This window comes from Rhinatrema bivittatum, unplaced genomic scaffold, assembly GCF_901001135.1.
Source record: "Rhinatrema bivittatum unplaced genomic scaffold, aRhiBiv1.1, whole genome shotgun sequence".
NCBI lineage: Eukaryota > Metazoa > Chordata > Amphibia > Gymnophiona > Rhinatrematidae > Rhinatrema > Rhinatrema bivittatum.
In genome coordinates this window covers 148596-215128 of record NW_021820754.1, presented here as the reverse complement: position 1 = coordinate 215128, position 66533 = coordinate 148596, and the positions used below count along the sequence as shown (strand labels likewise).

General features: G+C 46.5%; 1 protein-coding gene across 1 annotated transcript; it reads left to right on the top strand.

Annotated features, from left to right (window-relative positions):
• The first annotated feature begins 6349 nt into the window (after window positions 1–6349).
• On the top strand, window positions 6350–66253 carry LOC115082083 (ATP-dependent DNA helicase DDX11-like). Its single transcript, XM_029586349.1, has 6 exons — window positions 6350–6427; window positions 29947–30047; window positions 31324–31408; window positions 37759–37834; window positions 38043–38197; window positions 65973–66253. Exons 2-6 carry the CDS (start codon window positions 30010–30012, stop codon window positions 66015–66017), a joined length of 399 nt encoding a protein of 132 aa, XP_029442209.1. The 5' UTR covers window positions 6350–6427; window positions 29947–30009; the 3' UTR covers window positions 66018–66253.
• Window positions 66254–66533: the final 280 nt, after the last annotated feature.

Below are 66533 nucleotides of genomic sequence, written 5' to 3'. Positions count from 1 at the left end.
ATGAACAATTGTTAGACTTGTTTGAAGAAAAAATTTGCCATCTGTGAACCTACTAGTTACGGACCTATAATCCTACACTAAAGTAAGGTTCTGGAGAGTGCCTGCTGATGCAACTAAATGACTTCATGATGGACAATGTGTTGGATGAACAGCAATAAGATTTTAGGGCTTACCATAACTCTGAAACATTACTCATTTTTATAGCGAATTCACTTGTAATTCAGTTAGACAAGCAGAAAACCACATTGGTGGTGGTGCTGGATGCTTCTAGCTCTTTGAGACGTTGTGCTGTCAGATGCTTTTAAGAAGGATCTCTGCTTCAGGAATAGGGAGAACTGTTTTGACCTGGTTCCTTTTCATTTATCTAATAGATCTTTTCAAGTACAGCTATACAAATCAATATCAGCTGTTAAGTCTAGCTAGTACAGATTATACAGGGCTCAACTTTTATTGGCCACTCTGTTAATATATATCATGTACCTTTAGAAAGACTGGTAACTGAGCATAATTTAAGATATACATTATTATGACATTCAATTTATTTACAAATAGATTCACCATTAGATTCTATAACAGACTTATTGGCTTCCTGTATAAAAATAGTAGGCATGGATGCTCACAAATAAGTTCATGTTGAATCTAGCCAAGACTGAAATATTATGGGTAGTCCGCAAAGCAAAACCTGCGGACTAGCATACTTTAGAAATTAATGGGAAACCTATGTCCTCTTTTAACTGAGATTTGCAATCTAGGACTATTCTGTGGGTTTGGCTTATCAAATAAAGTCTGTTATATAGTGAGTCTTCTATAGGTTAGAACAGCGGTTCTCAACCGGTGCGTCGCGACACACGTGTGTCGCCAAGCACCGGCAGGTGTGTCGCGTGGCTCCCGGTCCCTCCCGCTGCTCGTTCTTCCCTGCTGCCGTTGCCGCCGGGCTATCAGCACGTTCAAGCCCAGCGGGAACGGCAGCGGTGAAAAAAAAAAAAAGCTGTGGCATCCGCGGCTGGCCTTTTCTTCTTCCCGCGCCTGCATTCCCCCCCCCCCCGGACCCGGAACAGGAAGTGGTGCGCGGGAAGAAGAAAGGCCGTGCCGCAAGAGAACCCACGCCTCGCGCGCCATCACGGCACACATGGGGAAGCGCTGCTGCGGCCGTATGGCCAACCGGTCTTCCTGTTCGGGGGGGGGGAGCGGAAGCGCCGCGTGCAGCTTCCGCTTCCTCCCCCCAATGCAGGAAGATCAGCTGCCTCTCCTGCTGCCACCCGTTCTCCTGCTATCTTCGGGCGTCGGGCCGTATGGTCCGTCGATCTTCCTGCTTGGGGTGGGGGAGCGGAAGCGTCGCGCACAGCTTCCGCTTTCTCCCCCAAAGCAGGAAGATCAGCTGCCTCTCCTGCTGCCACCGGCCTCCTGCTATCTTCGGGCGTCGGGCCGTATGGTCCGCCGATCTTCCTGCTTGGGGGGGGGGGAGGGAGGAAGCGGACGTTGTGCGCTGCGCTTCCGCTACCCCCCCCCCCGACAGGAAGTTCGGACGCCCGAAGATAGCAGGAGTCCGGTGGCAGCAGGAGAGGCAGCTGATCTTCCTGCTCTGGGGGAGAAAGCGGAAGGGAAAGGAGAGAGCAGCATGAGCCTCCCGCGATCGATGGAATTCTTCCTTCTTGGCCTGCGGGGGCTGGAGGAGCAGCTACCGTTTGTGCTGGGGGGGGGGGGAGAGGAAGTGAGTGACAGAAAGAGAGAGAAGCAGCCAGCCAGCCTGTGTGTAAGTGAGAGAATGTGTGTGATTGAGAGCCGGTGTGTAAGTGAGAGAATGTATTTGATCGAGAGTAGGTGTGTGATTGAGAGAAACTGGTCAGAGAGCTGATGTATGTGTATATGTGAGAGACAATGAAAGTGACTGCTCAAGGAGATGACTGATGTGTATGTGAGAGTGTGAGACAGTCAGGGATGTGTGTGTGTGAGAGAGAGAGAGAAAAAGCATGGAAGTGAGAAATCTGGGTATGTGAGAAAGCATGGGAGTAAGAAGCCTGGTGTTGTGGGGGTGTATGTGAAAGAAAGCATGGGAGTGAGAAGCCTGATTATGTGAGAGAGAGCATGGGAGTGGGAAGCCTGTGTGTGTGCATGTATATGAGAGAGACTGGTTGGTAAGGTGACGGTGTGACTGGTGTGTATGTGAATGTGAGAGAGAGAATGTGATTCAGGGAATGAGAAGCCTGTGCACGTGGAGAGCGAGCATGGAAATGAGAGAGAGACTGGGTGTGTGTGTGTGTAACAGAGAAAGTGATTATGGGAATGAGAAGCCTGTGCATGTGAAGAGAGTGAGCATGGGAGTGAGAACCGGGTGTGTGTGAGACACAGCATGGGAGGGAGAAGCCTGTGTATGTAAGACAGAACATGGAAGTGGGAAGCCTGTGTGTGTGTGTATGCATGAGAGATCAGGTGACGGGTGTGTGTGAGAAGAGAGAGAGAAAGTGATTATGGGAATGAGAAGCCTGTGCAGGTGAAGAGTGGGCATGGGAGTGAGAAACCTGTGTGTGTGTGAGACACAGCATGGGAGTGAGAAGCCTGTATATCTGAAAGAGAACATGAGAGTGGGAAGCCTATGTGTGTGTGTATATGCATGAGAGAGATCAGGTGACTGGTGTGTGTTGCGTGTATGTGAGAGAGAGAAAGAAAAGTGATTATGGGAATAAGAAGCCTGTACATGTGAAGAGTGAGCATGGGAGTGAGAAAGCTGGAGTGTGTGAGATACAGCATGGGAGTGAGAAGCCTGTATATCTGAAAGAGAACATGGGAGTGGGAAGCCTGTGTGTGTATGCATGAGAGAGATCAGGTGACTGGTGTATGTGGGAGAGAAAGAAAGTGATTATGGGAATGAGAAGCCTGTGCATGTGGAGAGAACAAGCATGGGAGTGAGAGACTGGTGAGTGTATGTGAGAAAGAGAAAGTGATTATGAGAGTGAGAAGCCCATATATGTAAGTGGAACACGGGAGTGGGAAGCCTGTGTGTGTGTGTGTATGGCATGAGAGAAACTGTTCAGGAAGGTGACTGGTGTGTTTGTCAAAGACTGGGAGATGATTGGTGTGTGAGAGACAGAAACTGGTCATGGGGGCATGACTGGTATGGTGTGTGTGTGTGTGAGAGACATGGGCCCTAAGGAAGAGGACCATGAGTATAGAGCTTAGCCACTACTGCTGCTTCTGGTGTGTGCTGCAGCCTGCATGGAAGAGGAGTAGGAAAGCTGCTGGAGGGGGGTAAGTAAAGGTGGCTTTTTAAGTTTATTTTTCTTGATTGACTGCTATTTTAATTATTTAATATTATGTGATGTGTCTGCTTTTTTTGAAATATTTTATTGGTGTTTGGAGAATTTTTAATAGTTTTTATGAGTTTTTTTGTTGGATGTTATTCTGTTCATAGTTGTTGTGAAAATTTATTCTGCTTATTAGTATAGTTTTATAATTATTTCTGTGTGGGGATCTATAGCTGCTTGCTAGTTCTGTTTTCTTAATAAGAGGTGTATTGGTTTTTAGGGCCTGATTTAATATTTGTAGTGTTGCCTTTTCATAGATAGGGTTGCTCCTGTTTGAGTGTATTCCATAATACAGGTGTAACTGTGTGTGGATTAGTTTATGTGCATTACTACAGATCCTGGGAGTATGTTAGGTCGGTTCTGTGTCTGTTACAGAGATATTTTACTAGCATGTAAGTGTTTTATCAGTCTTATTTGTTGCGTTTTCTCAAGAGGACATGCATTGGTGGAAAACTGCTGTCTTTTCATAAGTAGGGCTATTGAGCCTGAAAGTAGAAGGAGTTTGAGTTGCTGTTACTGAGATGACACCAGAACCAGAATATCTTTTTTGTAGAGTGAGTTGAACGGGGAATGTCATAATTCTGCTTTACATCCATTATTGTGGATCAGGGGGGTTCCCGTGGATGCAAACTGTACATTTACATCTAGCCCTGTGACGATCATGGGTCAGTGTGTCACGCATGTGAGAACCATCTGTCAGGTGTGTCCCGACAGAAAAAAGGTTGAGAACCACTGGGTTAGAAGACTCACTATATCTAGTGAGTCTTCTAGTCATCTAGTTAGATTGAGATTGTATTTATTAGGATTTTCAAATGATGGGGCAGGTGCTTGTCTATATTAGACTATTATAATTTGATGTATTATAAATTATCTAAGAAATATATAAAATCTATATAAGCAATACAAAAATGTGACCATCCGACTTGTTATTGTACTAAAATGAACTATGACTATAGACAAAAACTTTCCAAAAACAAAGTACAATAACATCTATGTGGCTATCATAATAGGCACTTCTGGTACAATATACCTTCTTTTGCCTTATATATAATCATCAGCCAGAGATAATTTTAAATGTTTTAACTTCTTTTTAATTTATGCAAATAAAACTTAACTTAGTCCAAGCCGCAATACAAACTCCCCGACACGGATCCGTGTTCGTATAGTACTGCATCCTTATATCGTGGAGTCTGATAATCCATAAATCTCAGCGGATTCCAATATAACACACACAGGCAAAACTACCAATACAATCTGTACAAATGAATCTGAACAAATACATTAAAAAATACATTTAAAAATGTCTTAATCAAAGAATATTACAAAGAATTGAGGTTCTTACTGAATTACACTTTGAACTGCTAACTAACCACCTAACTGATGGAATACTAATGAAACATATGAGTTTTTAATAGCTTCCTGAAACGAAGCAAATTCTTTTCAGCCCTTATCACGTCAGATAGCTTATTCCATAAGAGAGGTGCCTACTGCACTGAATATTCTCTTCCAGTTTGAGCAAGTTGTAAAAACTTAGGGGGTAACTGAGGCAATTTTCCTGAGGAAGAGTATAAAGAGCGTTTGGTTGTTATGATAGAAGAGGAAGAAACACACGGTGGGGCAAAATCGTACAAACGTTTGAACACTAAGCAAAAGGCCTTGAATTATATATGCCAAGTCATTGGAAGCCAATGCAGTTTTACAAGTGAGGGGGATGGGGTATTGTGATCCCGTGAAGAAACACCAACTACTAAGTGAGCAACGGAGTTTTAATGAAAATTAAGTTTGTTTGCAATGATAGTCTTTAGATCCCAACAAAAGAAAGGCCCCGTATTTTTTTTAAAAGTCCATGAAAAAGTATGCTCCCATTTGAGTGCTATGATCTTCTAAGGGACATCAGCTATTGACCATCTCCGCAAAATAATTAAACTTGCAGGCAATATGTGCAGCGGCATTTTTGGGCAGTGGGTCCCTCATTATGGAATAGCCTACTTATATTGCTGTGTCACATCTCAGATACAATATGTTAACTTTTAGAAAGTACTTAAAAGCTTTGCTGTTTACTGAAGTGTATCCATTGTTAAGTACTAACAGATGATCTTAGGTAGATTGTTATTGTATTAGACTGATATTTCATAGACATGATGAATTAATGTGTTTTATGTCATATATGTTTGTATTGTGTTGTTTTATTAGTAGGATTTTCAAATGATAAGGACAGGCACTTGTCTATATTAGACTATTGTAATTTGAATCTACCTTGGACATCTTATTTGTGAAAGGTAGAATAGAAATTTATTTAATTAAATAAATAATATGACTTGCCTAAATTCACAGGGAATGGGAGAAGTGAGATTTAAATCTTGGTGCTCAGCCCACTGTTGTAACCATTAGGCCATTCTTCCTCCTGATAATTAGGAGAGTGCTCATTAGCTTAGATAACTGGGATCTTGAGGTTCTATTTCAGTTTTCTGACATCAATAGGTTTTGACACACATACATATAATTTCTCCTACTGACAGTTATGATACTAATTCTACATTTAAGCTATTGGCCCTCATATCTGGCTGGGATCTGTTTAACTGAGGACTCACTGCTCCTCCATGGCAGCTGAACCAGTTCTCTGTTGAGTATTGGGTTCATGCCTGTTTGCAATGTCATCCTAACTCTTTAGGGGCTTTCAATGCTGTTGCTTGACAATAATGGATAGGCAGCACAGTAATAGAAACTCTTTCTGTTTTAGAGTCGCGCAAGTACATCTGACATTCTGGTATTTACATGGCTCTGCTGTCAGAGATGTATGTGCATAGGCTCATGTCTCTCTTTGGAGTCAGTCTTAAGCAAAACCACAATCCTTGAAATATTATTTATAGTTCAATCAACTGTAAAAATAGATATTGAGTTCTTGGGTTTTTTTTTTTAAATGTTAGAAAACATGGATGCCTGTTTGGGCTGTTAGTTGAGGATTATGTATTGTTTCTCTAATCAACTTGGCTTTCATTTTTGTAAAGAAAATCTAAGTGCACACTGCTGTAGCTAATGCATTTTGTTTCCAATAGATATTCCAAGAACCCAAGAGAGCAAACCAAGTAGAGCAGGTATTAACAGAGTACTCCAAATGTATTAAGGTAAGAGATCCATGAAGAATATGGTAGAAATAGGCTTGCACAGCTGGAAGACAACTTTTAATAAAAAGTAAAGCCTAGTATTGTAAATAGATGTGCCACAGAGGCATTCACGGAGCGGGATGCCAGTGGCCAGTAGTTAGTGTTCCACCTTCATGGAGTGGAAGGATGGAGGGCTGCTATCTCCAAAAAAAATAAAAACAAACAAAAAAAATAAAAACAGGGGTGGGTAAGAGTATGGGGCAAGGGTGTGGCCTGCTTGTTACAGCAGTTGCTACCCCTAATTGAACTGGATGTCACTTGGATGCAGATACGGCGCTGCTCTCTAAATTGGTGGTGGGGTGGAGGGGAATTAGGGCTGGAGGGTACCGGAAGCCAATAGTAACAGGTGGGACAGAGAAAAAGGGAAAAAAATGGATAAAGTGCGTAGCTTGCTGGGCAGACTAGATGGGCCATTTGGTCTTCTTCTGCTGTCATTTCTATGTTTCATATAGTATAATATGGTTATGTACAGATTGACATTTGCAGCATTAGGATTGACAGGATTCTTACGGATGAGCTTTTTGGTATCCTGATTGAGTGAGAGAATGGATTCAGCTGCTTTTATCTTGTAGGATTTTGACATTTCACAGTTATGGCCTGAGCTAGCAGCAGTTAGTTGGATAAAAAGCAGGAGGTGCAATCAGCACTGTTGCCCATTCACCCCCACTACCTTCATGGTACACCTCTCCCTCTTCCATTGCCTTTCTCACCATTATTCTTCTTTGTTACCTGTTTGTCTCTGTGGTCTCATACTTTTCCCATTGATAGCATGGCTGAATCAGCCAAATCTGTCTTGGGCTGTCTGTCAGGCCCGGGAAGGTGGAGCTTTCCAAAGCTGTTACACAGAGTTCAACTCTTGCGGCTGCACGTGAGTTCCCTCGCAGGAAAAACAGATCTCCTCAGTCTGTTATTTCCGTGCAGGGAGTGCACGCGGAGCTCTCATCGCCTCAGACAAGAAGATTTTTCTACGATGGAAACAAAAAAACAGAGTGGATTCTCAAGACAGAAAGGAAGGTAGAATGCCCCAGGCCATCGGGGTTCAAACCCTGTGCCTGTGGAAAAATGTCGTTGACGGATGGCCACTCTGCCTGTTACATGTGTCTGGGCCCAGACCACGATCAGGCTCTCTGCAAACACTAAGATGTCACCCAGGGCGAGACGCCAACAGGCAGAAAAGATTGAAAATCTGAAACGGGGTAAAAGTTTGAAAGCACCCCCCCCCCCCCCCCCCCCCCCCCCCCCCCAGAATCCCCACTCTTCTCCGAGACCAGAGAAACAAGTGAGGCCGATTCAGAAAAGGGCAGCTTCTTTAGGCCCTTCCTCCTCAGGCTCGGGAGTCAAAGGGCGAGAAAAGATACACACAGGCCTTTGGGCACATGGGGTATCCAATCCGCGTTCGACACAACCCCCGCGAGCGTCGAGAGCGTTGTACGATTCATCATCCAGTGCCTCGGAGCGCCCACATAAATCGAAGCGGGCACGTTCTTTACGTTGACGCACCTTCCTGCGCTGACGTACCTTCCAGCGCTGATGCAATTTTCGGCACCAGGAAGCTTGTCGACACCGACGCATTTACCAGCGCCGACACTAAAACAGACACACCCATTAGAAAGGGTGAAAACATTGCTGCATCTACACAAGAAAGCCCATAAACGACAGTCATAGCACTGCAGATTTCCCTGGAACTACCAAGAACGATGGGACGAAGGTCACTCACTAACAACTGGACTACTTGAACACAGACCAGCAAAAACATACTAGTAAGAGGAAACATACAGAGCACCCCACACACTTTGGGTACATCTACACCTGTGCATCACTTGTCACAACAACGAGTGGAAGAGCTGGAATCTCTATCGCATAGCTCAACAATCTCCCTCTGCTGCCACACAGCTTCAGAAGAAGAATGGTTACAGGTCTCCTCTCACTTCATCTCCATCCTCGGCATCCTCTTTGCAGATTTTCTCAGAGGCCTCATCAGGGTCACACACCCGACAAGACGATTGTAAGGTTACAGGAAACCATACATAAAAGGAGAGGCGCAAGGGAAGAGTTCCCACCACAACCGATAACACCAGTTCAGGAGATCCAAAAAACTTACTTCTAACCCACCACGATTAGAGCCACCATTGGCCTAGTACCTCCTCAAATGCCAGAACTAGCACAACAGGCTCTGACTCAGATTCCACTGCTCCGTTTGGGCTTTTTGCTTCACTACAATCAGCATATCAACTTCCACTGCCTCACCCATTGGATCGTCGCAATCTCCTTCTCGTTCAAGCGAACAATCTCCACCTAAAAGTATTTCTCCAGGATCCCCAGTTACTAACCTCCCAACACCTGTCCTGCCGGAGCAACAACATCCACCTTTACAACCGCAACAACCAATTTCTATCCAGTCTTCTTCTATATACCAGGCTAATAACTGCCTAGGATAAACCTATGTTTGTATCTTACAGTTTTTGTTGATTTATATATTTATCTCTCTCTAATTGTTTCTTAGTTTAAACTCTGTACTGTCTTCCATTGCCCAGGTTTTATGCTCCCTGTTTAATGTAACTTTACTTTCTACCTTGATGTTAATTGGTTTCCCCCTCAGTTACATTGTAAACCGGTACGATAAGACCTAGTCTTGAGCATCGGTATAGGAAAAGAAATTAAATAAATAAATAAATAAATAAATTTCCTCAACGGGATACCCATCCGATCCTCCTGAAAAACCACAGGAACTTTACCCACCCCTGGAAGACCTTACTTACCCAAAGTTTATACATAAGGTGGGTTCAGCTCTCAATTTGGAAGTACAAAAGGTACCTGACCCTCGTTCAGAAACCCTGGGTCTACTGAAGATCTTTGACCTTCCCACTGAGCCGACTAGTTTACCATCTCACAGTGTACTAGATTCAGTGCTCAAGAAATTTTGGGAAACCCCTTTCAATATCAGTTCTGTGTCTAGAAAGATAGACCTCAAGTACAAGATGAAACATTCACCATTCTACTCAACCCCACAATTGCCACATCAATCCATAGTCATTGAGTCAGCTATGCAACGTGCTAAGAAGACTTGAACACACTCTAATAATCTGCCGGGTCGAGATCATAAATACTTGGATGATTTTGCCAAGAAATCCTTCCAATCATCAAAGTTAACCGCACGTATTGGACACCACCAATTTTACATTGTCCAATACCTGTATGACTGCTTACAACAGGTAAAAACTCTTCTACCACCTTCAGATTCGTCTTCCGGTTTCCAACCAATCCAAGACATGGAGGAAGGGCTATGCCACCTTTTACGAGCCATTTATGAATCATTTGAAACATCTTCACGTAATTCTGTGTCAGCGATAGCGGCGCATAGAATTGCATGGCTAAGATCAAGTGCAATACATGAAGATGTCCACGACAAGCTGGCAAACCTTCCATGTCGGGGAGACAATCTCGTTGGAAACAGATTGCAAGAAACAGTCTCCCAATTAAAGGAGCAGTCAGTGGTGGTACAATCACTGGTTAACCCCACATCATATCCCACATTTCCCAAGTGTTTTTATCCACCATTTAGGAGACAACCATATCAAAGGAGACAATACAGGCCGTATCCACCATACCGCCTACCTTCCTATCAGCAGCCTCAATGTTCTCAGCTTCCTCAACAGCAAAGCAGACGTGGAAGGCCTAGAGCCCAACGTATGCAGGCTCAGGCATCAACTTCTACAGCTAAGACTCCATCCTCTTTTTAAAGGTAGAGGGCCATCACCGCAAACTATCATAGCGGGCAGAATTACATCTTTTTTCCATGCTTGGAAGAAAATCACTATAGACCGCTGGGTATTAGACATAGTGCAACAGGGCTATCGCCTTCATTTCACATCCCAACCACCCCTTCCCTCTTTAACTTATACCAGGCAGAACAAGAAGAACCAATCACACCTAGCACAGGAAATCATTAAACTACTCAGACAGCATGCAATACAACCCCTCCCCCATGCATCATGGGACAGAGGTTTCTAGTCCCCATATTTCCTAATTCCCAAGAAAACGGGGGATTTACGTCCTATCTTGGATTTGTGTGAATTGAACAAGTACCTGGTGAAGGAAAAATTAAAGATGGTTTCTTTAAAGTCCATCCTGCCTCTTCTGCAACCCAATGATTGGATGTGTTCACTAGATCTGAAGGATGCCTATACACACATCCCAATGCATCCGACATCATGGCGTTACTTCTGATTCCAGTTCAATGGCAAGCATTACCAATAGAAGGTACTACAGTTCGGTCTAGCGGCTGCACCCAGAGTGTTCACGAAATGCATGGTAGTGGTGGTGGCTCACCTCAGAAAACTAGGAATTCAAATATTTCCATACCTAGACGACTGGCTTTTAGTAGCTTCGAACCCAAGGATTCTACAATCGCATGTCACGCAAACGATACACTGTCTACAAACATTGGGACTAGTAGTCATTTTCCAAAAATCCAGTCTCAATCCATCACAAACTTCAGTTTATTGGAGCTCAGCTAGTAACACATCAAAGCAGAGCTTTCCTTCCACAAGACAGGAAAACCAAGCTCAGAAAACTACTAAAGACCTTAAAGAGGACACCGCGACCCACAGCGTGTCAAATCCTTACAATTCTTGGGCATATGGCAGCAGCCATATATACAGTCCAAAATACTCGTCTTCACATACGAAGGCTTCAATGGGGATTAAAAAGACAGTGGTCACAACACAGTCAACCACTATCACAAGTCATTTTGCTAACACACGAGATGCAAGTGGACATAGATTGGGTGATTAAAAAGACGAACACTCAAAAAGGGAGCCCTGTTCAGGGTGCTACCTCACAATGTGGTTCTCACAACGGATGCTTCGCACAAAGGTTGGGGAGCCCATCTCGATCACCTCGAAACACAAGGTCAATGGTCCCTGCGAGACACCAAATACCAGATAAACCTTCTGGAACTCAGAGCTATCGGAAACGCACTCAAGGCATTCTTTCCACAATTACAGGGCTGACGAGTAATGATCTACACAGACAATCAAGTAGCCATGTTCTACATAAACAAACAAGGAGGGGTCAGGTTCATGGATCCTGTGCAAAGAAGCGATCCTCATACTAGAGCGGGCGGCTCTTCATTCAATTCATCTTCAAGCGACTTACCTAACGGGAATTGTCAACACACGGGCGGACAGGTTAAGTCGTATCTTTCACCCATACGAATGGTCTCTGCACCAACAAGCGGCAGACAATATTTTCAGTCGCTGGGCTGTGCCACTCATAGACCTCTTCGCCACGGACCAGAACAAGAAAGTACGCAAGTTTTGTTCACTCAGACACAGCTTTCACAGAATTTTCTCATTCCCTGGAAAGGAGGACTAATGTACGCCTTTCCGCCGATTCCTCTACTCACTCGCACTCTCCAGAAGTGCATACAGGACAGGGCAGAGCTCATTGTGATAGCACCAGCATGGCCCAGACAACCTTGGTACGCCTACCTACTCAACTTGTCCACAGACGACCCAATTCAACTCGAGGATCGCAGTGACCTACTATCACAGGATCAGGGCTCTTTCTTACACCCCAAGCACAAGTCGTTGCACCTGACTGATTGGAGATTGAGCAGTCATTACTAGCAGACATGGGAGTATCCCACGCTGTACAGGACATAATACTTTCAGCTAGGAGGCCGTCCACACGACGTAACTACCAGTTCAAATGGAGATATACTGCGTGGTGTACACAGAACCACTTTGACCCGAGACGCTGCCCACCTGAATTACTGTTAGAATATCTACATACATTATATACAGCAGGGCTTGCTACAGCATCAGTAAGAGTTCATTTGAGTGCTATCGCGGCATTGCATGTCCTCCATAATGGCCAGTCGATTTCCATGCACCCGATAGTTTCCCGATTCATGACGGGCTTAGCTCATCTTTGACCCCCAGTGACAAAACCAGCAATTCCATGGGATTTAAACATTGTACTTGAACAGCTCATGTTATCTCCATTTGAACCTATGGAATCTTCCCACATAAAATACCTTACGTAGAAGGTGGTCTTTTTGATAGTTACTTCTGCACGAAGAGTCAGTGAAATTCAAGCATTAGTTCACTACAGTCCATACTTGTTGTTCTACCACCATAAGGTAGTTCTTCAAACACATCCAACTTTCCTACCGAAAGTAATTTCGGCCTTCCACCTTAACCAATCTATTGAGCTTCCAACATTTTTTCCAAAACTGCATAAAAATGAGAGGGAACGACTACTACATACCTTGGATTGTAAAAGCGCTCTAGCTTACTACAAAAGCAGAACAAACAGTGAGTCCAGATCCTCTCAACTGTTCCTCACATTCAACCCAAATGCTCCAGGATGACCTGTAGCCAAAAGAACTATTTCCAGCTGGATTGTTCAGTGCATAAAATTCTATTATGAAAAGAGGGGATTACAACTCTCTTCCACTCCGAATGCCCATCAGGTAGGGCAGTATCCACTTCCACTGCCCATCTGAGTCACATTCCATCAATTGACATATGTAAAGTGGCGACATGGTTCTCTTTGCATACCTTTACAGCATACTTTTACTGCCTGGACCAACAATCAATAGACGACACCAAGGTCGGCAGGGCAGTACTCAATACCCTGTAGACACTAACGTATCACTGGCTGTCCATAGTCATACGTCACGCTACAGATACAACGAATAAAAATACTTCCATAGCGTGACCAGTTAGCTTGGGACTCTCAAGACAGCATGGCTGATTCAGCCCTGCTATCAAAGGGAAAAAGCAAGTTTGCTTACCGTAAACGGTGTTTCCGTAGATAGGATGAATCAGCCATGCTGACCCGCCCACCTCCCTGCACAGCCAGGTACAGGGCTTAACTAAAGCTATTGCTATATCACAGACTGAGGAGATCTGCTTTTCCTGCGCGGGAACTCACGCACAGCCGCACAGAGTTGAACTCTGTGAAACAACTTTGGAAAGCTCCGCCTTCCTGGGCCTGACAGACAGCCCAAGACAGCATGGCTGATTCATCCTGTTATCTACGGAAACACCGTTTACGGTAAGCAAACTTGCTTTTTATTTTTCATGGTACAACTCACATCACAGTATTTACACATGAACCATGATCGGCCTGAGGTCTGATGAGATGACCCAGTGGCTATGGTGTCTGAGATCTATGTTTTATGTTCTGATGCTGCTACTTTCCTCTTGAGATGTCCAGGGCATGAAGGAGCTCAAGATATCACTTTATTGATATCCATCAGGCAGAGGAGCCTGTTGGGATCTTATCGATATGCAGGAGCTAATGCTCAGGGATGGGAAGGCCCATTTCTGTATATTTTTCAGTGCTGGCAAAAAATGGTAACACCTAAGGAGATATTGTATATTACATTTTTTAAGCCCTTCCATATAGCCAATTGCAGCATTTTGAATCTAATTAAATCATGATGGTTTTATGCTGGTTTAATTGTAGTATTGATTTAGATTAATTGATAGCTGTCAGTGCTTTTGTTTTCAACTATTTTTTCTATTGACTAGCAGGTGTGACTCAGCCATATTTCTTAGTGTCTAGATAGATGAATCCAGAACCATTGGGTTATGCACCTCTACCAACAGATGGAGATGGAGCAAAGCTGACATTACAGTACATATACCCCTGCAGTGACATCAAGCCGCCAGTATTCTCTGTCTCCAGCAGATGGTGGACATGCATCTCCCTTCTGAGGATTGCTTTAAAATTTAGGAGAAAAGATCGAGGGGTTCTTCCTTGTTCGGTTCAGATCCCACTCATTTTGGAATTTTTGCAAGATGGTTTGAATAAATGGTTGACCCCTAATTCATTAAAAGTACAGGTAGTGGCTCTTGCCTATTTCAGGGGATATGAATGGTGGACCCTTGTCGGCTTATCCAATTGTGGCCCATTTCTTTCTTTCTTTCTTTTTTTTTTGTAACTCTTTATTTATTAAAGTTTTGGCATACAATAACATACAGTAACGTATAAACACCGCTCAAGCATTATTTTAGGCAGGGAGAGAAAGAAAATAATTTTCAATACGTGCATTGCTAGAAAAGGTGCAGGTACATCAACAAATAAGATACAGTAAAAGTATATACAGACTTAACCAAGATGCTGATGATAAATATCTCAAATCAAATTATATTTAAAGGTCGGACCTTTCAACGCATAGCAAATTTTTTCCAAATCAGCCACTACTTTCACCTGGGATCTCCAATGATATATTTTTGGACTAAAAAGTGGCAACCGTGTATCCAGCAGCCAATAACAATTGAGTAACCAGTTTGCGACTTTTCAAAGGTATGGACGAACCCGTCCATCTTCCCAAGAGAACCAATAAAGGTGTAAGATGTACCAGGAACCCCAATTTATCTGTAATGTCCTGCGTAATTTGTGACCAAAACAGACAATCGTGGGTAGCACCACCACATTTGTTTATAAGAACCTCTCTCTCCGCATCTACACTAACAAAGAGAACTTGCCTCAGGTATAAATTTAGAGTAGTACATTGGCGTATGGTACGTCCTGTGAAGTAGTTTGATCTGTACGTCTTACACAAATAGAAATGTAGTGTGCAGCCTGCCAGATAGTCTTCTGGGCTTTAGCTTCTAAATTTACCCCCAGATCCACATTTCAAGCCTCTATCAAAGCTGGAGAAGTGGTAAAACCATATTTACCCACCAGAATGCCCCTGTACAATAAAGCAATACCCTTCTTCTTAGCTCCTGAGTCACTCAGATATTTCTCTATGCCATTCAACTGCCATAATGGTTTAGCCACATTATAAAGCACTCCTTAACAGAAAAAAGGAAGCTTGCAACTCTCAAACTCACTTTCAAGCTCAGAGAAGTCTATAAAAATATCATCATCCCATAAATCGGAAAGAAGAACCAACACTTTATCTCTCCAGTTTCAAAAAATAGGAGAAAAGGTACAGGTAGCCAAAAAAGGGTTCTTGAATATAGGCACAATAGGGGATAACCTCCCTCTGTCCATACCCAAACATTTCTGAACCTGGCCCCAAACTATGAAAGTATGAGCAATAATGCGACTAGACCTACTTATTCTACGTCGTAAGGGGGAAGCAGGAGCCAGAAACGGGAGTGTAGGTAAATTAACTAATTCTTGCTCTTTTTCCAATCCCAACCATGCCACATCTCCACCATGCAACCACTCATGCATTTCCACCAATCGGGCCACCCAGTAATAAAAACGAATATTGGGCAGGGTCAAACCACCCTAAGATTTGGGAAGCCATATAGTGTTCTGTTTCAACCATGCCCTACATTGTTTCTAGACAAATTTTAGCATGGCCTTATGCAAATCATCAAAGTCTTGAGCAGGCACATTACAGGGGAGATGTTGAAAGAGATAAAGCAGTTTTGGTAACATAGACATTTTTAATAAGTTAATCCGACCCACCCATGAGACTGATAAATGCTCCCAATCCACCAGGTCTTGTTTGATATGGTTAAGCATGGGACTGTAAGTCTTATGATAGAGATCTTGAAGTTTCTTGGTAGCCTGAACACCAAGATAGGTAAAACCATTCTCAACTCTACGAGAAAAAGATAGGCCAGCAACGGAAATTTATTAACGAGGGGTAATAACTCTGATTTATCAAAGTTAACCTTATACTCTGAAAGTTGGCCAAATTCTTGAAGAGTAGCCAATAGCGCTGGGCCTGATAGTCTTGGCTTAGTTAAATAAATCAATACATCAGCGTAAATGGAAATCTTATGCATAATCTTCCAGAATGCGTACCCTGAATCTGCGGATTTTGTCGGACCGCTCTGACAAGGAGTTCAATAGCTAAGTTAAAAATAAGTGGAGATAAGGGGCAGCCCTGTCTAGTGCCTCTACCAATTGAGAAAAAAGAAGAAAGGTGGCCAGTAACCAATAACTGGGCCCTGGGCGATCTATACATAGCAAGAATCCAGGCAATGAACCTATTTGGTATGCCCACCTGGGTTAGGACTTCGAAAAGGAAAGGCCATGACAGCCTATCAAAGGCCTTTTCCGCATCCAAGGATTGTACATTGCCAGAAATACCTTTTTGTTTAGCCAAATGGAGAATATTAAACAAATGCTTTGTGTTGGAAGTAGATATCCTCCCTTTAACAAATCCAGTTTGATCAGTATGAATTAAACAAGGTAATACTTTCTCCAAACGCATTTGCAATACTTTTGCCAATATTTGTATATCCGAGTTTAAGAGGGAGATAGGGTGGTAGGACTCGCACAACGCTGCATCTTTCCCGGGTTTGGGTATCAAGAGAATGTTAACATCAGCCATTTCACGCAGCAAGTCCTCTATACCAGCATTATTATAAATTGGATGCAAGAACTAAATAATGTCAGGGAGAAATTTTTAAAAAAATTCAGTAGGGTACCTATCCGGGCCTGAGCACTTCCCTTTGGGTAATTAAGAAATAGCCAGTTGGATTTCTTGTAATGCACTAGGTGCCATCAGCCTCTCAGCTTGGTCCTTGGAGAGCACAGGCATATCTAGATCTCTAAGAAAACTGATATCCGCAGTAGAAGCTGAGGGTCAGATCAATGTATATTTCAGTGAAAAATTGAACAAAAGCGTGTTCTATTTCTTGAGGTATGGCTGTAACTGAACCATCAAGCTTTGAAAAAAAGATTTGCTCACCTTCCTCTTAAAGTGGGTGCCCTTCTGGCTAGAGCTGTGAAATGCTAAGGGAAATTAGGGAAGCTAACCAAATTGGTAGTGCAGTAATAATGGGAGATTTCAGTTACCCCAATATTGACTTGGTAAATGAAACATCAGGACATGCTAGAGAAATAAAGTTCCTGGATGGAATAAATGATGGTTTTATGGAGCAATTGGTTCAGGAACGGAGAAGAGAGGGAGCAATTTTAGATCTAATTCTCCGTGGAACACAGCATTTGGTGAGAGAGGTATCGGTGGTGGGGCCGCTTGGCAATAGTGATCATAATATGATCAAATTTGAATTAATGACTGGAAGGGGGACAAGTAAGTAAATCCATGGCTCCAACGCTAAACTTTCAAAAGAGAAAGTGAGAAAATGAGAAAAATAGAAGAAAAACTGAAAGGAGCAGCTACAAAGGTAAAAGTGTGCAAGAGGTGTGGACATTGTAAAAAAATACTATCCTAGAAGCACAGTCCAGATGTATTCCACACATTAAGAAAGGTGGAAGGAAGGCAAAATGATTACCGGCATAGTTAAAAGGTGAGGTGAGGTAGGCAGCAGACAAACCAGTATCCAAGTCCAGGCAGGGGTCGAGGCAGGCAGTAGACAAACCAGTATCCAGAATCCAACAAAGGTCAAGGCACACAGAAAAGGACGCACAGCGAAGCAGCACCAGCACAAGCAAGCCTGTAGCCAAGTCAAGAAGATGCTGTTCAATGCTGTGTTAAATCCCCCAAGTTCCTGCGTGGATGCCAGACATGCTGAGGGGGAGGAGCCACAACAGGGAGCGCATCCTGCCGCGCTGCTGCGGGGAGACGCCAACAGTCATCGCCGCGCCACAGAGCCGCTGGATTGGTATAGGTATCAGCAGAGGGTCTAAAGCCTAATGTGCACGGTCTAACTTCAGTTTGTTGCCTCGTGTATATATATATATATATATATATATATATATATATATATATATATATATATATATATATATATACACGAGGCAACAAACTGATATATATATATATATATATATATCCTGAAGCTGCCTCGCTGCAGCTTCAGGATATCGGGTAGCCATTTAGAAAAAAATTCCACTGCATCATTACCTTCCGCTCATTCTGAATACCCAGAACATGAATGTTACATCTCTGTGAGCGGTTTTCCAGATTGTCCAGTTATTCCAGAACGGCCGTGTAATTCTTATCCAATTTTTCAATTTTAGCTGCAGTTGTAGCCGCCATTTCCAGGTCGACAATGCTGCCATCTTGAGCCTCCTGACGTTCAGCGTGTTCTTTCGCACTCTGAACAAGACTAGCCACCTTTTCCATGATAATGTTCATGTGAGAGTCCAATTTGCTGGAAATTTTCTCCACAAAATTTTCTAGCAGGTCTTGGAGTTGTTCCGATCCTACCTGCAGCCCAGAAGGAATAGCTGTGAAGTCATCCTCCGAGTCTTAATCTGCCTCTGCCAAGGCATCATCACTTTGCTGCATGTTGGTCGAGCAGGCCATAGGATTACAGTCCTCTGTTTTAGATTTAACGTCATTATTGGCCTACAATGCAGGGATAGATCTCTTCCCTTTTCCTTTTATAGGAGGTATAACAATAGTAGAAGGTTGGATGTTTGCAGAAAATAGACATAAAATGCAGATAGTAGCAGGAGCGCAGCTAACGTGCATTCTTCCAGCTCATGGCATACCCAGAAGTCTTAGAGCGCCCATGGCCCGTTTCTTGAAAGGAGTGAAACATCTTCATCCTCTCTTTCAGTTATCGGTGCCCTTGTGGAGTCTCAATCTGGTTTTGGATTTCTCAAGTGAGTTCTACGTTTCGACCAATGCATAATTTATTTATTTATTTAAAATCTTTTCTATACCGTCGTTTAGTAGAATACCGTCACAACGGTTTACATATAGGCACATATAGTAAATTGTACATGCAACTGTTCCTATTATTAGAAATGGAGGTGCCTGATGATCTCGGTAACATCGTTTCATAGTAATGGCTAAGAGTTTAGTGATGATTAATCTGACCTGTGACTTAAGATAAAGACTGTTACATTATACATTTAATTTAAAAGGTGCAATAGACAAAGCCATGACATACATACATAAAATGTGCTAGTGCTGTATGAAGATTTTATGTGTACAGCGTTTTTCTCTTTCTCGCTCTCTTTGTGGAAAGGCTTCTCTAAAGAGCCATGTCTTTAAGCTCTTTTTGAAAGTCTTGAAATCTCTCTGTAGTCTTATCTCTATGGGCATGGTGTTCCATAGTAACAGTCCGGCCAATGATAGTGCTCTTTCTCTAACTTGAGTTAGTTTTGCAGTTTTTACTGAGGGGATGGTTAGGAGGGCTTTGTTGGCGGATCTCAGGTTTCTGTTAGGGACGTGGACGCGGAGTGCTGTGTTTAGCCATTCAGCCTTTTCGTCATGGATTAGTTTATGTATAGTGCAAAGGGTTTTATATTTTACCCTGTATTCAATTGGCAGCCAGTGTAGTTCAGCTAGTGTTTCAGTTATATGATCTCTTTTTCTTTTTCCTGTCAAAACTCTTGCGGCTGAGTTTTGGAGTATTTGGAGTGGTCTTAATGTCGTGTACGGTAATCCTAATAGTAAGGCATTAAAGTAGTCAGTGCTGGCAAATAGTAAAGCTTGTAGGACAGTTCGGAAGTTAGTTTGATTTAGTAACGGTTTAAGTTTCCTGAGGACCATTAGTTTGGCATATCCTTCTTTGACTTTTAATGATATGTGTTGTTTGAGGCTAAGTTCTGTGTCTATTATTACACCGAGGTTCCGTACTTTCTCGGCTATTCCAATTTTCTGATTGTTTTTTAGTAGGATCAGGGATTGGATGACTGTCATGTTTTTTCGTTCAAGATGGAGGAATTCAGTTTTCTCTATGTTGATGATTAGCTCCATTTGGTTTAGTAGCTGTTTAATAATGTCAAGGTACATGATTGCTAGGTTTAGTGTTTTTTCCAGTGAGTCTTCGATTGGTAGTAAAATCTGAATATCATCGGCGTATATGTAGTGTATGATACCCAGTCCAGCTAGGAGATGGCACAGTGGAAGTAGGTAGATATTAAAGAGTGTAGCTGAGAGTGCTGATCCTTGTGGTACGCCAGTTACTAGATTTATTTTCTCTGACAATGCGTTTTTTATTTGAACTTGATAATATCTGTTACTTAGGTATGATCTGAACCAGGCTTTAGTTTTTTCCTTTAATCCAATTTCATCGAGACTATTTAGCAGTATGTCATGTTTTACTGTGTCAAAGGCAGATGATAGGTCGAGCATTAGTAGGATGTAATGTTTCCCACTGTCAAAGCCTCTCATTATGCTATCAGTCAATGAGAGTAGTAAGGTTTCTGTGCTGTAATGTTTGCGAAATCTGTGCTGTGAAGGGTAGAGTATATTATTGTTGTCACGGTGTTCAGCTAGTTGTTTCTGGACGACTTTTTCTATTAATTTTGCTAATAGTGGAAGATTTGAGACTGGTCTGTAGTTACTCTGTATAAGTGGGTCATTGTTTTTTTTTTCTTTATAATTGGTTTAATTATTTCTCCTTTTAGGTTATCTGGAAGGGATTCTTCCTCTAAGGAGAGGTTATGATTTTTGTTAATGTCGGGGCGACTATGTTGGCTAGTTTTTTTATGTCATTTGTTGGTATGGTGTCAATTACATGTGGGACTGGGTTTATCTTTTTTATCATGGTTTCAACTTCAGGTTCTGTTATTTCCTCAAATGTGGACCAATGTGTACTGTTTCTTATGTGCATTTTGATTTCTTGTTTTGTTGTGTTTGAAATTTTGTTTTTGAGGTTTCTAATTTTGTCATTGAAGTAGTGAGCTATTTCGTTGCATTTGTTTTCAGGTAATTCTGTTGTGTTATTGGTAAGGTTTTTTACTATGGTGAATAATGTTCTAGGATTATTTGAAAATTTTTCAATTTTTGTTCTATAGTATTTTTTTTTGTCTCAAGGATTGTTTATTTGTAGTAGGCTAGGTGTTTTCTAGGGATGTGAATCGTTTTACGACGATTAAAATTATCGTCCGATAATTTTAATATCGTCTTAAACCGTTATGAAACACAATACAATAGAGATTCTAACGATTTATCGTTATAAATCGTTAGAATCGTGAGCCGGCACACTAAAACCCGCTAAAACCCACCCCCGACCCTTTAAATTAAATCCCCCACCCTCCCGAACCCCCCCCCCAAATAACTTAAATTACCTGGTGGTCCAGCGGTGGTCCGGAACGGCAGCGGTCCGGAACGGGCTCCTGCTATTGAATCTTGTTGTCTTCAGCCGGCGCCATTTTCCAAAATGGCGCCGAAAAATGGCGGCGGCCATAGACCAACAGGATTCGACGGCAGGAGGTCCTTCCGGACCCCCGCTGGACTTTTGGCAAGTCTTGGGGGGGTCAGGAGGCCCCCCCCAAGCTGGCCAAAAGTTCCTGGAGGTCCAGCGGGGGTCAGGGAGCGATTTCCCGCCGCGAATCGTTTTCCGTACGGAAAATGGCGCCGGCAGGAGATCGACTGCAGGAGGTCGTTCAGCGAGGGTTCCGGCGCCTCGCTGAACGACCTCCTGCAGTCGATCTCCTGCCGGCGCCATTTTCCGTACGGAAAACGATTCGCGGCGGAAAATCGCTCCCTGACCCCCGCTGGACCTCCAGGAACTTTTGGCCAGCTTGGGGGGGGCCTCCTGACCCCCACAAGACTTGCCAAAAGTCCAGCGGGGGTCCGGAAGGACCTCCTGCCGTCGAATCCTGTTGGTCTATGGCCGCCGCCATTTTTCGGCGCCATTTTGGAAAATGGCGCCGGCTGAAGACAACAAGATTCAATAGCAGGAGCCCGTTCCGGACCGCTGCCGTTCCGGACCGCTGCTGGACCACCAGGTAATTTAAGTCATTGGGGGGGGGGGGGTCGGGAGGGTGGGGGATTTAATTTAAAGGGTCGGGGGGGGGTTTTAGCGGGTTTTAACGATTTTAGCGGGTTTTAACGATTTTAACGATTTATCACGATATTTTACCCCCCCCAAACGGCAACAATACGATTCCCTCCCCCTCCCAGCCGAAATCGATCGTTAAGACGATCGAGGACACGATTCACATCTCTAGTGTTTTCTATATCTAGTTGTAGTTATTGACCTTGAAAACGGTGTTTCTTGTGGCAGTTTGTTCTGTGCTTAGAATATACGAGCTGCAGGTCTGGTCTTGCCAGGAGCCGTTACTTTGAGTGACTCTAGGAGCGATACAGCTGCGTACTGTTCCTTTCTTTTTGCCAAAAGTGGTCTCGGATTTTCACTTGAATCAGTCCATTTCCCTGCTGTCATAAATCTGCTGCTCGGAGTTAGCAATCTGTTATCGAGCTCCTCCTGTAGGGGGAGGAGTTAGCAGTCTGTTTTGGCTCTCCTCCTGGAGAGGGAGGCGTTAACAATCTGTTATCAATCCTTGCTGCTAGGAGTGGTAATCTGTTATGAGTCCGCCAGGGAGTTAGCAATCTGTTATAGGTCACCTTGCCAAGGGGAAGAGCTAACAATTGTAATACTCCGTAGGCGGAGTTAATGATCTATGGTGGATTGGCTTCCCAAAGAGTGGCAGTCGTACAGTACCGCTCTAGTAGTGTAAGGAATGACACTTGAGGTGAATTGTTGAATCCCTGGGCCGATGGCAGATGACAGCGCCCTCAAGAGGATATCCTGAGAGGAACCACTGGCTAGGCTGGAGCATGGAGACAAACACAGATAGTTCTTTATTAGACAGGAAGTAGAACCACCAGAGGTGGCAGTAGTGAGCTGATGTGCCCGGCAGGGCTGAAGTCCCTCTGATACTGGAATTGCGGTCTCTGGGTTGCTGAGCTGTAGAGAGAGACCATAGGTAGTGAGTAGATAGGGTATGCTGGAAACATAACCAGTAGTAGATGATACACTCACAATTGTAGATATCAGTAATGGCTTCTATGCAACAGAGAGTCTTCAGTATATTCAGGAACAGGAGCCGTAGGCGAGTGCTGGTTCCTATATGCAGTCTGGAATGAGAACTCACGATATCTGTGTTTGAGATGGCTTATGGAATAGAAGAGAGTCTTGGAGGGTTTTAGTAACATAGGCCCTCATGGAGCGAGTACCGGTTCCTATCTGTAATCTATAATAGTAATGCACCAGATATAGTTATATAATAGCTTCTGATATAGAAGAGAGTTGAGAAAGGATTTAGGAACATTGGCCCTCGTGGAGCAAGTACCGGTTCCTATCTGCAATCTGTAATAATGACTCATGATCTCCATACCTGCATAATGTCTTAGACAGAAGGGAGTCTTCGGAGATTAGGAACATAGGCCCTCGTGGAGTGAGTACTGGTTCCTATCTGTAATAGAACTCACTGTGTTCACGTCTGCAATCGCTTCCAGGTAGTAAGGAGTCTTCTGAGCATTCAGGGTTGTAGGCCCTCGTCGAGCGAGTACCGGATCCCGTTTTAGCAATCTGAAATCAAGAAGAGAGAGCGGGGCCCCCGAGGAGCAGGTACCCCTAGGTAAGGTGGTAGAGGCAGAGTAGCGGAGGATGAAATGGGTCGGAATGATCCCCGCAATCAAACCCCTTGCTAACTTGATTCGTAGTAGCAAGCAAAGACCTTTTAAGCTGGAAGCAGATGACATCACTACGGGGGAACGCCCCCGAGGTTCGCGTCCTTGCCGGTACAAATTCTGGAGTGCGCGTGCGCACCCGTACGCCAACAGGAACATGGCGGATCTGCAGCGTCAGACCAGCCTGGGGATTCCAGGAAGTACGGTGAGGAGAAGCCGTGGCAGCATCTGTCCATCAGACCCGAAGGGAGTCGCCTCTAAGGTAGAGAGGGTGGAGCGAGGGCGAGAACAGGCACAAACGCAACACCTGCTATCTCTGGATAAAGAGATGGGGAGGAATATCATCTGGAGTGATCCTTGGATGTTATGAGACATATCGTGAGTTATCTGGAGGTTTCTAAACCTTTCAGGAAGATGAATTGCCTGTTTGTCCTCCATGGTGGAGGTAAATGGGGCGAGCCGGCTTTGCTGGATTAAGGATGACGTCATGGCTGCATTTGCGAATACTGAGCAGCTATTGCCTAATCAGGTTAGGGCTCATTCCACTAGGGCTCATGCAGTGTCATGGGCGGAGGTTAGATTATCTCCCATCGACATTTACTGAGCTGCGATATGGTCGTCTTTACACACCTTTTCCAGGTATTATCATCTGGAGGTGTAGGCCCAGGAGGATGCAGCCTTTGTACATGCGGTTTAGACTGGTCCCTAGGCAGCCTCCCGCCTTATTCGGGAGTAGCTTGAATACATCCCACTGGTTCTGGATCCATCTGTCTAGACGCTAAGAAATGAGAAATTACTACTTACCTGATAATTTCCTTTTCTTTAGGATAGACAGATGAATCCAGCTTCCCACCCTTGGCTGCTGACTAATTGTGCTATGGTCCTCCTGCATGTCTTTGTGATCCAGGGGTTACTGGTAAGATTGAATTTAGTCCTTGGATTCATGTTAATAAATTCTTTGTCTGAGCTTAGTGTTTCCTATTGACTGAGTAATGGAATGGTTATCTAGTGTTAATCAAGTTTTTGTTAGTCTGTCCACAGTTGGCTTTTGCAGAGAATACTGGCAGACTGATGTCACTGCAGGGGTATATGTACTGTCATGTTAGCTTTGGTCCATCACAATATAGTAGTCCTCCTTCCCTCTAATTCAGAAGACTATATTCTCTCAGATGCTAGTAGAATGACCTTCAAACTAGGCATCATTGGTACGTGTTACCACACTGTTACTCAGCCTTATATATAATCATCGGTCATGTTATGGTAGCAATTCATTATATGTTCATTCTATATTTTTTTAATTTTTCATTTGCAGTTAAAATATTCAATCTCTATTGCCCAATTGAAACGGAACTTATCTTAATTATTATGGGCTTAAAATGTTACTGCAAACACATGTACATGATTGCTCCTTTAAGAAGAACTATTAAAGTTTGAAATGCGGTCCTATGTTGGACATGTGATCTTATGACATTTCTCGGCATTTTTTCAAGCTTCAAATAATTAAGATAAGTTTCATTTCACTAGTGAAGAATTTATTTAACTCATGAAGTCCGGAGAGAGAGATTGGAACATCTCCTATAGATGGAGTAGTTTTTCCTACATGTGGGACTATTCAGAGTCCCCTAGAGGTTCATACTTCACTTCAGGGACTCCCAGTAGTGGAAGCATGTCCACATTCTGAGGTGGTAGATTCACCCCATGTAGTGGAGTCTCTTCATGAATTGGAAGGGAAATCTGTGGAATCAGCCCATTTTGCCTTCCTACCAGATGTTGCCCCTTGGACCACAAATGTCTCCTCAGACTCCCACATTGTCTGGATCCTGGCTCACTAAACCCATGTGGTCGGAGGAGGAGGATTTTACAGGGATTCCTTTAGATCCTTTACTGGACTTGCCTCAGCATACCTCTCCTCTGTAGGGTCTCAACGACTCATTCTTTTTGAATAAGCTAGCGAAGATGTTGTCCATCACTGTTAGAAACAAAAAGGACCTGAGGATGGATGCCTTCGGACTACTTCTGTTTGTACAACCTCCATCCTGTGTCCACTCCAGTGCATATCCTCCTTAAAGACTTGCAGATGAGGATGCGGCAGTCTGTGACAACATCTCTGCTAGTGGTCTGAAGGATGAATCTGAAGTATATAGTTCAGGCCAACTTCTGTTTTGTGGTAGTTCAATTACTGCAGCATGCTGTGGTGATGGAGTCCACACTGTAGCATTCAAAGCACACTTGTGATCACTTTTAACACGCCTCTTGGGAAGGACCCAAAGGCATTAGATGCATTTGGGAAGAAGGTCTTCAGGGAGCCATGCCCAACATGCAAATTGTTGTTCATCAGTTGTACATGATGTAGTATTTGCACGTTTGTGTGTGTAAAAGCTGAAACCTTTGCTAGAATCATCTGACCCTGGTCATGGTATGTTGAGTCATGGAAGATGTGGAAAAATATGAGAAGCATCTTATCCATTCCATATATGAAGCATTTCACCAGAGCCAGAACAGCTGCTGCTGAAGGAGCATGAAGGCTTGCCTGGTTGTGAGTGAGTGGCCTTGGTGAAGATGTACATAACTGTCTGGTGGATGTACCCTGTACAGAAGACAGTTTGTTCGGAGATAAAGTGAAGAAGATGATGACTTTGATTTAAGGAGCATCAATCCTAAGGTCATTGGCAGCAGCAAGCAGGGGACTAACAGCATGATGGCAGTACTTCTCTTATAAGCATCTGTTCTTCCAAAGACATCGTTTTCAACATCATTAAACTCATCCCACCCTCCAGCAGTAGCAGCTACCCGCTAGAGGTTGGCAGAGGGAGGTATGAACCAAAGACAGTCACAGCCTAAGACTGGGACCAATTTTTGACACCCTTAAGGCCTTTCTTCTCACATCCTGTGGGGAGAGGGAGAGGTGGGTCAAGTTCATCTTGCCAGAAATGATCCATGTTATAAAAGACAAGTAGGTCCTGAAAATTGTAGAATATGGCTATCACTTCTCTCACCCTCCTCTGAAATGACTGATATCAGTCTTCAGTTCTGACCCCTCTCAAATTACTCAACTACAGCTGGAAAATAACATTTTTCCTTCAATAGAAGGCGATCAAGCTTATACCTTCAGAGGAAAGTGGCCATGGATTCTATTTCTGATATTTTGTAATCCCCAAGAAGTTGAGGATTGAAGCCAAGCAAAAATTGTTGGTTTGAGAGAGGTTCATAATGAATTCCCTCCAAACAGTTCTTCCCTTAATTGAAGGACGGGATTGGATGTGCTCTCTGGATCTGAAAGATGCTTGTATGTGCATTACCATTCACCTTGTCCACCAGAAGTTCCTCAAGTTTGTGGTGATGAGTGTGCACTACCAGTATAAGGTACTTCATTTTGGCCTCTGTGTGGCCCTGAGTGTGTTCATAAAATGTCTAGTATTCATGGTTGCACAGCTTTGTTGATGGAAAGTCTGTATATACCCATATCTGGACAATTGGTTGGTGATTGGTCCATTTCAGACAGGAGGTTTGGAGTCCCTCGATATAACCATTCAGCTTCTCTAGTTCCTGAGTTTCTTCTCAACTTCTCCAACTTGGTCCCGTCTCACAGAATTTAGTTCATAGGAGTCTGAATAGAAGCACTTCAGGACAAGGTGTTTTTTTCCCATGGAAAGAGCCAGAGTGTGCTGGTTCTGGCAAGGGGCTTTCTGCAGCAGGAAAAGGCTTCCAAAAAGTCGGTCCTAATTCTTCTCAGGCACATGGCTGCAGAGTGCATATAGTTTCTCTGACCAATCTGTACATGCAGTGTCTTCATCTGGCCCGCCAAAGCCAGTAGGATCAGCTATATCAACCATTATCCCACAAAATCTCTAACTCTCACGATGAGAATCTGGAAATTCTAATTATGGGTCTTCCGCTACACTTTCCAGTGTATCAAGTGACTCTGTCTATTGCTGCTTTCACTAAAGAATGAGGAGTGCACACCAGTGCTACATGGACCCAAGGGTCGTAGTCCCTAGTGGAGAGTGATCTACAAATAAATCTTCTGAAATTGAGAAATGTCCATTATGCTTGAAGAGCTTTCTTTTTCACTTCTTTCAGGAAAGAGAATCTTGATCCAGACAACCAGGAGCTATGTTCTAAGTGAGAAGGCAAGGAGGCAAAGGCTCATGTGCCCTTTGCGAGGAAGCCGTCTGAATTTGGTCATGGGCCAGTCATCACAATACTTTTCTCCAAGAAACCTACCTACTAAAAATACAGAATACAGCAGCAGAGCATCTCAATAGAGTACTGCAGTTGCACAAGTAGTCCTTGGATGACTTATTCACTCACTGGGGGAACACTGGTAATCTATCGTTTGCCTCAGAGGACACCAGGAAGGTTAAGAAGTTCTGCTTCATGTATCCCATTAGCTACAGATGAGCTCCTAATGCTTCTGTATAAGACTTGAGTGCAGGTCTACTCTATGGATACCTGTCAATTCCTGTCCTTGCTACGACTATCCAGAAGGTAATTTTCATTGCAGTAGCCTGGTCAAGATAAGTGTGGTATCTGTTTTGTTCATCAGTTCAATTTGATTCCATTGGGGACATTTCTGACTTTTATCACACAATAGGATGGCAGGCTCTGCCATTTGAACCTGCTATAGCTTGTCCTTACTGCATGAATGTTGAATGCACTGTAGTGTCCTCTTATTCCCCACTAAAGAAGTGGAAGATGTTTGATTTCAACCAGAAAATCTACAATTTCAATGGTGAGGGACCAACAAGGTCGATCCTTTCTCCTATGGCCCGAGGGACATTCTTCAATACCTGCTCTTCTTCATGTCCTATTGCAGTTAAAATTCACCTCAGCGCCATTGTGGCGAATCACCAGCAGATGGTAGGGCTCTGATCTTTTTTTTTTTCTTTCTTTATTGAATTCTAACAGTTACTATCAAGAATATATATATACTTGATTAGGAGGGAAAAAAAGGCAATAATCACAAGAAAAAAGGACAATAAAGGAAAACAGTTGCTATGATAGTCCACAATTTGGAGAGAGAAAAGAGAGACCCACCAGAAAAAGAAAAACAGATACGGATACTCGTTTTATAGCTATGATGTTACCCTAACATTGTAGCTATCGAGCAGGGATGTTAGTTCTAGTAACAAGAAGAGCTTCAAATTGCTTAGGATCATAGAAAACATATCTGGTATCACCCAATCTTAACAAGCATTTACATGGGAAATGTAAAAGAAAAGAAAATCCTAAGGAAACAGCTTTCTCTTTAAGAGACAAGAAGGTTTTCCAACGGGCTTGTGAAACCTTGGGCTCTGATCTTTTTTTTGCCCATTTAATAACAAAGTTCATGAAAGGAGTTTTGGTATTCTAAGCCTCCGTTCAGTAAACCTCCAGTACCTTGGGACCTCAGCAGAGTGCTTGCTCAGCTCATGAAATCTCCCTTCAAACCTCTTGAGTCTACTGTGTAGACAACAAGTCTTGAAGAGAGAATAACTTTGGGCAAGCAGTTTTGCACAGCCTGTTCACCCAGTAGTCCACTCTCCTCTAGTGGGGGACCGGGTTGTCTGTTTTCAGTATACTTGTTCCATGATGCAATTCTCAGGTTGTGACTCCCCACGGGTTATGGCTAATTGATGCCTGCTTGTTAACAAAGAAAGCAAGTTTGAGTACTTGTAAACAGGGTTCGCTGTAGACTGGAATAATCAGCCATACTTATTATCCACCCTTCTCTTTGGAGAGTTTATTACCTCACTAGAGCTTAAGCTCTAGAAGAAACTGAGGGACTCATGCAACAGCATGTGTGCGTAAGAATTACTAAGCTCTAAGAGCTGAGACTGTGTCAGTGCTGTCAGATGGCATCACCCACACATTATAGCTAATTCATCCTACTATTTAAAGAGAGCCCTGTTTAAGATAAGGACATTTGTTTCTTGATGTTAGGAAGGATTATTATTACTATTTTTCTTTTTAACTCTAACGGGTATAATCCAGATAAATTAAAAAGTTATAGATTTGCCTGTTATAAGCAAATATTTGCCACATGAGAGTATTTCAAAGGGGGAAACATGGTCCTTTTTCAACTGATCTAGATAGCAAGAATTGGCCCGCTCATTTATAACTGAGAAATTATTTTTGTGTACTGATTTGATATGCTTTCTGTACCAAGTAACAGTATTTTATGCTTTTAAATTCCATTTGTACTTTCATTGTCTTTTTCTCATTTTAGCACTGCTCCCTATCTGGAGGGCGTCTGACAGGAGCTCTACTTTTTTCTGTGGTTGGAGGAAAAATGAGTGAAGGAATCAATTTCTCTGATGAGTTGGGCAGGTCAGCAATGCCATCGCAGTGGTACTGTCCATAGTGATGTGAGATAGTAGCAAAGTTGTGTTTCTAGAGTGGAACTTGTGATAGCAGTTAGTATTTCTAATCTTGGGGCCGATGCAATAAAGGCACGTAGAGAGCGGGCGCTGAACAGTTAGCGCCCGCTCTCTTAACGCGCGCATGGTGCCCCAAAGGGGGAGGGGGGGGGCGCCATGCAATATTTAAATTAGGGGGTCGCATTAGCAAGGATGCGACCCTTAGCGTATCCTTGCTAACGCGAACCCAAACGGTTTTCGTGACTGCCGTACGCCGATCACGAAAACAGACGCCGCTAAAACCCGACATCTGTTTTCGTGAACGCCGTGCTATCACATTCACTCTGCGTTAGATGCGAGTTGAATAGGTGCTAATCCCCTTAGGGGTAGATTTTCAGACGAGCGCGAACAGCCTATTTTTGTTTGCGCTCCAGGCGCAAACAAAAGTACGCTGGATTTTAGTAGATACGCGCGTAGTCGCGCGTATCGGCTAAAATCCTGGATCGGCGCGCGCAAGGCTATCGATTTCGTATAGCCTGCGCGCGCCGAGCCGCGCAGCCTACCCCCGTTCCCTCCTAGGCCGCTCCGAAATCGGAGCGGCCTAGAAGGGAACTTTCCTTTGCCCTCCCCTCACCTTCCCCTCCCTTCCCCTACCTAACCCACCCGCCCGGCCCTGTCTAAACCCCCATCCTACCTTTGTCGGGGGATTTACGCCTCCCAGAGGGAGGCGTAAATCCCCGCGAGCCAGCGGGCCTCCTGCGCGCCGGGCCGCGACCTGGGGGCGGGTACGGAGGGCGCGGCCACGCCCCCGGGCCGTAGCCACGCCCCCGTACCCGCCCCCAAAACGCTGCCGACACGCCCCCGAAACGCCGCGACGACCAGGCCCGCCCCCCCGACACGCCCCCGACACGCCCCCCTCCGAGAACCCCGGGACTTACGCGAGTCCCGGGGCTCTGCGCGCGCCGGGAGGCCTATGTAAAATAGGCTTCCCGGCGCGCAGGGCCCTGCTCGCGTAAATCCGCCCGGTTTTGGGCGGATTTACGCGAGCAGGGCTCTGAAAATCCGCCCCTTATTGCATAAGGGGATTGATTAGCGCTATTTTACCCGCGTCTAACTGCACGTTAAGAGGGCGCTCGGCTCAGCTCACCATATTGCATCGGCCCTCTTGTTAGCTGTAGCTGGATCAGGTACAAGTAGTTACTTGTGGTTTCTAGGCTGTGACACTCCTCGTTTCTCTCTACATCCAGGTGTGTGATTATGGTGGGAATGCCTTACCCCAATATCAAATCACCCGAGCTACAGGAGAAAATAGCCTATCTTGACAAATCCATGGTACATCTACTACTTTTCCTCACTGCTGTGATACTATTATGGATCTTAATCAGTTCTTTGGTTGTACAGAATAAGAGGAGACACAAGTTCAAAATGTTAAAAAGAATTTATGTTATGAACTGCAGGTGATAACAGTACCCTGAGACCAAACCTTATGTAGTATCCAATATCAAAGGCCCAATATGAAAATATTCCTTGACATTTAAAGGAGACTAGGTTATTTTTCATTGTAATTAGCCCTTCCATCCATTCAGGGAAATAAATGAACATTCATCTAGAAAGCTTTACAAAAATAGGCTTTTAAATTCTGGGGCTGTAGAGGCTTGTCTTGTTGACTTAGACTGACCATCTAAGTGCCTTGATTACCCTGCTTAGCAGAATTGGGGTTCCCTGTACGTACCAGGATCAGTCCAGGACACCTGGGTTGTGACTCCGCACCAGCGGGTGGAGACAGAGCAAAACTTGTGGGCGGAGCCATATATAAGCCCCTGTGCCAGTCACAGCCCCTCAGTCTTACTCTGTCTCCAGCAGGTGGTGCAGGTGCAGTCACAGCCTCTGCCTGCACTGATTGTGGTAGTTAGGTTTCTTTTTTCAGATTTTTCTCTTTTGAGTTTAATTTCCTTTTAAATTTGGCTGTTTTTTAGTGAGTGGTGTCCTGTCTGCCCTGCCTCCCAGGGGGGCTGTGAGGTTCTGAGGGGACCACCCCCCCCTGGTTGAGGCCGCTGCTAGGGTCGAGGACCCGGCTTACTAGTAGCAGCGCTAGGGGTTGACACCGGGGAGCCCGGTTCACTCACCCCTCTTGCAACAGGGCTTCAGGACCGTGGACAGCGACAAGCGGTAAAAAAAAAAAAAAGTTTCTATTTTTCTTTGTTTGTGCCGGCTCTCTGCTACTTAGTGCTGCCGCTCCGGTTTTTTCGGGGGGGAGGTGCTGGTCGCGGGGGGGTAGTCGTGGCGTTATTTTGGTAAAAAAAAAAAAAAGTTTCTATTTTTTTTCTGTCAGCGCTTGTATTTCCCGCATTTTTTTGCTGCCATGCCTCGCGGCTCTTCTTGCCGGGCCTGCGGCTCGGCGCGCGCGCGGCTTTCGAGGGACGGCCTCTGTGCTTCTTGTCTCCCGGGCGATGAAGGCTCGTCGGGGGCGTCTCGGGGGGTCCGTTCTCGGGCCGCGCGTTCGCCACCGCGCGCCAGTGCTCTGCCTGACAAACAGCAGGATCTTTTCCCGCTCAGCGCGGGAGTGGCGGCCATTTTGGCCACAGGCAAGGAAATCAGGCGGGAGCCGGCAGGGAACTCTGCTATGCCTCCACCGCTTTCTCCGCAGTCAAGTCTTGTGGGGGGGGTCGCTCCGGAGAGGTCTCGGTCTCGGGAGGGTTCCGGACTCGATTCCTCGGACTCGGCTTCTTTTTCAGAAGATTTTGCGCTTCTTCTACGCAAAGTCCTTAAGTGTAAGCGCAGTAGGCGTAGGCGAAAAGGAGCCTCCGAGGGGGGACTTAGTAAGCATGCCTCAAAGAAGCGGACGACTGGAGAAGTCGAGGGGTCCGCCAGACAGCCCCTGCGGGGGAAGCAATCCCTGCGGGGAGTCCCACAGGACTCGGAATCGGAGTTTTCCTCCTCGACGGACACGGATCCTGCCGAAGAGCCCCTGATGGGGGCTGAGGACACAACGGCGGACGGCTCCTCCCAGCCTAGAGCGAGCAAAGGAACTCAGGCAGTTGAGGGAGATGATCCCAAAGTGGTCCGCCTCTTCCGTAGAGACGAACTGATACCTCTAATCCCGGCTATTCTTAAGGAGCTAGGAATTGAGGCTCCGTCAGTGGGGGTCCGTCAGGAGGCCAACATGGATCCGGTTTTGCTAGGTCTCACGGGACCGGCAGTGGCTTTTCCTTTTCATTTTTCGTCCACGGATATTTTGTTTAAAGAATGGGATACCCCGGAGCTGGGTCTCAAGGTCAGTAAGGCCATGGATAAACTGTATCCACTCCCTGAAGATGCGCTAGACCTTCTCAAATTTCCGAAAGTGGATTCAGCAGTCTCGGCGGTGACAAAACGGTCTACTATCCCGGTTACAGGAGCGACGGCTCTCAAGGATATCCAAGACAGGAAGCTGGAGGTACAGCTTAAGAAGATTTTTGAGGTGTCCGCTCTAGGAGTACGGGCCGCTATCTGTACTAACTTCGCAATGCGGGCTAGTCTGCGCTGGGCCCAAGTTCTTCAGGCGAATGCTGATCTCTCCCCGGAAGAGGCGTCTCAAGCTGATCGTCTTGAGGCGGCAATAGCGTATGGAGCAGATGCTTTACATGATCTATTACGGACCTCTGCCAGATCCATGGTAGCGTCTGTTTCGGCGCGTCGCCTTTTGTGGTTACGAAACTGGGCAGCGGATGGCTCTTCTAAAGCTCACCTTGGAGCACTGCCATTCAAAGGTAAGCTGCTATTCGGCAAAGAATTGGATGACCTGATGATCTCCCTAGGAGAGAACAGGGCGTTTAGGCTGCCTGAGGATAAGTTCAGAGCGCGCTCCTCCTTCTCCTCCAGGTCACGGTTCCGTGGTTCCAGAAAATCACGTCCTTCTCGTTCCTCGGGTCCCTCGTACAGGTCTTCTTCCTCCCGGGCCTCTCAGTGGCAGCAATCCTTTCGAGGAAAGCGGTTTGGCAAACAGGGAGGAACCTCGACCGCGGGAGCTCACAAGGGACCGCAATGAAATGCGGTCGGTCCAATCCTCGCCTCAGTCTCTGCACGAGATCCCAAATGTCGGGGCGCGGTTAATGTTGTTTTTCGAGGATTGGGCCAGAGTTACTTCGGACCAGTGGGTCCTCGACGTGATAAGACACGGTTACGCATTAGATTTTGTTCGAATTCCAGCGGACAAGTTCCTAGTCTCTCCTTGCAAAGCTCCGACCAAAAAGGTGGCAGTGCTAGACACCATCCGGCGCTTGGAAAGCTTGGGAGCTATCGTTCCGGTCCCTATCCATCAGCGCGGCAAAGGCCGTTACTCCATTTACTTCATAGTCCCAAAGAAAGACGGCACGTCAAGGCCGATCTTGGACCTCAAAGGCGTAAACAGATGTCTACGCGTTCCTCACTTCAAGATGGAGACGATTCGTTCGGTTATTGCTTCGGTAAGGCCAGGCGAATTCTTGGCTTCTCTGGACCTCACGGAGGCGTACCTGCACGTGGGAATTCGGCCGGAGTTCCAGAAATTCCTAAGGTTTTGCATCCTGGGGCGGCATTTTCAGTTCCGGGCGCTACCGTTTGGTCTAGCAACCGCTCCTCGCACGTTCACAAAAGTGATGGTGGTAGTTGCGGCGCAACTACGCCGAGAAGGTCTCCTGGTTCACCCTTACCTGGACGATTGGTTGATTCGCGCAAAATCCAAGCCTCTGTGTCAGCAAGCAGTGGCCAGAGTCCTCCAGGTGTTACAGTCTCTAGGCTGGGTGGTCAATTTCAGCAAAAGTCAACTGGTACCGACTCAGACCCTAGAATACCTCGGAGCTCTTTTCGACACAAGGAACGGCAAAGTGATCTTGTCCCAGGAACGCAGGGACAAGCTACAGTCTCAGGTGCGACGATTGCTCTCTCTTCACAGTCCTCGAGTTTGCGATTATCTGACGGTCCTGGGCTCGATGGCTTCAACAATAGCTCTCGTTCCCTGGGCGTTCGCTCATCTGCGGCCGTTGCAGTCGTCCTTACTATCCCGATGGCGGCCGGTCTCGGAGGAGTTTTTCCTGCCTCTTCCACTCGAGGGCCAAGCGAGATCCAGCCTCCACTGGTGGCTCGACTCCAAGCATCTCTCCTGTGGAGTGTCCCTGCTGGTACCCAAATGGACGGTAGTGACTACGGATGCCAGTCTCTCCGGCTGGGGAGCAGTTTGCCTAGGAAGGTCGGTCCAGGGGCTTTGGACAGCTTCTCAAACCCAGTGGTCTATCAACAGACTAGAGACCAGAGCGGTCCGTCTAGCTCTCCAAGCCTTTTTACCGTTACTAAGCGGAAAGGCGGTCCGAGTACTATCGGACAATGCAACCACTGTGGCCTACATCAATCGACAAGGAGGGACGCGGAGTCCACAGGTGGCTGCAGAGGCACAGCTCTTGATGACCTGGTCAGAACAAAATCTCAGCAACATAGCAGCCTCTCACATTGCCGGGGTAGACAATGTACAGGCGGATTTTCTAAGTCGTCATCACCTCGATCCCGGAGAGTGGGAGTTGGCGGACGAAGCTTTTCGGCTCATCTGCAGAACATGGGGAGTTCCCCACATGGATCTGATGGCCACATGGGACAACGCGAAGGCTCCACGATTCTTCAGTCGGCGTCGAGAACGGGGAGCAGAGGGCGTCGACGCTCTGGTACTTCCATGGCCGACGGATGTACTCCTTTACGTGTTTCCCCCGTGGCCGATGATAGGCAAGATTCTTCGGCGCATAGAATTGCACCCGTTTCATGTGATCATGGTAGCACCGGAATGGCCGCGTCGTCCGTGGTTCGCAGATCTCATCCAGCTGTCAGTGTCGTTACCCATTCGTCTCCAGGGGTTCGCGGGGCTCCTACGTCAGGGCCCCGTCTGTTTGGAGGATGCGGATCACTTCTGTCTCGCGGCATGGCTTTTGAGAGGAATCGTCTGAAGAAAAAAGGTTACTCAGACGCGGTGATAGCTACTTTGCTGAGGTCCAGGAAACAGTCTACGTTTCTCGCTTATGTCCGGGTCTGGAAGGTTTTTGAGGATTGGTGCGTGCAGCGAGGGTTGGATCCCTTTTCTGCTTCAGTCTCAGATATTCTAACGTTTCTTCAAGCCGGTCTGACCAAAGGTTTGGTGTGCAGTTCGTTACGGGTCCAGGTGGCAGCTCTTGGTTGTTTGCGGGGTAAGGTCCGAGGAACCTCCCTGGCTCTTCATCCTGATATTTCCCGTTTTCTTCGAGGGGCTAAACACCTCCGTCCTCCATTGCGTCCCCCCTGTCCGTCTTGGAACCTTAACTGGGTTCTTTCCGCTCTAAGCTCCGCTCCTTTTGAGCCATTGAAGCGTACAACTATTAAGGACCTTACTTTGAAGACGGTGTTTTTGGTGGCAATTGCCTCGGCTCGGCGTATTTCCGAATTGCAGGCGCTGTCCTGTAGGGAACCGTTCTTGCGGATTTCCGATTCCGGAGTATCCTTGCGGACGGTTCCTTCCTTCCTTCCTAAAGTGGTGTCGTCTTTTCACGTCAGTCAGTCAGTGGAGTTACCGGCCTTCAGGGTCGGGGAGTCCACTGATCCCCAGTTCAAAGAACTGCGAAAGCTAGACGTGCGAAGGTCTCTTCTTCATTATTTGGAGGTTACTAATCCGTTCCGGGTAACCGACCATCTGTTCGTTTTGTTCTCAGGGCCAAAGAAAGGGGCCGCAGCGTCCCGCACAACGATTGCGCGTTGGCTTAAACAGGCTATTGATTCAGCGTACTTGGTAAAGGGTAAGCCGCTTCCGGTGGGTCTTCGGGCTCATTCGACTCGTTCCCAGGCTGCGTCCTGGGCAGAAGCTTCACAGGTATCGCCTCAGGAGATTTGCAGGGCGGCTACCTGGAAGTCGATGCATACCTTTATCAGGCATTACCGATTGGATGTCCGGGCTACCGATTCCGGGGGATTTGGAGAGAGGGTACTCCGAGCGGGACTCTCTGCTTCCCACCCTCGGTAGGTTTGCTCTGGTACATCCCAGGTGTCCTGGACTGATCCTGGTACGTACAGGGAAAGGAAAATTAGTTTCTTACCTGATAATTTTCGTTCCTGTAGTACCAAGGATCAGTCCAGGATCCCACCCGCAGGGCTTCGCTACAGTAACGGAGAGTCCGCTCATAATTTCTTAAGTTCTGCTGTTCGCTTGTTTTTAGCTCTCCCGGTTGGGGAGCCCAGTTCAAGTTCGAGTTTTTCGGTGTTAGTTTGAATTTTTCTAGCCAGTTTGTTACTTGGTTACATTGCTGCTTTGACATTACATATGACTGAGGGGCTGTGACTGGCACAGGGGCTTATATATGGCTCCGCCCACAAGTTTTGCTCTGTCTCCACCCGCTGGTGCGGAGTCACAACCCAGGTGTCCTGGACTGATCCTTGGTACTACAGGAACGAAAATTATCAGGTAAGAAACTAATTTTCCTTTAGGATAACAGACTGCTCCTTACCCTGGACTTGATAAATTGGGAAAGGTGAGTTCATGAACAAAATGTTCTAACTGCAGGTGGGGAGTTGTAGGGTGGCTAAATTTAGAGGCATTAGGGTGCCATTGATTATCAAAACATGGAAAAGGGGTGGATGCACTTATATCACTATCGTATGCAATTGTGAGGTTTAGAGCAGTGGGTTTTTAAAATTATTATTTCTTTGTCTTACAGCCCCAAGCTGATGGGCAGTCCCCAGGAAGACTGCTGATTGAGAACCTGTGCATGAAAGCTGTGAATCAGTCCATAGGTACCAATGTACTATCTGATTAGAAAAGAAAAAAAACTGAATGGTTCTGTGCAGGGCGAAATTAAATACAGTCCTGAATCTTGCAAGCTTTTAATAATTAATGAATGTTTTTTGACAGTGTCTAGGCTAACTCCTTTCTTAGCACTGATACCTCAGACTGAAGGTGGTTTTGAGTATGTTATGCTTGTTTTTTGTTTTTTTTTTGCAGGGAGAGCAATCCGCCATCAAAATGACTATGCTAGTATTGTGCTTGTAGATCACAGATACTCCCGCCCCACCATTTTAAACAAGTTACCCCACTGGATTAAAACCAGCACCCAAATCAAACCAACCTTTGGGCCAGCTTTTGCAGCAGTACGAAAGGTAAATGGCTGTTCTTTGTGGTGGGCCAGATGTTTAAATTAATTTTCACATTCTTCCAGAAAAGTATACTGATTATTTTGCAATAAATAGGGGAAAAGTACAGTCTCCTGTGTGTTCTCTGCCTTTTCTGTCTCTAATATTTCCATGCCTCATGTTCATCCTCTTGCACAGCTGGTCTTGCAGTCACCATGGGAGTCTGAGACAGGTGCAGCAACTGCTCCTTAGCTGGCTAACCAGCATAAAAACAGTGCTTATCTCAGCTATTCAGTCAGGAGCTATGAACATTATTTCAAATCATACTCATAACCAAAGGGGAAAGCAGCTGCACTGGGAGAACCAGTTCATAAAGGAGTAGTCTTACCTTAGAAATATTGAATGTAAGCGGGTCTGGTGGCTCCATGGATATGCTGTCTATTGCTATGTGGAAGGGGCTTTGAGATGCTGTAAATGCAGTTTCCTCTTCATCCAGTCAGACATGCATGCCAACCGGCAAATGGAGAGAGAGATCAACAAGGTTCTCTGATGTCACTCCTTATCTACCTCCATGCTCACACCATTTTGCCAGTATTTTGTCTCCAACAGATGGTGGATGTGCATTTTGTGCTGTGGACTGTAGTCTGGATAGACAAAGTGGAGATTGCTTGGGTGGTGGTAGGGGGTGCTCCTGAGGTGAAACCCTACCATTCTCTCACTTGGTTGAGCATGATCCTGAGGCTTTTTGGCTTTTTTCAAGAGCTCCTGCAGTTAAAAACTGTGTTGCCCACTACCCATTGAGCAAAATCAGGATCTGTTTCCCCCCATCCTCAGTACCTTGCTGCTACTGCTGCTGCTTCTATGGCTCATTGGAAACTGCTATTTTCTAGCATGTAGACAGATGGACTGAGGACTAGTGAGTTATGTACTTCTGCCAGCAGATGGAGACTGAGCAAGCTGAAGTCACAGTAAATATACTCCTGCAGCAACATCAGCCTGCCAATATTTTCTGTCTCCAGCAGATAGTGATGTGCATCTCCCTATGGAGATTGCTTCAGATTTGAGAAGGAGATTAAAAAAAAAAACCCCAAAAAAACTAAAAGCCCTGCTTTCCTGCAGTGAGACCAGTTGGTCCCTCCCCCAGCTGAGAATTCCTGAGGTGATTTCCTTGGTCCCTCAGCGGTGTGCCTTGCTTCGATAGCTGGTTTTGCCGGCAAGGACTTAGCTGATTGTACAGCTTAAAGGCAGCGGATGCAGGAAGCCAAGCACGGCGGTGACAGCAGATGCCCTCTCCCCCCTGCAGCCGAAAACTGTCTCTGTACTCAGCCGGGAAGGGCTGAGCTCAGGTAAATTACAAAAAAGAAAAGTGGGAAACAATGTAGAGGGATTTTGTAGGACTTCCTCCGTGCTTTGTGCTTACCACGCCATTCTGACGTTCATTCCCGCTCCCATGGGGGTTAAGGGAACTGGGCAGCCTGGCGGGTTGAGCAGCCCTGGTGAGCTAGGTAGGCTTTTTCCTGCGTGCAGTGTGGTATGCCGTGGCACCATTTTCACGTGCTTCAGTGCGTGTTCGACTGCCCTCTACAAGAACATCAGTGTGCACACTGCGTCTGGCTCCTCGTATATCTTGTGCGCTCAATTTTGGGCGCACTTCCTGTGCGCACATTTTTCGGCATAGCGATGGTGCATCCAGATTTTGGCGTACTGTTTGTGCATTTGTTTTTGCAGCGCTTAATCTGGGATGCCTAATTTTTATGTACATAAAATGTGTACATTTGAAATTTTTACAGTGCGAGCCAGCTGGACGCACATTCTCAGTCGACTGCTGTACTAATGGTGCTGGTGAACAAGAAACCTAAGCTCCTTTCTCTTGGTGTTGCCTGTCATTTTCGGGCATCTCAGCCTGAAGAGCTCTCTAACGTGTCAACGCTGCTTAAAGACTCAGGGGGGATTATCTTCCTCTGATTTTGCTAAGCCTGATTCTGGTTAAGGACTTGTCTGGAGGTAGGCCAGACCTTGGAACTCCCCTGACTGGTTCCTCCGCAGGAGATGGCAACTCAGCGAGCTCCGCTTCAGTGTATTCTGGTTTTGGTCTCGATCCTTCTGCCTTTTCTTGGATAGATTTTTTTCATGGATTGCAATCCTTTCAGGCGCAGTCCTCAGCTTCGGCCAATCCAGTCAAGTCCAATTCTCAGCCTGTGGCCCTTCCCTCTTCCAGTCCTATGTTTAAGTGCCGAACCATGCCTTGGTTATCTGCAGATATTCCAGACAGGAACCTGGATGGCACTGATGATGAGGATGATCCTAACTCCCTGGAGGATGGGGAAATTCTTCTGGGACTGGAACAGTATCGGACCATGTTGCAGTTCTTTCATAGGAACTGCCGGCCCTGATTTTCCAGACCTTGAAGATGCTGGAAGCAGATGCTGGGGCAGATTGCATGTCTGAGCCAAAGAAGAATCCCATTTTAGGTTCCTTGCCTAAAGCCTCTTGTTTTTTTCCCTTTTATAGAAGACATTCAAGAATTGATTGATCTTGAATGGGACGCTCCAGATGCGAATTTCAAAGGGGGTCAAAGCCTGTATGCCCTGGACCCAGTGATGAGAGAACTTTGTGTTTTCGAAAGGTGAATGCACTGGTCTGTACTGTCTCTAAGTGGATGACTATTCCAGTGGAGGGAGGAGCGGCCTTGAAGGATGTGCATGATAGGAAATTGAGGCCATTTTCAAGCAAACATTTGAAGCAGTGGCGATGGCATTGCAGATAGCTTCCTGTTGTGCCCTGTTGGCTTCCTCTTGTTGGCTTTTCTCTTAGGAGATTGAGGATTCTGGGGTGAATTCTAGAGCAGTTATGGAACCTGCCATCGTCTTTTTAGTAGATGTGGGCTGCGATTTGGTCTATATCTTGGCTAGGGGAGTAGCTTTCGTAATAGCAGCCAATCGTCAATTATGGCTGCGTAATTGGTTTGTTGACATGACCTCCATAGCTAATCTTACTAAGTTGCAATTTAAAGGTTAATTCTTGTTCAGGAGCGAGTTGGAGAAACTGGCCAGAAAGTGGTTCCTTGATTTGCCGGAGGATAAGAAGCAGCTGCAGCGCCTCTGTGGTATGAGGGGTCATTTTTGAGGTTCCAAATGGTTTCATCACTACAGGGGGGTCGACCTTTCAGAGGACTTGGCCTTTTGGCAGGTCTGAGTCTTTTCGTCCCAGACAAGAGAGGCTCGGGGGGGGGGAACGGACGGATCCTCCCAAGCCTCACAATGAAGGCTTGCTGACCCATCCCCAGAGACAAGAGATAGGGGGACATTTCTCTCTCTTTAATCAGAGGTGGGAAAAATCACATCGGATCAGTGGGTCCTTATCCCGGAGAAGGATAAGCGTTGGAATTTTGCAATGTTCCTCGAGATGTGTTCATGATGTTTTCTTGCCTCTCCCTGCAGAAAAGGCATGCAACGGAGTCTACCCTGTCAATGCTCCTCAGTCTGAGGGCTGTGGTCCCAGTGCCTCCATCTCAGGAAAGTATGGGGCGATATTCCATTTATTTTGTTGTGCCCAAGAAGGAGGGCTCCTTTCATCCCTTTCTGGATCTCAAAGGAGTCAACAGTCATTTCTGGGTGATTCAATTTCATATGGAAACCTTGCGCTCGGTGATAATGGCTGTGCAGTCAGGGGGAATATCTGACCTCCCTGAATCTGGCCGAGGCCTACCTTCATATTCCCATCCAGTTAGAGCACAGTTTTCTGTGTTTCGCGGTGCTGGGGGCGCCATTATCAGTTTCGAGCAATGCCTTTTAGTCTAGCCACTGCTCCCAGAACTTTTTTCAAGTTTATGGTGGAGATGGCAGCAGAGTTGGGAAAGGATGGGATGACTGACTGATTCGAGCCAAGTCTCTGGAAGAGAGCTGCTTGGTGACCTGCAAGGTGACCACCTTGTTGCAGGAGCTTGGTTGGGTAGTAAACATAGCCAAGAGCAGTCTTCAGCCTTCTCAGTCGTTGGAGTACCTGGGTGTTTGTTTTGACATGAGGCAGGGCAAAGTTTTCCTGCCAGAAGCTTGGATTCAGAAGTTGGTGTCGCAAGTGCATCTTTTGGTGATCTCTATATGGTTTGATGGCAGCAACCCTAGAAGTGGCATCATGGGCAAGGGCTACATATGCACCCCCTTCAGCGCTCCCTGCTCTCTTGTTGGAACCCACAGTCATAGGACTGTTTGGTATGGCTCCACTTGCTGATGGAAATCTCTCACCTGCAGTGGTGGTTTAGAAGATTTATCTGAAAGAGTTTTCCTGACTTCGCTGTACTGGTTGATACTCATGACAGATATGAGTCACCAGGGCTGGGAAGTGGAGTGTCAAGAACTAACGGCACAAGGGCGCTGGAACACAGAAGAGTCTGTCTGGAACATCGATTGCCTGGAAGCCCGGGCGGTCCAGTTGTCGTGCTTGCAGTTCAGCGACAGACTGCAGGGTCAAGTGGTCCGAGTAATGTTGGACAACACAAAGACAGTGGATTAATCAATTGGCAGGGAGGAACAAGAGCCAGCAAGTGTTGCTGGAAATAGACCATCTTATGGAATGGGCAGAAGGGCATATTCAGGCGATCTCGGCCTCTCTCCTTGCAGAAAAAGACAACGTAAGAGCAGACTTTTATCAGCCGGGAGAGTCTGGACCCGGTAGAATGGGTGTTGGATGAGTTTCACCTGATGAGGTCTTCAGATCCTAGACCTGCTGGCAACTTCTTGCAGTGCGAAGGTTTTTCGATTCTTCAGTCACAGGAGAGATCCAAAGTCCTTGGGTCTCAATGCTCTCGTACAAGTCTGGTTGGAAGACAAGCTGCTGTATGTCTTTCCATGTGGCCCCTGTTGAGCAGAATAATTTGCAGGATCGAAGGCCACAGGGAGATGGTGCTCCTGGTGGCACTGGATTGGCCCAGAAGACCATGGTATGTGGATCTGCGGAGACTCGTGGTAGAGTCCCCCCTTTGTCTTCCACTGCACAAGAATCTGTTGCAGCAGGGACCTGTCCTTCACGAACATCTAACTTGATTTTGTCTTAAGGTATGGCCCTTGAAAGGGCTTGCTATTTAATGTGAGGTGATTGCCACCTTGCTCCGTACTGGGAAGTTCTCCACTTCCTTAAACTATGTGTGGGTTTGGCGAGTGTTTGAGTCTTGGTGTGAGGATCGAGGTTTTCTTCCTCATTCAGTGAAGATCCCGCTCATTTTGGAATTTTTGCTGGATGGATTAAATAAGGGGTTGGCCCTTAATTCTTTGAAAGTACAGGTTACGGCTCTTGCTTGTTTCAGAGGCCTAGTTAATGGTGAATCGTTATCATTTCATCCTGATGTGGCTCATTTCTTGAAGGGAGTGAATCATGTTCATCCTCCCTTACAGTTACCGGTTCCCTTGTGGACCTTGACCTGGTGTTGAATTTCTTGGCGGGTATTATGTTTCGACCACTGCATAGCCTTTCCTTGCGGCCATTGACCATGAAGACAGTGTTTTTGGTGGCGATATGTTCTGCACACCAAATTTCTGAGCTGCAGGCCTTGTCTTGCTGGGAGCCGTTCCTTTGGGTGACTCCAGGAGTGATTCAGCTGCCTACTGTTCCCTCTTTCTTGCCTAAAGTGGTCTCGGATTTTCACTTGAATCAGTCCATGTCCTTGCCATCACTGGATAAGGGGAAAGATGTGGAAGAGTATCTCCTATTGTGTCCTTCGAATGTCAAGAGACATGTTGTGTGGTATCTAGAGATTTCTAAACCTTTTTGAAAGGTGGATTGCCTGTTTGTCTTTCATAGTGAAAGGAAGCAGGGCAAACCAGTTTCGCAAGCTACAATAGCACGCTGGATTAAGGAGATAATCACAGCTGCATATATGGAGGCTGAAAAGCCGTTGTCTACTCAGGTTAGGGCTCAGGCAATGTCATGGATGGAGATTAGATTGTCTCCCATTGACATTTGCTGAGCTGCTACATGGTCCGCCTTACGCAATTTTTCCAGAGATTATCGTCTGGATGTGTAGGCCCGGGAGGACGCGGCCTTTGCATGTATGGTGTTGACTGGACTGCAGGCAGCCTCCCACCCTAGGTGGGAGTAGCTTGGGTACATCCCACTGGTCCTGAGTCTGTCTATATTCTAGGAAAGGAGAAATTACTACGTACCTGATATTTTTGTTTTCTTTAGTGTAGACAGATGGACTCAGCTTCCCGCCCTTTGCTGCTGAATGATTGGTCTACTGGTCCTCCTGTGAGGCTATGTGTTCCAGGGTATTACTGATAAGTGTTCATCCAGTCCCTAGTTTGAGGTACATTACCTGAATTCAGTGTTTCCTGTTGGTTGAGTAATGATTGACTGTTTTTAATCAAATTTTTTGCTAGTCTATTCACAGGTGCTTTTGAAGAGAATACTGGCGAACTGATGTCACTGCAGGAATATTATATACTGTGACGTCAGCTTTATCTGTCTCCATCTGCTGGCAGAAGTGTATAACCCACTGGTCCTGAGTCCAGCTGTCTACACTAAGGACAATGAAATTATCAGGTAAGTAGTAATTTCTCCTTGCTGAACTCCCCTCTCTATCACAATGGAACAGGGCTGAGACTTTGTTTGTACAGGCACTAAAAAAAAACTTAAGTACTGCTGGTGGCTGGATCTGAGCTGCTATGGAGTTGTTTTGGGGGACAAATATTAGACTTTGCACCTATCTCCACTGAGAACCATCTTGTGCTTGGCGACCAAAATGATAAAAGGGATGGAACAACTCCCCTGTGAGTGAGACTAAAGAGGTTAGGACTGTTCAGCTTGGAGACGAGACGGCTGAGGGAGGATATGTTAGAAGTGTTTAAAATCATGAGAGGTCTAGGACGGGTAAATGTGAATCGGTTATTTACTCTTTCGGTAGGGGGTACTCAATGAAGTTAGCATGTGGCACATTTAAAACTAATCAGAGAAAGTTCTTTTTCACTCAACGCACAATTAAACTCTGGAAATTGTTGCCAGGGGATGTGGTTAGTGCAGTTAGTGTAGCTGGGTTTGAAAAAGGATTGGATAAGTTCTTGGAGGAGAAGTCCATTATCTGCTATTGACTTAGAAAATAGCCACTGCTATTACTAGCAACAGTAGCATGGAATAGACTTAGTTTTTGGATACTTGCCAGGTTCTTATGGCCTGGATTGGCCACTGTTGGAGACAGGATGCTGGGCTTGATAGACCCTTGTTCTGACCCAGTATGGCATGTTCTTATTATTGTAAAATTAAAAAGCCTTTCACTGTAAGCATCAAGTCTTGCAGAACCTATGCAGAGCAGCTAGGATTTCAAGGGGACAATGGATCTAGCGTTTCAGGGGGTGGTTGTAGTCGAGTCCATTCAGGGATCTTCTGCTTGAAAGGCTGAGAACTGTATGTAATACAGCAGCCATTTTGGTATTGAGGGAGAGGCACCTCCTTCCCTCACTTCCATGGAGCATGTTTTCAGTGCAGCAACAGGAGAGAAAAAAGGGTCAACAAATTCTTTGCCCTGGATGATTCTTCCATGATTTCTAATGGGTTTTCAAGTGCCTTCAGCAGGCTTTGTCAATGGCGCAGGAGTTCAGATTGAGTCTACTCCTGTTTTTTCTTCCAGGAATCAGTTAGGTCAGCACTACTACTAAGCCTCTAGGAGAGCGGGAAAGCACAGGACTATGATTACTGGCTCCAGGGTGGTTCACCATCTTGCTTCAGTCTCTGCTTCCCCTTGCAGGAAAGCAGCCATGCGGATGCTAAAAGAGGAACTGGAACGTTCTGCATTTAGCCATAGGGAGAAAGCAGCAGTTGATGTGAAAGCTCTTGATATGGCTGTTTACCTTACAGGAACAGGTTTGTTTCCTCGCTTACGTTGTTGGGAACATACGCCTGTCCCTGGGTTATTATAGCTGCATTGTTTCCCTCGCTCCATGTAAAATAAATAAATAAATAAAAAACCTCTGCGCAAAGCTTTCATGTGAGCTCCACAGGCTGGATATATGTGGGCAGATATGGCACTGACTCAGTTTGTGGGTTCAGATAAAGGAACTTCACTTTCTCTAAGGCCCTGTGCCATTTAAGTCAGCAGACAGATCCTGATCAAAATTCTAAGGGGGGGGGGGATGTGATTCCCATTGCCCTGAAGTTCCTCTCTTGGTTTGGACTGCCGTGGTTGCCTAATTTATGGAGTGCATGCAGATGTCTGTTCGGAAAGCTACTCCAGAATTTACCTCTTCGCTGGGTTCAAGTGAAAGGAAAGATCCTTAAAAAAAAAAAGGAAGGTGGAAGCCATAGCTGAAGCCTGTTGCGGTTCGTATTCCAGATCAGGACGGAGAAGTGGGTTTTGCATCCCTACCAGCAGATGGAGGTAGAGAATAAACTTTTGAGGCACTGCTGCATAACTGAGAGTGCCACCTGCAGTCCCTCAGTATTTCTCTGACTCCAGCAGATGGGAGAGGTGCAAAATTACAGTCTGAGAGAGAGCAGAAGAAAAAAAAAACCAAACAAAAAAACAGAAATTGGAGACTTTAAGAAGAAGCAAGAGAGAAAGGAATTAGTGCTCCCTGAGGTGTTAGGTACCTTTGTGGGCCATCCCTCAGGTGGAGCTGGGTGACCGAGGGGTTGGTAATCCCTGGCTGGCTCTCCCTGCATCTTCCTGGGATATTGAAAGGCAGGAGACCTGGTTCCCTCATCCCCACGGAATCCTTATCCCCAGATCGCCAGCTGGTAGGGAAATATTGCAGCCTTTGTATTCATAAAAATTTTTTTGTCAGCTTTAAATAAATAAATAAATAAATCCTTTGACTGGAACTGAGGCTGGGCTTGATCGTGGCCAAGCCTGTTATGGTTTTGAGGTGTTGGAGTGGATTCTTGGGTACTGTGGTGATGGCCACTCCCACAGGGAGGAGCCCTGTGAGGAACTGCAGTACTAGGCTAGACTCTATACACACAGACACAGAGAATTTGTATTTATTATACAGCTTGCTGTCCGCCCGGGGAGCGGACAGCAATGAGGTAACCCAGTAGAAGTAATCCAGGGGTCCTCAGCAGAGGAGACCAGTCCCACACTCGAGTAGATGGTAGGCAGCACAGGGAAGCAGAGGAATGTCCCAAATGAAGACTCCGAGCACTGAAGGTGAGACAGACTGACAGGGTTAGTACTCACTGAAGTAGATAGCTGTATTGATGAAGATCCTGGCAGGCAGAAGTAGTTCAGTAGTAGGCACCAGAGTAGGGAGAGCAGGCCCTCGAGGAGCGAGTACCCCATATCCCAGATAAGTACCTGAAAGAGAGCATCGGTACCCAGGTTAGTGATGAATTACCCCGAAGGGCAGAGAGAGAGCGTCCTGCAGCAGCTAGCAAGTGGCAGAGCAGCTTAGACCAGAGGCAGTCCAATCCTTGCTAACTCAGTTTGTTAGCAAACGAACATGCCCAGCCTGCTACTATCCACACCTCCATGCGAGGTCCCCTTCAGTCTTCTTTTCTGCAGTGCAGATGCCTCACGGTCATGGAGTTCTCCATTTTTCTTGTTTTTTCTTGAATAAGTTTCTGCTGTTTTCCTCAGCGGGTCCCCTTTTGCGGTTGGTGCCTCCTCAGTATGGTAGGTTTTCTGTTGCCTTTTTTCCAATTTTGCGGTCGATTTCCAACTCTCACCCTGTGATTACCGCTGGTCAACGACCTCATGCTGGGTATTTTTCATGGCGTCGACTGGTTTTCGTCTGTGCTCCCAGTGCCCGCAGACCATGTCTAGCACGGATCCGCATGAGGTTTGCATCCTCTGCCTGGGGGCCTCGCACGACATCCTTGGATGCTGTCTTGTATGATCAGATGACGCCCAAAGGACGTGGGGCATGCCTTGATAAGATTGAGAAACTTTTCAGGGCCCCGAAGTCTGCTCCTTCTACTCCTGCATCGGTACCATCGACGCCAAAAGATCTGATGTGCTTCCCCTGGCTTTTCCTCTCTCACCAGTACCTCACCGCTCTCCTGGACATCGGGATCTTCTACTTCCTCTGCGCCAGGGAAAGACCAGACCGAACACTGAAGGAGGACCCACAAGCATTGCCACCGGTCACCGTCGATGCATGCCTCCGGTGCCCAGGTGGCATTGGCGGTTACCAAGCCACCACAGAAACGACACCGGCCATCAAAGGCCCCATCCTCAGATGCTCCTAGTAGTCCTAGGCGTTCCCCACCAACATCGGTGCTGGGCACCGTGCCATCTCAGAGACCCAAGGAAGAGCCCGTGATACCTCATCTCCCTCCATCAGTCCTAGCCACTCCAGACTTTCAGGAGGAGGTGGACCGCAGGATGCATGCCACGGTGCTTAAGGCACTCCAGAGCGTTGAGCTGCCGGTGCCACTGGCCCCCATATCGTTGCCCAAGCCTCCGCCCTCGATGCTAGCACCCTTGCTGGAGTGTCTGGACGTCTTTCTGGGTGCCCTTCCGATGCAGCCTGTGCCTGAGGGACCTTCAGTTCCCCAGCGGCCACCGATGCCGTCCACGATTCTCAGGTCCTCCGAGGAGGAATATATGGCTGGTACCGTGTTTCTCAGACCACAGTTCCCCAAGCCCTTGCGGATCCTTCCGGCCTCCTGCGACCTCCAATCCCCTCGATGCCATAAGAACATAAGAATATGCCATACTGGGTCAGACCAAGGGTCCATCAAGCCCAGCATCCTGTTTCCAACAGTGGCCAATCCAGGCCATAAGAACCTGGCAAGTACCCCAAAACTAAGTCTATTCTATGTTACCGTTGCTAATGGCAGTGGCTATTCTCTAGGTGAACTTAATAGCAGGTAATGGACTTCTCCTCCAAGAACTTATCCAATCCTTTTTTAAACACAGTTCTACTAACTGCACTAACCACATCCTCTGGCAACAAATTCCAGAGTCTAATTGTGCGTTGAGTAAAAAAGAACTTTCTCCGATTATTTTTAAATCTGCCACATGCTAACTTCATGGAGTACCCTCTAGTCTTTCTATTATCCGAAATATCCGTTGATTCCTGCGGTGCCCTTGAGGCCTCCGAAGCCTTCAGAGTCTAGGGCTGATGCCCCTCACGGACCTCGCCCACAGCACGATGGTCCCCGTGAGGAGAAAAGACCTTATGACCCTTGGGGTGATGTCTCCATGGAGTTGACCTCGTATTATTCGGATGACCCCCTCTCGGAGCCCTCTCTACCAGAGGAACAGTGCCGGTCGGCCCCTGAGGACTTGTCCTTTGCGAAGTTTGTCAGGGCCGTGGCATAAGCCATTCCCTTTCAGTTGCTTACAGGCCGATATAATAAAGTTTGCGGGAGAGTGGGCAAGCGCCCGCTCTTTCGGCATGCGCACAGGCCAGTGTCCTGTGCGCGCGATACAGTAAAACAAAATATTTAAATTAGGGCCTGCGGTAAAAAGAGGCGCTAGGGACACTAGCGCATCCCTAGCGCCTCTTTTTGGACAGGGGCGGCGGCTGTCAGCGGGTTTGACAGCCGACGTTCAATTTTGCCGGCATTGGTTCTCGAGCCTGCTGACAGCCACAGGTTTGGAAACCGGACGCCGGCAAAATTGAGCATCCGGTTTTCAACCCGCGAGCTGATTTGAAATTTATTTTTTTTTTGTAATTTTTAACTTTTTTTTTAACTTTTGGGACCTCCGACTTAATATCGCCATGATATTAAGTCGGAGGGTGCACAGAAAAGCAGTTTTTACTGCTTTTCTGTGCACTTCCCTGGCGCCGGCAGAAATTAACGCCTACTGTTGGGTAGGCGCTAATTTCTTAAAGTAAAATGTGTGGCTTGGCTACACATTTTACTTACTGTATCGCTCGGAAATGACTAATAGGGCCATCAACATGCATTTGCTTGTTGCGGGCGCTATTAGTCTCGGGGGGGGGGGGGGTGTTGGACGCGCGTTTGACGCACTATTACCTGTTGCGGGCGCTATTAGTCTCGGGGGGGGGGGGGGGGTTGGACGGGCGTTTGACGCGCTATTACCCCTTACTGAATAAGGGGTAAAGCTAGCACGTCGAAAACGCGCGTCCAGTACTTCCAGCATCTTATTCAGTAAGGGGTAATAGCGCGTCAAAAACGCGCGTCCAAATGCGGGTTAACAGTGCGCTCTGTACTGTATCGCCCTGTTAGGGAGGAGGATACGTGACATAAGATGCTGGAAGTACTCCAGTTCGGCAATGCTCCCATGGACATCGTGGTGGTTCCTATCCACGATATTTTCAAGGACCTCCTCCTACACATGGGGGAGCACCCTATTTCTATCTCCCCTGTCAATAGAAAGGCCGACACCACCTACTTGGTGCAGCAGGCCATGGGGTTTGAGAAGCGGCATCTCCCCCACCTGTCAGTGGTTGTGGAGTCCACCTTGAAAAAGGTCTGACGCTCCCGCACCCATACCTCTGCCCCTCCTGGACATGAGCATAGGGAGCTTGATGCCCTGGGCAGGAAAGTCTTACAAGGCGCCGTGCTGGTGGCCCGCATAGCCACCTACCAGCTTTATGTGATCCAATATAACCGCAGTCTCTGAAATGGATCCAGGACTTCGCAGAGGGCCTGCCCCAACAACAGCAGGGGGTCCTCTCGGCCATTGCCCTACTGGGTTTTGAAGTAGGAAAGCATGAGGTGCATTCCACCTACGATATTTTCGAGATAGCGGCCTGCGTAGCAGCGGTGGGCATCTGTGCCAGGAGAATGGCATGGCTCTGACCTCCAGCCAGAGGTCCAAGATAGGCTAGCCGATTTCCCCTGCCTAGTTGACAACCTCTTTAGGGATAAGGTCTGGGATGCAGTGCACAATTGAAGGACCATCATGATACCCTTCAACAGCTGTCCGCTAGCGCCTCTGAAGGCCTGTCCCTCGGCCAAGAAATCCTCCAGGCTGGGTTCCTAGAAGCCCTTTTACCGGCAGAGGAAATATCCTCCAGCCTCCCAGGCTCATGCACCTTGCACCGGTTCCAGGGTCATCCTTGCCAACAGCAAGCACCTAGACCCTAGCCGGCCCCGGCCATGGGCTTTTGACTGGCGGTGAGGGAGCAGAAGTCAGTTGACTATACTCCAGACATCAGATCCCCCAGTCGGAGGCAGGCTCATGAGCTTCGCCCATCGCTGGAAAGAGATCATGCCGGACTGCTGGGTCTTCTCTATCATCCATCAGTCTACATTTCAGCCTTCTCCCAGAGACCTCTCCCCCATGATCATCATGGGATCCGCCCAACTGGTCATTTTTCAGACTGAACTTTCCACCCTCCTTGTAGCAGGCGCAGTGGAACCGGTTCCTCACCATCAGCAGAGCCGAGGATTCTATGTGAGGTATTTCCTCATTCCTAAGAGGAATGGGGGCTTGCACCCCATTCTTGACCTCCAGACATTGAACAAGTTTCTCGTAAGAGAAAAGTTGAAGGTGGTCTCTCTGAGCACGCTGAACCTTCTCCTCAGAGGAGGAGATTGGTTTTCCTCCTGCAATCTCAGAGGCTTATGCACACATTGCAATTGTCCCTAGCCACCGGAAGTATCTCCGCTCTGTGGTGGGGAAAGCATATTACCAGTACAAAGTGCTGCCCTTCGGGCTTGCATCGGCCCCCCCATGTTTTACCAAATGCCTAGTGATGGTGGCTGCCTACCTCACGTGTCGCTCGGTGCACGTGTTCCCCTACCTGGATGACTGGTTGGTCAAGAGCGACTCCTGCTCCGGAGCCTTGCATGTTCTGACCCTGTTGGTGCAGACACTGCAGACTGTGGGATTTGTTATAAACTTCCCCAAGTCTCATCTCTGCCCATCTCCTCAGCTGGACTTCATAGGTACCAGGCTGGACATGGCGCAGGCGAAAGCTTTTTTACCCAGAGATCGGGCGATCACCCTTGCCTCGCTGGCTACTCTTGTCCGGAACAGCCAGAGGGTCTCAGCCCGCCTTCTTCTCCACCTCCTGGCCCACATGGCAGCCTCCGTCCATGTGATCCCTCTGGCTCACTTCTGCATGAGGAGAGCCTAGTGGACCCTATAGTCCCAGTGGTGACAGGCTTCCCAGGATCTAGAGGCTCCTGTCGCAATTTCGGACCCTCTAATAGTGTCTCTATCCTGGTGGTAAGATCTTTCCAACCTGGAAAAAGGACTTTCCTTCCAACCCTCTCCGCCTCAGGTGATTCTCACCACTGATGCTTACCCTCAAGGCTAGGGAGCCCATGTGAATGGTATCCACACGGAAGGTATCTGGACTACTTCCAAAGCCCGCTCTCAGATAAATGTCCTGGAACTTCGAGCAATTCGGTATGCTTTGTGGGCATTCAGAGACCAGTTGTTGTCCAAGGACATTCTAATTCAGACAGACAACCAAGTTGTGATGATGTATATCGACAAGCAGGGTGGCACAGGTTCATTCCTTCTCTGCCACGAGACGGTTCAAGTGTGGACCTGGGCCCTTTCACAGGGGAATGTCTCTGCGAGCGACCTACCTGCTGGGCCATCTCAACGTGCTAGTGGACCGCTTAAGCCACTCCATCCAGCCACACGAGTGTTCCCTCAACCTGGAGGTAACGGCCGAGCTATTTCGCCAATGGATATACCGGATGTCTATCTCTTTGCCTCCCCACACAACCACAAGGTGAGTATGTTCTGCTCCCTGGTGGGGGGGGGGGGGCGGCCATCTGGCCTGCGATGCCTTCTCCCTCCACTGGGGAGGGACCTGCTGTACGCGTACCCCTCTCTGCCACTCCTCTTGAGGACTCTGCTGAAGCTTCAGCAGGACAGGGGCTCCATGATACTCGTGGCACTTTCTTGGCCCCAACAAGTCTGGTTTCCGCTTCTGCAGGACCTGTCGGTGCAGGCACCCATCCTGCTGGGGAAGGCGCCCAATCTCATCTCACAGAATCAGAGCACTCTGCGCTATCCAAACCTCTGGGCGCTGGCCCTCATGGCTTGGATGTTGAGCGTGTAGTCCTCCAGGCTTTGGAGCTCTTGGACTGTGTCTCCCAGGTCCTGGTGGAGTCTTGAAAGCCCTCCACCAGGAAGTCCTACAGACAGAGACAAATATGTTTAGGAAAGCCCTTTATTAGACAGAGACATATCTTTAGGAAAGCCCGACTCAGGCTGAGTTTCGCCCTCTTACAAGGGGGCTGCTTTTTACACAATCGGAGAGAGACAGAGACTGTTGCTGTCACGAGTTTAAAAATTCTTCAGCGCACCAAATCTATTGGAGAGCGTTGTTTTTTTCAAATAGCACTGCGGTACAGGATAACACTATCTGCCAGAGACCATTTGATGCACAATTATTATTTGCAACCCGGACACTAAGGGGGCGGATTTTAAGAGCCCTACTCGCGTAAATCCACCCGGATTTACGCGAGCAGGGCCTTGCGCGCCGGTGCGCCTATTTTACATAGGCCTGCCGGCGCGCGCAGAGCCCCGGGACTCGCGTAAGTCCCGGGGTTTTCTGAGGGGGGCGTGTCGGGGGCGGGGCCGAACGGCGCGGCGTTTTCGGGGCGGGACGCAGCGTTTTGGGGCGGGCCCGGGGGCATGGTTTCGGCCAGGGGCGGACCGGGGGTGTGGCCGTGCCCTCCGGAACCGCCCCTGGGTTGCATCTAGGCGCACCAGCGGCCCGCTGGCGCGCGGGGATTTACTTCTCCCTCCGGGAGGCGTAAATCCCCCAACAAAGGTGGGGGGGGGGGGTTTAGACAGGGCCAGGGGGGGGTGGGTTAGGTAGAGGAAGGGAGGGGTAGGTGAGGGGAGGGCGATAGCGAATTCCCTCCGAGGCCGCTCCGATTTCGGAGCGGCCTCAGAGGGAACGGAGGTAGGCTGCGTGGCTTGGCGCGCGCCGGCTACACGAAATCGGTAGCCTTGCGCGTGCCGATCCAGGATTTTAGCGGCTACGCGCGTATCTACTAAAATCCAGCGTACTTTTGTTTGTGCCTGATGCGCCTACAAAAGTACGCGAGGGCGCCCTTTTTTAAAATCTACCTTTAAGAAATTCTAAAATGATACAGCTGAGCCCCTGAAGCAGCCCCCTTGTAAGAGGGCGAAACTCGGCCTGAGTCGGGCTTTCCTAAAGATATTTGTCTCTCTCTAATAAAGGGCTTTCCTAAAGATATTTGTCTCTGTCTAATAAAGAATCCAGATCGGACATTTGGCTTCTAATTCTGTATTGTCGCATGCCTCCATGGCTTTGTTAGATAGCCTTCCTTGCTGTTTTATCAGTCCATGTGTTTCCTCTTTGGCCATTAATAGGTCGCATGTTGAGATGCATCGAGAAACATCTGGGTTGGGTAGACTTATGGCACCGGAGTGACCACGTTGTCCGTGGTTCACAGATCTGATTCATCTCACAGTAGATGGGCCCCTCAGGTTGGCTCATCTTCCGGGCTTGTTAAAACAAGGGTGTATCTTCTCGGATTGGGCAGATAACTTTTGTCTCGCGGCTTAGCTTTTGAGTGGCGACGTTTAAAGTTAAAAGGTTACTCAGAGGCAGTATTTGCCACTTTGCTTCAGGCCAGGAGACAGTCCACATCTATGGCTTATGTCCGGGCATGGGAGGGTCTTTGAGTCTTGGTGTATAGAGGGAGGTCTAGACCCGTTGCACATGGAGATCCCTCATATTTTGGCCTTTTTACAACAGGCTTGTCCAAAGGCTTAGCTTACAATTCCCTTCGGGTACAAATAGCAGCCTTGGGATATCTCAGAGGTAAGTTAAAGGGAGGACTTTGGCATCGCATCCGGATGTGGTACTGGTTCTTGAAGGGAGCCAAGCATTTATGGCCGCTCGTGCGCCGATTATGTCCAGCGAGGAGTTTGAACTTAAGCTGAGTGCAATGCAGACCTCTGTTCGAGCCATTATGGAAGATGTCATTGAAGGAACTTATCCTTAATGTGGTTTTTCTGGTGAGGATTTGTTCGACCTGATAGATTTCAGAGCTGCAGGCTTTTTCTTATAAAGAGCTGTTTCTGAGAATTACGGAGGATGGGATATCTTTGCACACGGTACCCTCATTTCTGCCCAAGGTTGTTTTCTTGTTTCACCTTAACCAGACGGTGGAACTTCCCGTGTTTCTGAATTGGTTGTCTGAGTCGCCAGAGGCAAGGGAGCTTCATTTGTTGAATGTTCGTTAGGTACTGTTGTGATATCTGAAGGTCAACAACAATTTCCGGTAGTCGGATCATCTATTTGTATTTGGCAGGCCAAAGAAGGGATGTAAGGCTTCTAAGGATACTATTGCTCATTGGTTGAAGGAAGCTATTTTTTTGGCCTATCCCTGCAAGGGTCGGAAGATTCCAGAGGGGGTCCGAGTGCACACTTTACTAAGGCATGGGCAGCCTCTTGGGCTGAGTGTCATTTGGTGTCTCCACAAGAGATCTGTCAGGTGGCAATGTGTTCATGCTTGCACTTTCTTTTGGCATTACCAACTTGATGTTCAGGCGCTGGTGGAACAGAGTTTTGGCAAGTGTGTGTTGAGAGTGGGTCTTTCGTATGTCCGCCCAGTATAGGGGTGCTTTGGTACATCCCACTTGTTTGGACTGATCTGGGGTACCAACAGGAAAGGAAAATTGGTTCTTACCTGCTAATGTTTGTTCCTGAAGTACTCCATATCAGTCCAGAGACCCAGTCCCTTATTTACAAAAGACCGAAGACCGTTCAACTTGCATGGATGCAATCTGAGGAATTTCATTATGTATATATTCAGAACCTAAACAGGATTACCAGGTTTGATTGGTTCTGTGGGATTGATGTGGGGCTCTAGTTCAGGGGGCACCAACACTTGGTTTGACGTTCGCCCTGAGAGGACAGTGGATAGTTGTGTTTCACTCTAGTTCGGCTTGGGTACAGGTCATTACTGAGGTGGTACTCAGTGATGTAGCAGTGCCTCAAACTTTTTATGCAAAATCCATGTGTCTGGACTGATCTGTGATATTTCAGGAATGAAAATTAACAGGTAAGAACCAATTTTCCTTTCTCGGGGTTTGAATGCTGTAGCTGCGGTCAGGGGCTTACAAAATGTGGCCCTTGATGTGGTCTTGAAGTATTCAAGAGCCCCTGTGGCTTCTCTGGAATATACACTGGCCTTGCATTCCAAGGGCCACTAAATTCGGTCCCCACTTCTCCAGATATGTAACAGTAACATCTGCCAGTTTCAAGATGGTAGATGGTTACTATGTGACAGTAAGAACTCACTTCCAAACAAAAAAAAATAGAAGTAGAGGACTCTGCTTCCATAGTCAGTCTCTTTTTCCTTTGAGGAGAGCTTCCTTGGAGCCGCAACTGGTCAGCGGACTATATCTCCTAGACTAACTGTAGACTAGAGCATATCTCAGATTCCAGTCCTGTTGGTCCAAGATAGGGGATAAGGATGGAGCTTTAGGTTCCAGTTCCTCTAGGCAGTGCAATGAGGTTTTGGGGACCCTATTGCCAGTGCTGGAGATATGCGGCTGTTTTATTCAAGTTTATATCTTATGATGGAGACAATGGATCCTGGAGATATTAAACCTAGATTACTCTCTGAGAATTTGCTTGTTCTGTTTCTGACTCTTATGGTTTCTTCTTATTGGTCGGTCAAGGAAAGAGATGCTATACCATCTACTTTACAGAGACTTCTTGGGTTGAAGGCTGGATTTCTGATACTGAAGGGCTAGGGTGCTACTCTGTGGGCCCTGGAAAGGAAGGGTCATTTCACCCCATCCCAGGCTGGAAGCGGGTCAATGACTTCTTGAAGGTGGCCTGATTCAGGATGGACATATTAAGATCAGTAATTCCAGGGATTCAGAAAGAAGTTCTAACCTCACGGAAGCTTATCTTCCCATTCTAATCCAGAAGGATCATGATTTGCGGTACTAGGGTGTATTTTCAGTTTTAGATTCTATCATTAGGGTTAGCAGCAGCCCCAAACTTTTTCTTTGGTGGTGTTCACGGTGGTGGCAATGCTGCACAAGGGATTTTGGTATACCTTTATCTGGCCAATTGGCTGTTAAGAGTGATGTCCTTTCAATCATACATTTATTTATTTATTTGTTTTTATATATCTGTGTTCGATTTTACATATCAATATACATATCGATTTTACATTCATGAGAGTGTACACAGTTATGCATAAAGTGCAGAATAAAGTGAGAGTCCATACAGAGATTTCAATATAGTGAAAAAGATGATTTATTTGGTGGTAGCAACTCCACAAAACTTTATGCAGTACATTACAGTGTTATAGCGGGTCCCCCTCATGAGAGTGTACCAGTTTCTCAGTGTGTGATCTAGTTAGGATAGATTGTCAGTTTTTCAAAAGCTATCATCAGCCACCTCAGAAGGTGGATTACGTGGGAGCTTGGTTCAATACAAAGATACGTCAGCTATGTCTAATGCGATACAGAGTTCAGAGTTGTGTGGCCAGATCCTGACAATATGATCCTATCTTCAGACTCTTGGCTCCAAGGCAGCAGCCTTAGATATAGTGCCATGGGCAAAGGCACATATGTGTCCTCTTCAAGGGCCTGGCAATTCAAGTGGAAGCGCTAGTCTCATATTCTGTGAGACTGCTGCTGCTAGTCAACACAGAGTGTTGCAAGTGGCTGGACAGCAAGCAGTTGAACTGGGGAATGGACTACTTGTCCCTGGTCTGGATCATAATGGTGACAGGCTGTTTGACAACCTGGAGGAATTTTCATTATCAGGAGTTATTGCGTGGTGGAAATGGCCCCCCCCCTCCCCCCTCCCCCCCCCCGAGGAAGTAAGTCTGTCATCATTTGGAAGCCAGGGTGATTTGGCTAGCTTTCCTTAGTAGCTGTCAGAATGATATCCAACAAGACCATGGCAGTAGTATGTATAAATCAACCAGGAGTAACCCGAATTCCTCAAGTGGCTTTAGAGATGAGTGACCACCTTCCTTGGGCGGAAATGAAGTTGCAGGCCCAGTGGGCATGGACGTTATTTAAGCGGGTTACCTCAGTCACAGTGTTACACCCAGGAGAATGGTCCCATTTTCAAAAGGGCCTTAAATCAGATGGTCGCAGTCAGCCAGACTGGAATCTAATGGCTACCAGCCAGAACGTGGAAGTGTGTAGATTTTTCAGCAGGGAAAGTGATTCTCGCACAGCCAGGATTGATGCTCTGGTCGAGGAATGGCCCACAGATGGGATGTTATGCGGCTTTTCCTCCGTGGCCCATGATAATTAATCACCTTTGCCAGTTTGTTGGGCATCCAGGTCTGGTACTGCTGGTTGCTCCAGACTGGCCCACCACCCAGGATGTGTGGATCTCCATCGTCTGCTGTATGACAGCCTTTTAGGAATTCCATCTCACAAGGAGTGTCAAGGTATGATGTTTGACGAGGAACTGGATTGATTTTGTCTTACAGTTTGGCCCTTGAAAGGGCGTGATTAGTGAGGAAGGGTTGTGACTACGCTACTAAAAGCTAGAAAATTCTACACTTCCTTAGCTTTATGCAGGTTGGAGAGTTTGTGAGGATTAGTGCTCTGGGGATCGGTGTGCCCCTGGAGATATGCCTGTCCTATTGGTTTGGAATGTTTGCAGGAAGGCATTTCTTTTTTTATAATTAAACATTTTTATTTGGACAGCAATAGATGTACACGCCAATCAGGTGTCATACAGCTGTAGCCCACATAGGGCTAACATATATCCAAACATTTCCAGTTAAACTCCCTCCCCATCCCTTCCCTCCCCCCCCACCCAAAATTGCAGTAAACGTTATCCCCAACAATAATGAACCTCATTAATGAGCTACAATAGTAACAGTACTAGAAAACAGTTCTAGAGTCCCAAGTCCGTTCATATTGGACCACCCGATCTCTCCGATAGGCAGAAATTTTCTCCATCGTTCGAATGCCCTTGAGTCTAGTAATAACCAATTTCAAAGGCGGTGGTTCCCTCTTTTTCCACCATTGAGCAATCACCGACCTGGTAGCTATAGCCAGATAGCGCAATAACCTTGTATTATGCAGGTCCTGTTCCTCCTTCCAAAGCCCCAAAAGCCATAATTCCGGACTTAAGCGTGTTTCCTTTCCCACCAACTCAGTGGCTAAGCAATGTACCTTTGCCCAGAATGCGCCTATAACAGGGCACACCCACCACATATGAACAAAAGTCCCCTCCGCATTGTCACAGCGCCCACACTTAGCCGAGAGTGCCGGATACCATTTTGCTAAAGTCCCTGGACATAAATGCCACCGATATAATATTTTGTATTCGTTTTCTATCATGGCGGTGGACATAGCATGCCTCCCCAAACCCAAGAAACAAGTGTTCCAGCAGTCCTTATCCCAACTGCCTCCTAAATCCCGTGTCCATGCCTGAAGATGCGAGTCCTGATACACCTCAGTATCTTCCAATAATTTGTATATTTTGGACATCAGTTTAGGAGGTTTCTGTAATGCAATACAAAAATGCTCCATCAGTGAAACCCCTTTCTGCAAATCTCTAGAGACCTCCCGCTTTTGTAAAAAGTGACGAACTTGAGCGTAGGCTAGGAAGTCCCTATCCGGCAGACAAAAATCCCTCTGAAGTTGAGAAAAGGACTTCACTTACCTGCTTCCCACACGTGATGGACCCGGTAGAGTCCCTTCACTGCCCAAGTTCGAAAGGTCCGAGAACCCCGCCCTACAGGGAAGTCAGTGAGGTCACAAAACCGGGCCGGGAAAAAATATCCCTTCTTCCCAGTCAGATATTCCCGCCACTTATACCACACAGTCAATGTACATTGCAGAGATGGCAGAATAGTGGGGTCCCTCTGAGGTGGTGGAATCCGTTCCCAAAAAATAGTTTCCGGGACCTCTCTCCCCAATCTCGCTTGTTCAATGAGTATCCATTGCTTCTTAAGCCCGGGAGCATGATAATCCACCACCGCCTGTAATTGGGAAGCTACATAGTACTTCCGGATATTGGGTACCCCTAAGCCACCCTTAAACCAGGGCCTGTATAACACCTTCCGTGCTATCCTAGGAGGTCTCCTTTTCCAGATATAGGAGAAGAGTTTTCGTTGAAGGCCTTGCAACCAGTGGTCGGCTAGTAAGCAAGGGAGAACCTGAAACAGGTAGCTTAATCTGGGAAACAAATTCATTTTCACCACCGCTATACGTCCCATCCAGGAAATATGATACCTATCCCAGTATTGCATATCTTTACAGAGTTGTCCAACAAGAGGAACATAATTAGCTGTAAATAGATCTTTACGATCTTCCACCAAGTTAACACCCAGATATCGTATAGGGCCTTTTGTCCATTTGAAGGGGAACATAGATTGTAAGATGGAGCTATGGGCTGGTGGAAGTCCAATAGGAAATAGCTCGGACTTGTCCATATTGACCCTAAAGCCAGACACCCCCCCAAACTGTTTCAGCACATTTGTCAATGCCTGAAGGGATCCATGAGGATTCCCCACCATGAAGATAATGTCGTCGGCATATAAGGAAATTTTATATTGGGTCTCAGCTACAGAGATCCCCTGGATATCCTTCGATTGTCGAACCATTTCCGCTAAGGGTTCCACACTCAACGCGAAGAGCAAGGGCGAGAGGGGGCAGCCTTGTCTAGTGCCTCGATGTATAGGGAACGAGTCACTGTATCCCCCGTTAATCTTAATACATGTCCGGGGATCTCTGTATAATTCTTTAACCCATGTCAAGAAGTATCCCCCCACTCCCATTTTTTCCATTACAGCAAAAAGGAAAGGCCAGTGCACCCTATCAAAGGCCTTCTCGGCGTCTATAGTCGAGCACGGCTGGGGAAGAGCCAGATTTCACTATCGAAAGAATGTTTAATATTTTCCGTATGTTATCCGAAGTGGCTCGCCCCGGCATAAAGCCGGCCTGGTCATCCTTAACTAAATCAAGAATTACCCCCCCGTAGGCGATTAGCCATTATCTTCGCAAGAAGCTTTAAATCAATGTTAATCAATGATATAGGGCGATACGACCCACAAAGCATAGCATCCTTACCGGCTTTAGGTAGAATGGTAATTCTCGCTGTGTTCCCATTAGGTAATAACTGTTGTCCCTCCCGTAAAGCGTTAAACATATCTTTCAACGGATTCACTAACAGACTCATAAATTTTTTATAAAATAGGGGGGTGTACCCATCGAGCCCGGGAGCCTTCCCCTGCTTCAAAGACTTAATAGCCTCTTGGACTTCTCTAGCCAGAATAGGAGATCCCAGCTGTTCCCCAGCTTCACTGGACAAAGTAGGCAAAGCCAGGCCATCCAAAAAATTTGCTATATCTGTATCCGAAACCTCATGATCGGTAGAATATAATCCCTCATAAAAACTGGTAAAACATTTTTTGATGTCGGATAATTTTGTACATACTTGCCCCTGACTGTCCTTAATGGTGTGAATGTGGGACTGTAAGCGCTGGCCTTTCAACTTGTGGGCCAACAATCTACCCGGCTTATCTCCCTGTTCATAATAAAGTTGCTTGACCAGATCTAGCTGAAAAGCAGTCCGGTCCGCGTCCAGGTCCTTGATGCGCCTACGAATCTCGTCCAACTTCTGGAGTGCCTGAGAAGACTGGCCCTTCTTATGTTCCTTTTCCCACGCTATTAAATCCACTAGCAATTGGGTCCGAAGCACTTCCTTCTGCTTTTTATGATATGTCCCCAGACTAATGAGATTACCTCTCATAGTAGCCTTTAAACCCTCCCACACTGCCACCGGCGATACCGAGGTATCCGAATTATTAGCTATATACTCCTCCAATTGGGCTTGCAATTTGACCAAATATGTTTTATTTTTGAGTAAACTATCATTAAGTTTCCAATATTGGAAGCTCCGGCTCCCAGACGGCATTGCCACCTCCCACCAAATGGGAGAATGATCTGACCAGGTGATATGGTCTATGTCTGCCTTTTGTGTGCGGTCACTCAATGCTTTGTCAATTAAAAAGTAGTCAATCTTGGAGTATGTGGCATGTGGTCTCGAGTAAAAGGTATAATTCCTATTATGAGGGTAGCAAACCCACCATATGTCCACCAAATTCCAGTCAGACAGTAACTGACGCAGATGTGTCCGTTCCCGAGCGTGTGTACCCCCCTGCCCAGAGGAAGTGTCCGCGGCTGCGTCAGGGGCTAGATTAAAGTCTCCTCCCATGATTAAATAGCCGCCATCTATTTGGTGCAATTTCTGATTGATTTCGTTAAGCAGAGCACCCTGCCCCTGGTTCGGACAGTACACATTAACCAGAGTAAATTTGCAGTTGTGGATTTCCACCACTAAGATTAAATTTCTACCTTTCGGGCCCACCACCGTTTCAAGCACCTTTTCCCCCAAATTATTAGCAAACAGAATTCCGACCCCACTATATTTGCTATCAGGAGTGCTGGCAGAGAAATATCTATGGGAATAAAGCCTGGGACGTAGTAAATGTTCATGTTTGCGCCTTAAGTGCGTCTCCTGAAGAAAGACCACCGAGGCATGATGCCGCTCCAGCTCATTCCCCAGCTGCTGTCGTTTCCGTGGTGAGTTCAAGCCTTTTACGTTTAGGGAAAAAAATTTAAGAGACATCAAAACCAATGCTCCCCATCACAATGCCAGCTCTCCTGTCTAGCCAACTAATCATAATACTATCCAGCAATGCTGCTTTATATACCGCAAAACCCCAACCCCTCTCCCCCCTCCCCCCAACCCTCTCACACATACAGAGTTGCCCAACATGGGTCAGACTCTGAATAGAGGAAGCCCCATCCGATCCCCCCCCCCCCCAACACGCACACATTCACTCGTCTTTCATACCCCATAAACCACATGTGTAGATAAGAATGCCTGTTAAACCCGGAACCAAAACACAGCCATGAGAAATAGGTAGCCCCTGGGCGTGCCCAGTCCATAGGCGGGAAACCATATCAGCAGTAACGGAAGCGGCTGTAAACTAAATGAGTAAAAATCCAGTTTAAAGGTGCGGTATAGAAAGTCATGGGGGAGCTTGGTCGCTCCCGGCATCCAGCGCAATCGGCGTCCGCCAAGATGGCTCAGGATCGGATGTCCTCTTCAGGCGCCGTCCCCCTTTGCCCGCTCGCTGCCATCTTGCCTGTTCCACTGCCACTCTGGCGGGCTCACTATGATTCTCTGGGCACGAAATCTCCAATCCCACCTCTTTAAGTATGCTCGTCGCTTCCGCCGGAGTCTTTGCCCTCGATGTGATCCCCTTTATGGTGAAAGCAATACCACATGGATAAAGCCAACGATAACGGCAATGCTCTTTTCTCAAGGCCGCAGTAACCATGTTGAATTCTCTACGCCGCTTCAGCGTCGCAGGGGCAAGATCGTTGTATATAGTGATTTCATGTCCGTCCCATTCAAAAGCGTCTAATTTCCTGGCCGCTTTCATTATCTCCTCTTTTAACACATAACTGTGCAAGCAAGTTACTATGTCCCGGGGGGCATTACGTGGGGCCGCCCCCAGCGCCCTGTCCACCACGATATCTGGGCTTACCTCCGCCACCGTGTCAGCCCCCGAGTCCGCAGCCGCAGTAAGAAGGGCCCTGCAAATTCGCTGTACTATCTCCGTTGCATTAGCGTAAATGGGGTCCTCAGGAAGCCCCCTTATGCGCAAGTTATTGCGCCGTGTGCGGTTCTCCACATCTTCAAGCTTTAAAACCGTTTCCTCCTGAAGATGTTTTAGCTGCTCGATCTCCGAGTTCAGGGAAGCCAGCCTCGTGTCATGCTCCTCCAACAGCGATTCTCCGGTCTCCACCCGATGGCCTAAATCTCTGACATCAGTGCGGAGATCAGCGATGGCCTCCCGAAATTCATCAGTCAGAGTTTTAATATCATTTTTTAAATCCAGAAACCAGAGTTGTAAATCCTTTTTTAGAATAGGCTCATCGCCCCCTTCCGTCGCTGTTAGGTCTTGGCGCTGTGTTGCCGCCGGCCCCTCGAGGTTGGAGCCGCCACTCGACTCGCTCAAGGCCGCATATCGGGATCCACCGGAATCAAACGAGAATTGCTGTAGATCCACCGCTTTTTTCCGAAGAGACATAGTCTGTGACTGGTCCCGCTTTAGACTCCGCAAAGTTATAGCAATTAGCTCGCTATGGCTGGTCTATGAGGCATAAAACGCTTTGGGGGTCGCTGGAGAGAAAGTTTAGGCAGCCATCTTAGACCGATGACGTCACTTCCCCCCAGGAAGGCATTTCTAAGTGGTTGGTTCTTAATACACTGAAGATGCAAATAATGGCGCTTTCTTGCTATAGGGATCATATTTGTGGTAGGCTATTTTCTCATCTGGCTGTGTCTTAGCTCTTTAAAGGGCATTATATTAGACCACTGCTCCGGATTCTGGTTCCACCTTAGGACCTGAACTTAGTTTTATCATTTTTGGTGGGACCGCAATTTTCTCCTCTTATTGATTTCATAGGAAAGTATCCAAATTCATAAAGCTCCCTCCCTCCTTCCAGAGGTGGTTTCAGATTTTTATTTGAATTAGTCATTCTTTGCCTTCTTTTATTAAGATGCCTCAGGTTCTATGATCATCTCCTTGTACTTTATGGTAAAATGTGGAAGGGTGTGGGGGCGTGCTGGATTAAGCAGACAATTTCAGCAGTTTATGTGAATTCCAGCTCTCTCTTGCTGAAGCAGGTTAGGGTCTCATTCCACAAGGGTGCAGGCAGCCTCTTGGCTAGCATTGCAGTTAGTCTGTCCTTTGGATATCTGTAAAACAGTGATGAGGTCGTCCTTGCATACCTTTTCTAAGATGTATCACATGGATGGAGGTCAGTACTCGAGGAGTGTTTGCCTTTGCCTCACCAGTGTTGCAAAGTGCTAGGGCAGCATCCAGCCCTATGAGGGAGTAGCTTGGGTCTGACTGGATGAAGAAGGTGAAATTATTTCTTATCTGATAATTTCCTTTCCTTTAATACAATCAGACCAGGCTAGGGCTCTCCCTATGCTGCTCGTGTCTTGAGGTTTGTACATTTTTTGCCTTGCAGAGTAATTTTCTTGAAGGCAGGTAAATCGAATTCAGGATTAGAATGAATTTATATACTTCCCTGCAGGCAAGTTATTTCTGCTTTACTGTTGGGAATTCATCCTCCTTTTCTACTTCCTTGTGGAAGTCCAATGGGAAAAAGAAAAAAAGATCACTTAAACTGATGATATGGTTGATTAATTGTTGGTATTAAACTTGTCCACGGTTAGATTGGTAGAAGAATACTGGCAGGTTCCTGTGAGCAAAGAGGTAGATAGGGAATGATAGCAGTGAGCCTTTTGATATGTCTCCATCTGCTGGTTGGCTTGCATAACCCACTGGTCTGGCCTGCTCTGACTGAACTAAAGGAAAGGAAATTATCAGGTAAGAATTAATTTTACCATTCACAATTTCTGGGGGAGGGGGAAGAGGAAGTCAGTCATTAAATAAGAGCCACACCTAGTTACTAGATCTAGACCCATGAAGCAGGGTTCCAGAAGGAGCCCTGGTGAATGGCTGCTAGCCTCAGGACTGTCACAGTGACCAAATTAGGAACAGTGGGAGGGAGGGTGAGCAGGGAGGAAGGAGGAACTATGGGACAAAAACAAATCTGAAACTCCTCATATATATCAAGCATTACAGTGGAAAGCAGCCAAATAGCCTAGTACAGGAATGGTTAACTCCAGTCCTCAAGAACCACAAACAGGCCAAGTTTTCAGGAGACCCACAATGAATATGCATATGTAAATCATCTCATGCATATTCTTTGTGGATATCCTGAAAGCCAGGCCTGTTTGTGGCGTTCAGGGACCAGAGTTGGCTTCGCTTGGTCTACTACTTAAAAATCTATGTTGCAGTTTCTAACTTCTGTAGAAACATATTAATTAGTGCATGGATTGCTACTGGCTTTTGTTCTTTGTAGTTCTTTCAGGAGAAGAAATCTTCCTGCAGTGCAGACCAGTGCTAAGAAACAGGACATATCCCAAGCAACGATGCTTGCTGCTCCCACACTCACATGCGAGCTTCATGCAAATGGGATGGAGCTTACCCTTTAATGATATTAAAGAGTACCTTTTCACGTCTTATATAAACTCTACTGTAACAGCAGAGGAAAATCACCTTTCAGAACCTAATTTTCTTCAGTGTAAGTAACGAAAGTTGTTTTGTAAGTTTTGCTGGTTTGTATAATGGTTATTTATTAATAAAAAAAAACTTGATTACTGCTGCTCTTTTTAATTTGAGTTTTATATATTTCAATGCAAATCTGCTAAAAGCAAAACTAAGAGATAACTATAAATAATGAAAAGATCAACTGTCTGTGACTGTACAGTGGATGGAGAGTAGAAATGTTTCCTTTGCATCAGCAAGAGTTGCGCTGTAGAGAAGAGTCCCTAGCAGACTGGGCAAAGCATGCCCATGACGGTTTGGTTCCAGTGAAAGAAAAGTGGGAAGATTGCATTGTTTTCTCTTCCTCCCTTCAAGG

Coding starts and splice junctions, on each gene's coding strand:
- LOC115082083 (XM_029586349.1), top strand. CDS start 30,010: ATGAGTGAAGGAATCAATTTCTCTGATGAGTTGGGCAG. Junction 30,048..31,323: donor TTCTCTGATGAGTTGGGCAG/GTCAGCAATGCC, acceptor CTCTACATCCAG/GTGTGTGATTATGGTGGGAA. Junction 38,198..65,972: donor CTTTTGCAGCAGTACGAAAG/GTAAATGGCTGT, acceptor TGTTCTTTGTAG/TTCTTTCAGGAGAAGAAATC.